A 72,089-nucleotide genomic window follows, 5' to 3' on the forward strand; every position below is an offset into this window, starting at 1 on the left:
TTATTTATCCAGTAGCCTCTCATATGAAATGACTCCCTGCATCTCAGGGAACCTGCAAGGTAAGTGGATATGACTCTTAACGCTGGCTCTGCCGGAAGAAATAGGAGAGGGCACCGTAACATACCCCTCCCTTTAAGATAAGTCATATTGATTAGTAAATCCGTGAAAGGGCAGCCGCTATCACGTTCTCCCTTCCTTTAATGTATCTGGTTTCCAACCAGTACTCTTGCAACAGTAGGGACTATCTTGGCAGCCTTTGGTTCGAGTTCTTCATTTTGTGCCCGAACGTCAAGGGGATATGATCGGTGAACACTCGCACCGGTCTCGTACCTCTACCCACATAGACATTGAAATGTTTCAGTGCCATGATCAGGGCAAAGGCTTCCTTCTCCACTGTACTATAAGCTCGCTGGTATTTCTCGAACTTTTTCGAGTGAAATGTCACTGGACGGTGAATTCCGTTCTTCTGAGCTCACATGACTCCTATTCCTACGTCGCTAGCATCGACATACAAAAATATACTCTGACTCGAAGTCAGGTGAGATCAACACTGGTGCTTCTGTTAACAATTTTTTCATCTTCTCGAATGACTCTTGACACGCTTCACACCACTTCCATCTAACCTTCTTAGATAACAATTTTGTCAGAGTGTGTGCCACTGTCGAGAAGTTCTTACAAAATCCGCGATAATACCCTATCATCCCAAGGTATCGTAACAGCTCTTTCCTCGTCCTGGGAATCGGATATTCCTTGATAGCCACCACCTTCTGTTCCATGGGAGCTACTTCTCATTGGCCCACGACAAAACCCTAAATACTCTAATCGGGCCTTCCTGAACTCGCTCTTGGCAAGATTAATCGTCGGGCTTGCTTCTTCCAACCTTCAGAATAATTCTCTCAGTCGATTCATGTGTTCCTTCCAGCTGTCGGCATACAGAACTACATCATCAATGTACAAGGTGCAACCTGTCATTCCTCGTAGCACTTCATTCATCATCCTTTGAAAACAATTTCCGCTGTTCTTCATGCCAAACGGAAGTACTTTGTACTAGTACAAACCGTTCGGAGCAGTGAATGCACAGATCCTTCTTGCACTAGGAGACAAAGGAATTTGGAAGTAGCCTTTCAGCAGGTCGACTTTGGAAACAAACCTGGCTTTTCCCACTTGGTCGATGCAGTCATTTATTCGAGGCATATGGTGGGAATCTGAAACAGGGATGGAATTCACTTTGCGATCATCGGTACAAAAGCGAAACGAGCCGTCATTCTTCTTCACTAACACACAGGGTGAGCTCCACTCACTGTTGATAGGCTCTGCAAGATCAATTGCTAGTAAATATTCCACCTCCTGTTGCGTGATCTTCCTCTTCTCAGGACTGACCCGATATGCGCTCTGCTTGATTGGCTTTCCACGCTTCACGTCCACATCGTGCACCACAACTCTTGTGCCGTCAGGGGACCAGCTGTGAAGAGTGACTCGTTGTTCCTTATTAGGGTCACTAGGTCTCCTCTCTGCCTATCGTTCAGATGATGTAGCTTCTCTTCCAGGTGCACCAAACTCTGTATTAGAAAGACACGTACCATCGGCACGGGCCCACTTTCCTTCCTTTGCCGGCAACTCTTGGTTCATTCCCATATATAGACCCATCTTCTCTCCTGACTGTGTCGTTTTCTTCCAATTCGCGCTCCCCTGTTCTTGGAAGTATGGCTTCAAACAGTTGATGTTACATACTTGTGTCTTGCGGGGGCGATTCAGCTTGCTGATTTCGTAGTTTACAGGATCTACTCGCCTGACGACCGATTATGGACCACCAAAGCGTGATTCCGTCATTCTACCTCTCTCTGGTAGCAGCATCATCACTCTGGCTCCCACCGCGAACTCCCTCGGGACAACATTCTTGTCGTACCAAATCGACATCTTCTCTTGAGCTGTATTCAGGTGCTCAGCAGCCAGCTTCTTCGCCGTTTTCAACCGTTCCGGGAATTTCCGCACATACTCTTCCACGGTCATTAATGTCTCCCTCGACGTCAACTGCTCCTTTAATATCAACAACGGACTTCTTACTTTGTGTCCAAACACTAGTTGGAACGGAGAGAATCCCAGAGACTCTACCACAGCATCTCTGAGCGCAAACAGGGCTGGACAGATAGCTTCATCCCACTCTGCTACCTGTTCCGCACAATACAGTCGCAAAACGGTTTTCAGGGTGGAGAGGAACCTCTCAATCGCTCCTTGCGACTGAGGTCTGTAAGGTGATGATCGTAGTTGTGTTATTCCCCAGCATGCAATAGCCTGCCTAAACCACTTCATTTGGAAAACGTTTCAGCAATCGGACTGAATTTCCTTGGGTACTCGTACCCAAGAGAAGAATCGCTGAAGGTGTCCCATATCGCATCTCGATGTCACCTTCCGTACTGGGATCGCTTCCGGAAATCGCGTCGAAGCACACATGATGGTCAGAAAGTAACTATTTCCTCTTTTTGTTCTAGGTAAGGGTCCCACAACGTCGATTATTAGGCGTTCGAACACCTGGCCAAACGCAGTTACTGGAACTAAAGGTGCTTTCGGGATGGCAGGGACGTTCTTTTCCGCCCTTTGGCACGGTAAGCATGTCTTGCAGACTCTCCGTACATCCGCGTCCATGCCCGGCCAATAAAATTGTTCCCAAATCCGGCTTAAGGTCTTGGTCACTCCCAAGTGACCTGCGGGATCCACTGAGTGGATCCATTGTTCAGTTAGTTCATATATCAGCCTAAGTGACAACAGAGAGGAATCTGCTGTTATACTTGAGAGAGGCATAGACAGGAGTGCTAAACTATGCTGTTGATAAGCTTACTTTAACGTGTCATTTAAGGACATTAAATTAATGTCAAGATTGTTTTTATGTATTAGATTTAGTTCTTTATGAATAGTTTTGTTATTGTTGCCAAAGAATCTGTCTTTCTGTCAATACCTTCCAATATTATTGCCACACATATTCTGTAACATGTTCAACTGTTCTTGAGATCTTCAATGAAGGCTTTTGGATTCGAAGCTGATTCATAGTCGCGCACATCAAATCAAATTTGGATTGTTAGAACCCTGGCGTTTGTCCTCGCCTATCTATTTTCAGCGTTAATGTATGAGCTGCCCTTACATTTAATATGCTGGCTTGTGCAGTCCTTACTGACTGAGGACATTTGTATTAATGTTCAAATCCTTCTAAGGAAGGAAACAAAGAAAAATCTCCCAACTGATAATCAACAAAAGTGCAAAGACCTAACCCCTTCTTCCCTTAGTTTTATAATCTTTATTTAAACATTACACTTTTAAATTCGTAGGTCATTATCTGCCTTAACTGAATCCAAGATGATGCTTTATGAGAAATCATCATTTTCTTAAGCGTTCCAAGAGACGTTTCCTTGCAAGCTTCTCTAGCACCTAACTGAGAATGGTCGATAGTGAAGCTACTGTGTAGTTTAGTGGCTCCTGTGTCCTTTCTTTCTGGTACATTGACTGTCTTCCATTCCTTTGACAACTCCTACTTTTTCAGTTTTGAGTCGAAGAGTTAATGGGAGGCTCAAGTCCACAGCTACATCTTTCTGTCTCTACAAATACCATTTGTTGTTAGAAGTATAATGTTGGGTGAGTGTTCATGACTCACATGTTACTTAAGAACATGAGAATAAAGATAACTGTGGAAGGCTTATTTGCCCATACGAGGCAGCGCCTATCTATAACCACCCAATCCCACTCATATACATGTCGAACCCACATTTGAAACAATTAAGGGGACCCAACCTTCACCAAGTTATCCGGTAATTGGTTCCACAAATCAACAACCCTGTTACTGAACCAGTATTTACCCAATGTCTTTCCTAAATATAACCTTATCCAATATATTCCCATTGTTTCGTGTTCTGTCTTGTGTTGACACTTGTTGTTTTTGTTTGTTGTTTTAGACTTAGTTACGCAGAACGAAATGTCCATGTAGCACGGGCTATGGTGAGCCCGTAATTGAGTTCGGTTATTCGCGATGACCTTGTTACTGTGATATATGGGTCAACGTGTTAAATGGAGGTTGGGATTCCTTCTTTTTCCCTGTTTCTTTCTCGCTTCTGTTTTTAGTACACTGGTTTTAGTCTTGTTTTATTAACATTATCTTGGTGGCGGATGTAGATGCAGAATGCTCACTAATGAGTCCCATTCCTCAACGGCTTTTCTAATCATTGTAGTCGCGGTGGAATGTGCATCTAATGCAGCTGCTGTCGTTGGATTAATGTTGAGTTTGATGCTCAGGCCTTCAGTAGCTTCACATTCCAGTAAGTAGTACAAAAGTGGTGCCTCTGTTTCTGTTCCACAGATATGACACTTATTAACTATTGGGTTTATTACCTCCCAGTAGCACTTGTAACCAAGTCTGAGTCTGTGTATGGCTACTGCAATGTCTCTGGATATCTTTTTGCCAGGCTTGAAAGAGTAGTACCCAGTGGCTTGTTCGTACTATATCACAGTGGATCTTCCTTCCGCTACTTTGGCTCTGTGGCAACTTTTGATAGTTGGGAGTATTTTCTTCTTGATTTGCTCCTTAATCTGTGGAAAAACTTGGAGGTATTTGAACCTGTACAACAGGTAGAGCAGTGGCAGTTTTTGCTAGTGAGTCTGTCTTTTCATTACCATCTATGCCAATTTGACTTGGTATCCAATTTAGGGTGATTGACAGCCCTAGATTATGGGCTTCTTTTCCTATATGTTGGATTTCTGTGAAGAGTTGTATATTATCTCTGTGCTGACTGGATAACAATGCCTGGAGCGAAGATTTAGAGTCGGCATGAATGATGACATCATGTAACTTATTCTCAATTGTATAGTTTATGGCTTTCTTCAGGGCATATAATTCTGTTTGCAATGTTGAGCACCCACTGTTCATGCTCCAGTAAGCTTCATAGTTGGTAGTGTAAACTGCTGCCCCAGCAGAACCTCTTTCTTGATCAACTGATCCGTCTGTGAAGATGTGAGTCGTTGTGGGTCTTGAGATGGTTTCCATTTGTCGTTCTATGGCTGCTTTGAGCCTCTGCGGGTCACATACTGATTTTGTAACTGATAATCCTTCAATGATGATATTTAGACTCGATTATTCCCATGGAGGAGGCTGCCGAAAGTGTTGATATGGTCTACCTTCTCCTTTGTATTTAATGGTCCATTTCAAGTCCACTTTCTCTAGAATCTTGACCAGATTATCCGTCCATGTGCTTGTTCTTTATTGAAGGTTTCTCTGAAGCGATCTCTGTATGCTGTCTTTGATTGACAGTCTGGCGGTGGTGCCAACAAGTTTTGCCATTATGGTGGCTATCCTTCGTTTGATCCTGTTTTCTAAGGCTGGTAAGTTGGTTTCCATTCTTAGATTCTCTCGACGCGTCCATATAGGTGATCCCATCATAGTTCTGAGACCATCATAATAAGGGATTGATTGATAAAGATTAAGCCACCCAAGAGGTGGCACGGGCATGAATAACCCGTAAATAATAAGTGTGCCAGCCTTGGTCGCTCACTCAGTACTGAGGCCTTCACACCCTGGAATGTTGCCCACGATTTGTTCTAAAAGTGGCGTCTGTTTAGGAGAGCCCTGAGGAAGCTGATGTGAACTCTGTGTAGCCGCGGACGTGTTGAATGATGCGCTATACCTATGAGAGCCCTGACACCCGTTGTGCACCACCTGTTGAGAGCCCTGACACCCGTTGTGCACCACCTGTTGAGAGCCCTGACACCCGTTGTGCACCACCTGTTGAGAGCCCTGACACCCGTTGTGCACCACCTGTTGAGAGCCCTGACACCCGTTGTGCACCACCTGTTGAGAGCCCTGACACCCGTTGTGCACCACCTGTTGAGAGCCCTGACACCCGTTGTGCACCACCTGTTGAGAGCCCTGACACGCGTTGTGCACCACCTGTTGAGAGCCCTGACACCCGTTGTGCACCACCTGTTGAGAGCCTCTGGGCGCGTTGAGCAGTGTAGTGGCTAGGTACTAAACTATCGTTCCTTATTTTAACAGAAACATTTCTAAGTAAAGACATACCCGACTTTACAACTTAGCCGGTTATACAGCCATTCACAATTGTAGGCCAAATAAAAAAGGAGGTGGCACAGTTATCTATTACCAAAATACCTTCATTTCCAGTAGTGTCATTAGTGATAGAGACGAATACTGTGAATATACCTTTTACTCAATTCTCGATTAAATCCCTTAAATCCTCCTTGACTATTGGAGCTATCTATAGATTTCCCAATAATAATATAATTGCATTCTCAGATAACCTAAGGAATCTTATCATAAACAACAAGCTCAACAAATGTCATATCATTCTAGGAGGTGACTTCAGTATTGACCTGTGTCAACAAAATAACTCTCAAGTCGATTATTTCCTAAAACCTTGCTCTCCTGAATGCTAATCGCCACAATCACCAAGTCCACCCGAATCGCTCAAACATCCGTTACTACATTGGATCACTTATGGACTAACATAACAGCTCCCCTTGCATCTGGTATAATCACTGACAGAACCACTGACCACTATCCTAACTTCCTCATCGCAAACATGGACATAACACCACCAGACACCAAGAAACTTACCTTCAGACTACACAGTAAAGCAGCAATAGGCAATCTCACAATTGCACTTCACAATATTAAATGAGAATCTGAATTTAATAATACCCAGGATATAAATTCATTAGCCAGCATCTTCCTTTCCAAAACTCTAAGCCTCTACAACACTCGCTGTCCTCTCCTCACCAACCAAGTAACTGCAAAAAGATTAAACAACCTCTGACTCACAAGTGGCATATTCAAAGCATTCAACAAGAAGCATGCATATGAAAAACTTAGGATGGGCCTAGTTACAAAAGAAGTAGTTAAGAGATACTCATCAAGGCTTACCAGTATAATTAGACGAGCGAAAAATTTCCTATTATGAGAGTAGATCCAAAGAAGCAAAAGGAAACATGGAAAGCCATCTCTAACATCCTACGATCTAAACAGCAAACACATATCAAGCAGATGAAACTCTCCAAGGATGGTTATACACCTGCAACAGATTTAGAAACGGCAACAGAATTTAATAGCTTCTTTTCATCAGTTGGCGCCAACCTTGCCAGAAAAATCCCGCAGACCCAAATACATGTTACTACTTATCTTTCAGGCAGCTATCCAAACTCTCTTCTCCTTTTACCAGTCAGCCCGACAGATGTTATGTCTATCATTCACTCACTAAAAACCAAAGCTGGAAATATTAATGAAATACCATCTATACAATAAGAGTGCCTTCCATGCCCTTGCACCACCCATAGCTCTGCTATTCAATAAATCTCTAGAGTGTCATACATTCCCTGGTATCCTTAAAAAGGCACGAGTAACGCCAGTTCATAAAGGAGGCAATACGGCAGATATAAACAATTACAGACCAATATCAAATCTACATATATTACCAAAAGTATTTGGAAAAATTATTTTTAAACATCTCTAACTCTACCTCGTAAAATTCAACATACTAAGTCCCTGTCAGTTTGGCTTCCGCTCCCAAAGGAATACCAACGACTTAATTATTAGTCTGCTTGTTATCATTTCCTCAGCCCTTGTCAAAAAATGAGTTTCTAATTGGACTCTTCATTGACCTGAGAAAGGCCTTTGATACTGTTAACCATAGCTACCTCTTACTTAAACTTCACCATTATGGAATCCGAGATCTTACCCTGAACTATATTCGATCTTAGTGATAGACACCAATATGTAGCCAACAATGATATAACCTCCTCCACTCTACCATTAACCATTGGAGTGCCACAGGGCAGCATCCTAGGATCTCTCATATTACTTATATATATCAATGATCTGTCTAATGTCTCTTACATTCATACACCTATACTATTTGCTGACGATACTACCTTCATCTAGTCAGACCCTAACCCACACAAACTAAATAATGCTGTAAAAATGAATTTAAAAAGTCCACTCATGAATGGCAACCAACTAACTCATACTAAACATAAAATGCGCCTACTACATATTATTTGGAAGCCTATCAACAAATGCAATTCAGCTTCAGATAGACAATGTTACCATCAGCAATAAAAAAGCTGGAAAGGTCCTTGACTTATACTTAGACAAGAGACTCAACTTCAGTTCCCACATATAACACATTATAAAAAAGTTACAGAAGCGGTCGGAATACACTCTAAAATTAGATATGTTCCAAACTCTGCTCTCCTCTCATTATTCTACGCGCTAATCTAACCACTATCAGTATCTGTGCATGGGGTTCAACCACTGCAAACTACTTCAAGCCCATCATCACCCAGCAAAAGTCTGCTATCAGAACAATAACAAACTTTGCTTTCAGACAACACACAGCCCCCTCTGTTTAAATCCCTAAGCATGCTAAACATAAACTAACTCCACACATTTTATTGTGCCATTTACATGGTAAACTGTGTCAAGAAAACTATTCGCACACCACTCCATCACTATTGTTATGGAATGCCTTATCGTGTTATTGCGTCGCATAAAAAAGGCATTGTTATTTAATAGTAATACTTTCAATATTACAGGAAGAACAAGGTTAACGACCGTGAAGGTCGTTAACGGTCAGCACGGTGTGGCTCGTCCGGTGGCGGGAATTTCTGTTAGCCAATCAGAATCACCGGGCGAGGCAATGAGTGCTGGTCGGAGATTGAACTGAACAGAAATCTACTCCCCTCCATCCCGTCGACATCCAGTCATCACGTACACGTGCGCGCGTGTGCGTGTGCGTGTGCGCGTGCGTGTCCAGCTGAACCCAACTGTTACAGTATGCTCCACCCTCACCAAGGAAAAGCACGCGAGGACCTAGCGGCATGGTAGACGCCTTGGAAGTTGTGGTAGTCACCGTCTTTGATATATAGAGGTCGGTGTTGAGGTAACACGCAGTTTCCTGATAGTGGTACTAATTACGGAAAAGTGGATGATCCTTAAGTGGGAGGAATCACCGGATGAGTGACGACTTTCTCATGGTCATAGTATCTCAAGTTTTTTTTATTTATATATATATATATATATATATATAAATAAAACTGTACATATGTACAGTGCCTTAACATATATACATGTTTTATATTGTATATAATGTACTCTTACGTATTTCGTGATATAGCCGAATATATCCATGATGCAGTCTTCCAAAACTTTCTTGTCCTTTGTCAAACCTCGGCACCACGTGTGTCGCTCCTGACAATAGGTCATACTGAGGCTGACACCTGAAAAAATTAATGTACCGTTATATTACAAAGCATAAGAAAATCGCTCGGAACAAACCTATTTTAAATGTTGGGTTTTCAACAGTTCGATCCCAACACTGTGATGGAGTGCGAAAAGATACGTGAATTCAGAGACAACTCTATAATAAATGTTAGAGACGTGTAAATATATCATTCAAAGTGATCAACTGCCAGAAGTCTTGGCCAAATATCCCCAGTTTGCTAACTGTAGGTATTATCTGAGAGATTGTAACCAATCCACTGCTGCTTATTGGATGGGGACGGTGTGTAGGACAAACATACCAACTGTGACACTAGCTCTCCACATATGTCAGTTGCTTAAATTGGAAACCGTACTTGTGGTCGGTCTCGAGCCCATTGTTGATATGACGATGTGCATTGAATTTTGTAACTAGTTCATCAAGATTGTAACTTGCTTAGCTATATGAATTTTGGGGCTCGGTTCCTGAGCCTATTATGTGCCTCTGTAACACTCTCCACTACCGCCCACAGGATGGGTATTGAGTGCATAATAAATGAACTAAACTAAAACCATTTACATGTAAAAAGTCTTGTTCCTAGATGCAAACCCTGATCTGAAACTTTCCTTTGACAAATGTAATAGAACCCATTATTACCACACCAGAAATAAATATCTTTGATATCTCCAGAGTCAAACTAACTCTGTATAAGCACTCTATTGAAATAATGGGACATAGTCTATAGAACTCACTCCCTAACGAATTAAAAGCTGTCCATCCTACCGCTTATTTAAAAGTAACACCAAAAGTACCTAATTTGATCTCCATAATTTTCTATCTAATACTTCACACTCGCACTGTATCCTGTGCTGCCCCAAAATGTGTCTAAGCCTTATAACCTCACCGTTGTAATCACTGCCATTAACATATATCATTGTTATGTTGAACGCTAATTATGCTACAATGTACCTAGAAATAATCCTCAAATTATGCTACAATGTACCTAGAAATAATCCTCAAATTTTACTAAAATGTACCTACTAATTTTCTTAAAATTTTCTTACAACGTTCCTGTTAACTTTTCTCAATTTTGCTACAATTTACCTAGTTAAAAAAACACTTTCGCGTTCCGGGCAGGCGAGCGGTTGACATAGGGGTCATGTGCCTCGGCGTGCGGGTAAGCGCTCGGTGACACCCATATGTGTATACTCGTTCCAGCTTTCTCGCCTTAATTCTCGTACTACATCGCTCGTTTTGGTATCAATGTGTTCGCAATTAAATTTGCTACATATGTGTATGAATATAATGTACAAAAGCCTGGAGTGCCTTCCCGCAGAAAAGCGTAAAGTTACCCGTGAACGAGCACCAATTTGTACACTGCAACCTAATGTGTATACTCGTTCAATTTGATAACATCAAATTTCGTGTTACGTCTTTCATTTTGGTATCAAATTGTTCGCAATAAAAAGGCGCGCATTTTAACACTAGTCCCAAGATAATAGGACAATAAATATAATTTTAACAAATATTTTAATATTTTGACCAAAAGCTTATTTATAATCTTTCAAATGTTCGGACATAAAGTTTCATGTTATCTTTCATTTTGGTACCAAATTGTGTGCAATCTAAAGGCGCTTATTTTAAAACCACTACTAGATTGATCTGATAAAATTTAAATTTTTAACAAATATTTTAGTAAGTGATTCAGTGCTGCGTCCCCCCTCCCCGCTCAGCTCGTTGTCGCCGTGTGGGGGCTTCGTGGGCGGCTGCTGGAGTGTGATGCTCCTTCGGACAGTCCTCTGTCCTTTTCTAGCCTTGTGCTCCTGCTGCCGTCCTCTCCAATTCTGCTGGGCACCTTTTCCTTTTCCTTCTGTTTCGTTTTTCTCCCCCCTCTTCTCCTATCTGCTGGCCGTTTCCTGCCGACCTTTTGCTCGTTCTGGTTCTTCCATGGACTTCTTCTATTTTGACGCCCAGGTGCTTGAGGAGGCATACTCATGCACCCGTAGAACTGCAGTACCCGACGTCGAGAGCGAGGGGAACCTTTTATTGTCAATCCCCACTTCGTCACTGAACCCGATCTCGACGGACTGTCGGTTTCTTAAGGTGGCGTTTGTGGGGCGTATACTCACGACGCACCCCTAGGAGGCCCCGACAAGATCGGCGATAGCTTCTTGTTGGGTGTCCTGCCTCTAATTGTGGCTCCATGGTGGGTGTGGGGGCACATTCGTGAGTGAATTCGTAATTTCGTCAAGATGATAACCCCTGTTTCGGCTGCTTCTGGCTTACCTTTTCAGGCTCGTGGGGTGGGCGACCAAGCCCCCGAGTCGGTCCGTATTGGAAGACCGGGCTCTGTAGCCTCCGCTGCATTGGGCCCCGACCTTGCTCCTCCTTTGGCCTCTCTGACTCCTTCCCCTGGCTCCCCTCCCTCCTCTGTGGTTGGGTCGAGCCCCAAGCCCCCAGTGGTGACTCCCTCGTCCCCTGGCGCGGCTCCTTCTCTAGTTGTAACTACTGCGCCTTTTAACCCCTCTCTCTCTGGGGGTTCTCACCGCCGTTCTCGTCACGGCCGCCCTCGCTCGATTCCTTCCAGTTCTGCTACCTATCAAGCCTTGTTTGGTCCCGCTTCGTGGGCCAAATATTTTGATCTCCTCCCTCTTGATTCTGCGCCTCCTGACGATTTCTCCCTTCATCGACATCTCATTGATTCCGTGGATGCCTCCATTACTTTTAACCCCACTCGTCTCGGTACGCGTGTCGTTGCTGCTCCTTCTCAGGATGCTGCTTCCCGCTTGGCTGCCTTATCCTGCCTTGGCGAAACCCCCGTTCGGGTCTCGAAGAACGCTCAATTGAATGCCAGTGTTGGCACTATTTTGCTCCCGCCCCATGTTGCAACCGGTGTTCGGGACCTGCGCGACTGCCACGACGATATTCGCCATATCCTCGCTGCCCAGGGCCATTCTATTCTCCAGGTGGACACGTTTACTCGTCCCCCTCGTGGTAGTCGCCGTCAACCCCTCCGGGTTGTGAAGATTACCTTTGATGGTAGGACCCTTCCACCCTCTGTCATTCTTGCTGGTGCTAGGTGCTCTGTCCAGGAGTACATTCCTTCTCCTCGGCTCTGCAACAAGTGCTGGAGGTTTGGGCATGGTGCCCTCCGCTGCTCCGGGACTGTATCTCTCTGTCCTTTGTGTGGTGGCGAAGGTCACTCTAAGTCGGAGTGCACTTCTCCCCAGGCTCGTTGCCTCAACTGCGGTGAGGCCCATCCTACCTTCTCCCGTGCGTGTGTCCATTACAAGCTTGAGGCAGCCGTCCTCAACCTGAAGCACCGGGAGCGTTTATCTTTTCCTGAGGCGAGGCGCCAGGTTCGCCGGCTCCCGCCTTATGCTAATATCTCTTATGCTCGCGTGTTGCGCTCTTCCTCTCCACGTCCTTCCCGCCTTCCTCAGACTCACAACCGTTTCCAGGCCTTGGACCCTGATGCGCCCACTGCCCCCTCCTCCGTTCCTTTGGGTTCTCTCCCGAAGGATCCTCCTCCTGGTCCTCTGTCTGGGGTTCCCCTTCCTTCTACCCGGTCTGTCGTGTCTTCTGTGTCTTCTTCCTCGTCCCCCTCCGATCCTCCTTCCCATCCTCTTCCTCCATCTATTGGCTCTCCCCACCGCCTGTCGGTGCGGGCGGATGTCCATCGCTCTCCTAACGGTCGTCGTGTGTGCTCTCGTTCGGCTTCTCCTGTTGAGACACTGGAATCCGTTGCCCGGTACGTAGTTGCTGGGACACCGGTCTCTTTAAGTCAGAAGCGTAAGCCTGGCTCCTCACCTTCCTCTTCCCCGGCGGGTAAGAAGGCTTCGCTTTCTTCCTCAGCTCCTCCTTCTGGCTCTGTTGCTCCTTCCCCTCCCGTTTCAGTGCTTGCGCCCCCTGTTCCTGCTATGGAGGTTTCTTTGGCCCCTGCTTCCCTTTCGGTTGCTGCTCTTGCTGGGGTGCGCTCCCCTCTTTCTACTCCCCCTCCTCCTGCTGCTGTCCTTGACGGCTCCTCTCCGTTGTCTCCTCCTCTTCCTCCTCCTCCTCCAGACCCTGCCCGCCCACCTCTGCTCTGTTCTCCCGTTTCCTTCCCTCCGTCTTTGCTCAGTTTACCCATGCCCCCTAACCCTGACTTTGCTGACCCTGATCCCGACCCTGATATTCTTTAACGTGCTCTGTTGCTCTTTCGCCTTTGTTTCTTCCTTGTTCTCTGTTTTTGTCCTTTCTCTTCTAGTCGTTGTCCATTCTTCAATGGAACGTTCGAGGTTATTACGCCAATTTCCTCGAACTCCAACTTCTGATTTCGCGGTTCTCGCCCCTTTGTGTCTGTCTCCAGGAGCCAATGCTTGGTGCTCGTCCTGGTCGTTTTCGTGGCTATTCCTTTCTCTCCCCCCCCCCCAGCCATTGCTGGGGCTTCTAATTCTTCTGCTCTTTTGATTCGGGCTGATGTTCCCTTTGTTCCTTTACTTTTTCCTTCGCCTCTCCATTGTTCTGCTGCTCGTATCTTTGTGGGGAAATGGTACACAGTTTATTCCATTTATCTCCCCCCGAGTGTCCCGCTCTCTCTTCCTGATTTGAAACACCTCCTGGACTCCTTGCCGGAGCCTGTGCTCCTGCTGGGTGACTTCAATTGTCGTCATTCTCTTTGGGGTGACGTTCTGACGAATACCCGGGGTCGCCTCCTTGAGCCGTTTCTCCTCTCTTCTTCCCTGTCTCTTCTGAATTCTGGTGAGCCCACTCATTTGGACTCTCGGACTCGCACCCTTTCTTGTCTTGATCTTTCTCTCTGCTCTTCTTCTCTTTACTTAGATTTCACGTGGCAGGTTCTTGATGACCTCCATGGAAGTGATCATTTCCCCATCCTTGTTTCCTTTTTCTCTTTTCGCCCTTCCCTCTCTTTCCCTAGGTGGCAGTTTGCTAAGGCAGACTGGACCCTATTTACCCTCAGTGCTGCTCTCCCTGACCTCTCCCTTCTGCCTCTCTCTCGCGCTCTCCTCCTTTTTCATGACACTGTCTTCAACGCTGCCCTCCGCTCTATTCCTCGCTCTTCCTCTCGGGGTCCACGGAAGTGCGTTCCCTGGTGGAATGCGGACTGTGCTCGGGCTGTCCACTGTAAGCGTGCAGCCTGGAAGAGGCACCGCCGTAGGCAGACGTCCGATTCTTTTCTTTTCTTTCGGAAAGCGAGTGCGGTGGCACGTAGGGCCATCCGTACGGCTAAACGTGAATGTTGGGCATCTTATGTCTCGACAATTACGTCCGAGACCCCTCTGGCCCAGATCTGGAAGCGTATCCGCAAGATAGCGGGTAAGTTCGTTCCCGATGTTTCACCGGTCCTTCACCTCCATGATACTCTTGTGGCGGACCCGTTGCAGGTCGCTTCCGAACTGGGTTCCCATTTTTCTTCTGTTAGCTCTGGTCTTCATCTTCCCCAATCTTTCCTTCTTCGTAAACCTGTCCTTGAGTCTCGTCCTTTAGATTTCTGCACTCATCTTCAGCTTCCCTATAATGATCCCTTCTCTCTCTCTGAACTTCGTTCTGCCCTGGCCCTCTGCGGTTCTACGGCGGCGGGCTCCGATGGTATTCATTATGAGATGCTTCGCCATCTCCCTCCGAGCACGTCTCAGTATTGACAGAGTCTGTATAATCGGATCTGGGAGTCGTCGTCAGTCCCTGCGGACTGGCTCGATGCCGTTGTCCTCCCTGTTCGCAAACCGGGGTCTCTGGGTACTTCCCCTAAGGACTTTCGCCCTATTGCTCTCACAAGTTGTGTCTGCAAACTCTTTGAACGTATGGTTAACGTTCGTCTGATGTGGTTCCTGGAACACCATCACCTCCTCTCCCCTTCTCAATTTGGTTTCCGCAAGTGCCGCAGCACGACAGATGTCCTGGTGAACTTGGAGGTCTATATTCGTACTGCTTTTGCTGCGAAGACCTCCGTTGTTGCCGTCCTTTTTGACCTAGAAAAGGCTTACGACACCACTTGGCGTTATCATATCCTATCTCAACTTCATTCTTTTGGCCTTCGTGGTCATCTCCCTCTCTTTCTCCGCAGCTTCCTCTCTCGTCGTTCCTTTCGGGTGCGCCTTGGTACCGCTCTCTCTCCCTCTTTTCAGCAATACGAAGGTGTGCCCCAGGGTAGTGTTCTGAGCACTACTCTTTTTCTTGTTGCCCTCAATGGTCTTCTTTCCTCTCTTCCTTCTGGTGTCTTCTCCGCTCTCTATGTCGATGATCTTACCCTTTGTTGTCAGGGTGATGATTCGCCTCTCCTTCAACGCCGGCTTCAACTTGCAATTGATGCCGTGTCGTCTTGGGCCACAGGTCATGGCTTCAAGTTCTCTACTTCTAAGACTTGTGCCATGACTTTTACGCGGAAACGGGTTGTTCTTCGTCCCTCTTTGTCGCTTTATGGTCATCCCCTTGAATACAAAGATTCCGCGAAGCTTTTGGGGTTATTCCTTGACACTCGTTTGTCTTGGTCTCCCCATATCTCTTACCTCCGTGTTGAGTGCTCTAAGGCCCTTACCCTCCTTCGGGTCTTGTCCCATACTTCTTGGGGGGCAGATAGGCGCGCACTCCTTGCTTTACATTCCTCTCTCGTCCTGTCTAAGCTCGATTATGGTTGCCCTGCTTACTCGTCTGCTTCTCCTTCTACTCTTCGCCGTCTTGATGCTTTGCACCATACTGGGTTGCGCCTCAGTTCTGGTGCCTTTCGTTCGACTCCCATCCTTAGCTTGTATGTTGACACTGGCTTCCTGTCTCTCCAGGACCGCCGTGATCGCTACTGTCTTCGCTATCTTGCGCGGTCCTTGCAACATCCTTCCTCTCGCCTCTGTCGTGCTTTAACTTTTACCCCTCCTGCGGTTTCTGTTCCTCTTCACCACCTCCCTCTTTCTGTCCGGTTATCTCGCCTACAGGATTCTCTTTCCGTTCGTATTTCTGATGTTTCTCCTCGTGTTGTTCCTTCTTTGCCCCCGTGGAGGGTCCCTCTTCCGCGGTTTTGTACATCCTTGACTCGTATCACTAAAGCTTTTACCCCTCCTACGGTTCTAAAACGCCTTTTCCTCGAGCACTTTTCTTCTCACTCCCGCTCCGTTTCTGTCTTCACCGATGGGTCCAAGTCAGCGGACGGTGTTGGCTACTCTGTTGTTTTTCCTGATCGCACTTATATGTGTCGCTTGCCTCCGGAGACTAGCATCTTTACAGCGGAACTTTATGCTATTCTCTATGCTCTTCGTCTCCTGCTTTCTCGTTGTCAGTCTTCCTTTGTGGTTGTTGTTGACTCTCGTAGTGCCCTCATGGCTCTCGGGTGCTTTAATCCAGTTCATCCAGTAGTTGTCGAGATCCAGCATTGGCTGTTTCTCGTTCACAGTAAATTTAAGTCGGTTGAGTTTTGTTGGGTTCCCAGCCATATTGGCGTGTCTTTAAATGAGCGTGCGGATGCTGCCGCTAAGGAAGCTGTCCGCTCTTGTCCCATCTCTCGTAAAGGCATTCCGTATTCCGACTTTTACCCGGTTATCCATTCCTCAGTCCTTACCCGTTGGCAGGCTTCTTGGTTGTCTGTTACTGGTAACAAGCTACGTACTCTTAAATGTTGTGTTTCCTCGTGGCCGTCCTCCTTCCACCGTAACCGGCGGTGGGAAACAGCTCTGGCGAGGTTGCGTATTGGCCATACTCGCTTAACCCATGGTCACTTGATGGAGCGCCGCCCTGCTCCTTATTGTCCTAGTTGCATTGTCCCTCTTACGGTCGTGCATGTCCTTCTTGAATGTCCTGACTTCCAGGACGAGCGTGTGTCTTGCTTTCCGACCGCCCCTCGCGGTCGCCTGTCCCTCGATAGAATTCTTGGTGACTCGGATACTTTTGATATCGTTCGCCTTATGCGTTTTTGTTCTCGTATTGGCATCCTTGGTGATATTTAGCGCCCTCTGATTATTTTGCGTATTTGATGGTGCTACATAGCCTTCCCGGTTTGGTGCCTTCTTTTGATAATTACTTACTTACTCAGTGCTGCGTCGTTGGAACCTATTCAGTAGAAGATTGAGTGACAAGATAGTCAGTTAGTGGAACCCGAAAGTTTTACAATTGTCTGATTAAGGACCTGCCCGAAATGCTGTGTGTGTTAGTGGCTTTACAAGAATGTAAAAACATCAATGCTATGTACTCTCATAAACCCATTGCACCTTCTTGTATATATATAAATAAATAAACTCCTGTGTATATAAATAAAATTAAAAAGTCATTTTCGGGAAAGATCAGTAACCAAAGAAAATGTACGGAGCAAGATGGCGGGGAAGCGAGCGAGTGACGTCATCACAACAAAAGCAAGCTGCTACACGAGGTGTAGACGACTACCCGTGAGATAACACTGCCGCTCCTCAACTGATAGCAATGTCGCCACTTAATCACCAACAACAAGATAACAACTCTGATAAGAACTGCAGCTACCATCATGAAGAAGATAACACTGATGCTCCTCACTGTCTTAGAGACGGTCTCCTGTGACCACAATACCCGCCAAATTGTCCCTCCCACAGTACTCTCAGGACACTTATGGCAGTGTGTGTGGTGAGGCCACACCACTGAAGACATTGAGGATATACCACGAGGGAGAGACAAAACTGTTGAAGGAAGGAGTCACTGGCTCCACCTGACCACCTTGTTCCTCGCACTCTCATCATCCTTCGTAAGTACTGGAGTACTTTCTGCTCCACCATTGTCTTACACCCCAACATACAATTGTTGGGGTGTGGAAATAGACCTATACAATTGTTGAGGGTGTGGACATGGGCCTAAGGAATTGTTGGGGTGAATTATATATTCAGGTTTGGATATAGGCCTATTGAATTGTTCGGTTGGGGACTGGCCTAGAGAATTGTTGGTGTGGACGTGGGCATATGAAATTGTTAGGGTGAATTATATGCCTATGGCATTGTTGGGGTGTGAACATTAGCCTATATAATCTATATAAATGGAAATGTTCATTTGTTAAAAATCGCTAATCTCCGAAAGTTCTTCACTGATTGCTTTGAAATTTTCACACAATGTTCAGTTTGCATACGAGCAGGGTATTTATATACATACTATATTGATATCACGCCTTTGACGGATTTTTTTTTTTTAAACTTTTTTTCATGTGAGAAATCTTCTAAACCTCTTTACCGATTGCTTTGAAATTTTGATACAACGTGGCATTTGAATAGGCAGGTGTTTTTATATACCTACTATATACATGTCTCACCTGTGACAGGAAAGAACATGCTTATTTTGAAGAACAGTGACATCTGTTGGATGTAGGAGCAATACATGCTGTAATTTCCCAAAGTTCTTCACAAATTGCTTTGAAATTCTGATACAACGTCCCATTCGAATATGCGCATGTTTTTATATACCGTTTATATAGATACCACACCTGTGACAGGTAAAATCATTCCTTTTTTTTTTTTGTAAGAAACAGCGCCATCTGTTGCACGTAAGAGCAGCACATGCTACACTAAACATGTTACAATTCCATTTCAATGTTTCCAATTGCAGTGACAAATTGAATTTTCATGGATTTCGATTTTAATTTTGATTTAATTATTTTGTGTGACATTGCATTGGAATTGAGCTGTGTTGTTTCCCATACCATTCATTTCGTGAGTGTAAGTATAGATGCCACACCTGTGACAGGTAAAAACATTTTTTTTAAACAGCGCCATCTATTGAATGTAAGAGCAATCGAAGCTATACTAAATATGTTTCAAATTCGATGTTTCCGATTTCATTGATAAATTGAATTTTCATAGATTTCGATTTATTTTAATTTTGACTTAATTATTCTGTGTGACATTGCTTTGAAATTAAGCTGTGTTGTTTACCATAACGTTAATTTCATGAGAATAGTTTATTTTTTTTTTATTTTTCATTGTTTTTCTTTTCATTTGTTAACTGTTTTTCTTAAATTTCAGTGAAGGAAACATCAGACCATTTGATGTTCCAAATTTTCTGATGGGAACATCAGATCATTTGAGAATGCATCGGACGAGGGAAGAGGGAATGGTAGGGAGGACAAGGGTACAGTGGAATGGGGAATTGATAGGAGGAGGACGGGGACGCTGGAGTGGGGAATGGTGGGGAGGACAAAGGGACCGGGGAGGGAGGAGTGGTGGGGAGGACTAGGGGATCGGGGAGTTGGGAAGACGAGGGGACAGGGGGAAGGGGAGGGAATGGTGGGGAGGCCCGGGTAAACGGGGAAAGGTTACTGTGGCTCAGCAACGCACATGTGTTGCTGAGCCACAGCAACGCGTGGCCGGGTACAGCTAGTGTGTGTGTGTGTATATATATATATATATATATATATATATATATGTCGTACCTAGTAGCCAGAACGCACTTCTCGGCCTACTATGCAAGGCCCGATTTGCCTAATAAGCCAAGTTTTCATGAATTAGTTGTTTTTCGACTACCTAACCTAACCTATAAAGATAGGTTAGGTTAGGTAGGGTTGGTTAGGTTCGGTCATATATCTACGTTAATTTTAACTCCAATAAAAAAAAATGACATCATACATAATGAAATAGGTAGCTTTATCATTCATAAGAAAAAAATTAGAGAAAGTATGTTAATTCAGGAAAACTTGGCTTATTAGGCAAATCGGGCCTTGCATAGTAGGCCGAGAAGTGCGTTCTGGCTACTAGGTACGACATTATATATATATATATATATATATATATATATATATATATATATATATATATATATATATATATATATGCAATGTAATAACAGCAAAACACTTATTTTCCTATGAATACGGGTATAATAATTGTATCACTAATATGCAGACACACAATATGTTGTAGTATACAAATGGTCCACACACACAATATGTTGTAGTATACAAATGGTCCACACACACACATGGTCTTATTTATATGTATTAATTTACACACTGTTGTTGTCAGCTTGCTGGTAATAATAACATTGTGCTGAGAATTAGTAATGTGTGTAGTATCTTGTGACTCCTTTTGTTTCGTCTCCTGGCCCAGTCTGCTGCTGGCACAGTCTGCTGCTGGCACAGTCTGCTGCTGGCACAGTCTGCTGCTGGCACAGTTTGCTGCTGGCACAGTCTGCTGCTGACACAGTCTGCTGCTGACACAGTCTGCTGCTGGCACAGTCTGCTGCTGGCACAGTCTGCTGGTACACTATGCTGGCAGTCTGCTGGTACACTATGCTGGCACAGTCTGCTGGTACACTATGCTGGCACAGTCTGCTGGTACACTATGCTGGCACAGTCTGCTGGTACACTATGCTGGCACAGTCTGCTGGTACAGTCTGCTGGGACACTCTGCTGCTGGCACATTCTGCTAGTACATTATGCTGGTACAATCTGCTGGTACATTAAGCTGGCACAGTCTGCTGGCACCGTCTGCTGACACAGTCTGCTGCCACAGTCTGCTGACACAGTGTACTGACACAGTCTGCTGGCATAGTCTGCTGTCACAGTTTGCTGGCACAGTCTGCTGGCAAAGTCTGTTGGTACAGTTTGCTGACACAGTCTACTGGTACAGTTTGCTGGTAAAGTTTGCTGGCAGAGTCTGCTGGCACAGTCTGCTGGCGCAGTCTGATGCTGGTACAGTCTACTGGCACAGTCTGCTGGTACAGTATGCTGGTAAAGTCTTCTAGTACAGTCTGCTGGTACAGTCTGCTGTCACAGTCTGCTGGTACATTTTGCTGGCACAGTGTGCTGGCACAGTCTACTGGTACAGTCTGCTGGCACTGTTTACTGGCAAAGTCTGCTGGCACAGTCTGCTGGTAAAGTCTGCTAGTACACTCTGCTGGCATAGTATACTGGCACTGTCTGCTGGTACAATCTGCTGGCACAGTCTGCTGGCACCGTCTGCTGTTGGCACAGTCTGCTGGTACATTATGCTGGCACAGTCTGCTGGTACAATCTGCTGGCACAGTCTGCTGGTACATTATGCTGGCACAGTCTGCTGGCACTGTCTGCTGTTGGCACAGTCTGCTGGTACATTATGCTGGCACAGTCTGCTGGCACTGTCTGCTGGTACAATCTGCTGGCACAGTCTGCTGGCACAGTCTGCTGGTACAGTCTACTGGCACAGTCTGCTGGCACCGTCTGCTGCTGGCACAGTTTGCTGCTGGCACAGTCTGCTGACAGAGTCTGCTCTCACAGTCTACTGCTGGCACAGTTGGCTGGCACCGTCTGCTGCTGGCACAGACTACTGGCACAGTCTGCTGACAGAGTCTGCTCTCACAGTCTACTGCTGGCACAGTTGGCTGGCACAGTCTCCTGGTACATTATGCTGGCACAGTCTGCTGGCACAGTCTGCTGGTACATTATGCTGGCACAGTCTGCTGCTTGCACAGTCTGCTGGTACATTATGCTGGCACAGTCTGCTTGCACAGTCTGCTGGTACATTATGCTGGCACAGTCTGCTGGCACTGTCTGCTGGCACAGTCTGCTGGCACAGTCTGCTGGCACTGTCTGCTGCTTGCACAGTCTGCTGGTACATTATGCTGGCACAGTCTGCTTGCACAGTCTGCTGGTACATTATGCTGGCACAGTCTGCTGGCACGGTCTGCTGCTTGCACAGTCTGCTGGCACAGTCTGCTGGCACTGTCTACTGCTGGCACAGTTGGCTGGCACAGTCCCCTGGTACATTATGCTGGCACAGTCTGCTTGCACAGTCTGCTAGTACATTATGCTGGCACAGTCTGCTGGTACATTATGCTGGCACAGTCTGCTGGCACAGTCTGCTAGTACAGTCTGCTGGCACCGTCTGCTGGCACCGTCTGCTGACACAGTCTGCTGGCAATCTCTGCTGGCACATTATGCTGGCACAGTCTGCTGGCACAATCTGCTGGCAAAGTCTGCTGGCACAGTCTGCTGGCACAGTCTGCTGGCACATTATGCTGGCACAGTCTGCTGGCACAGTCTGCTGGCAGAGTCTGCTGGCACAGTCTGCTGGCACAATCTGCTGGCAAAGTCTGCTAGTACAGTGTGCTGGCACCGTCTGCTGGCACAGTCTGCTGGCACATTATGCTGGCACAGTCTGCTGGCACAGTCTGCTGGTACATTGTGCTGGCACAATCTGCTGGCACATTCTGCTGGCACAATCTGCTGGCAAAGTCTGCTAGTACAATCTGCTGGCAAAGTCTGCTGGCACAGTCTGCTGGCACTGTCTGCTGCTTGCACAGTCTGCTGGCACATTATGCTGGCAAAGTCTGCTGGCACAGTCTGCTGGCAAAGTCTGCTAGTACAGTCTGCTGGCACAGTTTGGTGGCACAGTCTGCCGGTACAGTTTGCTAGCACAGTCTGCTGGAACAGTCTGCTGGTACATTGTGCTGGCACAGTTTGCTGGCACAGTTTGCTGGCACAGTCTGCTGGCACAGTCTGCTGGCACAGTCTGCTGGTACAGTCTGCTGGCACAGTCTGCTGGCACAGTCTGCTGGCACAGTCTGCTGGTACAGTCTGCTGGTACAGTCTGCTGGCACAGCCTGCTGCTGGCACAGTCTGCTGGTACAGTCTGCTGCTGGCACAGCCTGCTGGTACAGTCTGCTGGTACAGTCTGCTGGCACAGTCTGCTGCTGGCACAGTCTGCTGGTACAGTCTGCTGGTACAGTCTGCTGGCACAGCCTGCTGCTGGCACAGCCTGCTGGTACAGTCTGCTGGCACAGCCTGCTGGTACAGTCTGCTGGCACAGCCTGCTGCTGGCACAGTCTGCTGGCACAATCTGCTGGCACTGCCTGCTGGTAGTCTGCTGGCACAGTCTGCTGCTGGCACAGGTAGTGTGTGTGGTAGACTGTCTTTACCACACCCACCACAACAGCTTGGTGGTTCATAATCGTGAAAGCCAATATTCATAGTTGTATAAAAATTGTGTATGCAGTATAATAACACCAAAAATAACAGGTTGTATTTTTCCAAGTAAATAATATAGATGCATATTATTAACATGAATATATATGAGGATTCCGATGTTCTACATATTTTACCATATAAATTACTCAAAACACACACTATTGAATAACTTTAGTGCAAAAAATGAGAAAAACTTATCAGAAATATTGAAAAAATATGTAAAAAACTAGGATCGGGAAGGTTTTGCTTCTTCCCATATTCTTGGAATGTCTGTCGTCTTCCGGTCCCTTCTGGGGCTTGACGGTCCTTCTCCAAGCTTCTCGTTTTTCGGCCCTGTTTCTTTCTTTCGTGTTTGTCTCTTATCTCCGTGCACTGTCCTGCACTGCACAGGGTTGCCAGATTGGGGTCCTTGGAGCCCAGTTGGGCTCTTTGTAGCCCAAATGGGATGCTGTGCTATGTTTCTTCTCGGTCCTTTCCTGCTCTTTTCAACTATGGTTAGCGGCTGCCCTGTGTACTCTCATATGGGATTCGGTTGTTAACAACACTATTTTGTCTATTTTTGTAGTCAATTCGTGGTTTCTTTCTTTAGCTCGCGATTTCTGGCATCCCTGCTGCGCATGCGCCGTGGTTGTTTGTTTTGATACGGGCAGTGTGTACGTGAGCTGATATTTTGTGTCCCTTTTCTCTCCGATGCTTCGGCTCTCGTTCCTCTCCATTCTCCAGTCCGTGCCCCGTAGTTCCTGCGGGTGTTCTGGATTGCTGCTATTGGGAGGACGCTGGGTTTTCCCTGCATATGGGTGTCGGGCTCTTCCTTCGCCTCTACCCCTGTTCTTCTCCTGCATGTGCGGTTTTGCCTTCTTCCACTGGCGGTGCTCCCGGAATTTTCTCGGCTATGTTGTGTCGTGACACGTTCGTGCCTACGTTCTGTAGGTGAGTTCATGCGGTCTGGCTTCTCTTCGGCCAGGTGCTGGTTAGTGATTTTTTGATACGAATATACGAACATCGGAACACAGGTGACTGCAGCAGGCCTAATAGGCCATACGAGGCAGCTCCTATTTATACCCATCCAGTCCCACTCTTGTGCATGTCCAGCCCATGCTTGAGTTCAGATAGGGGGCCCTACTTCCACCACGTTTCGAGGTACAATGGTGGGGGTTATATGTTATGGGGGTAAGTGTTCCTGTCTGGATGTTCTGAGGTGACATTTTGCAGCAGTTTTCATGTTGTGGATGTGTGTTGGGGATTGGGTATGGATTTTTGTTTGGCCCTTCTGTGCTTCTTCCTGGGGCCTTAATTGTTCTTCTGGTTTAATTGTTGCAAGGGAGGTCATGGCCCCGTTTTTCATGGTCTTATCTGGGTCACTCTTTCCTTGCACGTCTTGCAGTGCCTAGCTTAGACCTTCCATATACATTGGATTTTCTGTACGGTACTTACCTAGTTGTACTTCCCTAGTTGTGTTGCAGGAGTTGGGCTCTGGCTTTTTGGTCCCGCTTCTCACCTGTCATTTTCTCATGTGCAGGTTCCTGGGCCTGCTTGACTGTATCATATCTGCGCTTGAAGCTGTGTGTGGTGTCATCCTTTACCACATCGCTTCCTCATGCGTTCTGCTTGTCTACTACTGACACTGCAATACTTCTTTCCCATGTCTCTTTGGCTCGTTTGGGTTATCCTTCCACCAGTGTCCCTTGGTGTGTGTGCCCCTGGGGTCCCGTAGTCGGTCTTTCTCTTCCTTATCGCTTCCTTTGGGAATCGTCGATGTGGGTGATCATATCCTCGTAGCTCATACTCTTTGGTTCGGGTACTGGTCTGTTGGCGTACCTTTGCACCTTTTTTTCCTTTTCGTGTTGTGTTGGGACGTGTCAGACACCTGTGTTGTTGGCGTGGCTTGTTGGGACATGACCAGCGGCTGTGTGTGTTGTTGGTCGTGTCCCTTTCATTCCTGTTTTGCTCCTTGCCTTCTTCGTTCCTCATCTTCCTTCAATGCTCATGTCCCTGGCCGTTGGTGCTGGGGCTTTTTTTCTGATCTTGTGTTTTTCCGTTTTCTCCTTTTATCCTACACATGGTTGTGTTTTGTTTGTGCCTTTTGGCTCTCCTATTGCCTCCTATTTCGGTTCCTGGTTACCTGACTTACCCAGCCTGTTGGCGTTTTCACGTTCTCTCGGTTTCCCTTCTCTAGTTTCGCAAGTCGGAACTGTCGTCTCCGATCTCCTGGCGGGCTCGCGGGAGTTGGGGTGTCTTCTATATGGCGGATGTTCCATCTCCTTTGTCGGCTTGGGTTTCTGGCTTAGCTGGCTCCGTGGTGGCACCCAAGATCTTTCCGCAGCTCCGCATCTTCCTAGGCTCAATTGGCCCATGGCGGGGCCGGTTCGGTTCTGCCTCGAGTCTCTCACCTTCTGTTGGTGGTCGGGTGGCTTCATTGATGGTGTCTCAGCTGCGTGCTTCTTCTTGGCGGTAGTGTGGGGTTTTTGGCGGCCCTTCCTTTGCCTTCTGTTCCTTCTTCGGTAGCTGCATTTGTTGGCGTGGCCTTGTCCTTTTCTTGTGGAAGTTTGGGGGCCGTCATCTTGCCCCATACTGTCGCCTCGTATCGTGAGGCGCTGGCGGAGCCACTTCGGCTTGCTTTCGGTTTTGATGTTACCTCTGTGCCGTTTCGCAAGCTGTCTCATGCATTGTTTCACCTCCGGCCTGCTCCTGCTCTTGCGCAGCCTGAGCCGTCCTGGTCATTGGACAGAGTGCTATTTTTTTTCTTCTCCTCAGTTTGTTGTGGCCCCTTCAGTTCAGGATTGTTCTATAAGACTCCTTACCTGTTGGCAGTGGCCTCTGACTGTCGGGTTGGGTAGCTTCATGCTCTCCTCCAGCGCAGGGGTTTCTGCTCTTTCAGTCTTCATGGTGGTTTTGTTCGTCTGCAGCTGTCTCCTTCTTTTCTGGTGAAGATTGAAACTGCTGCTTTCTGGAGGGGTCCCTGGGTTGTTGATGCTTCATTGGTTGGGCCAGGGGTGCATCATGTTTAGTGTTCGGTGGTGGCTCTTTGCCGTTACTTGCGTGCCTCGGCCTCTGTGTCTGGGGACACGCTTTGGGTTGATCCGGTTTCCCTTTCTTCCCTGTTCGCGGGTGTGGGTCTCCCAGGTCGTCCGCAGAGTTCTTACGACTAGCTAGCCTGCGGTCTATCCCCGTGCCCATGACGTTTGTACATTCACTGTGCTTGCTGCCGTCTTTGGCACCATGTCCTGGGCTGACATTCGGGCACAGGGCTTTTGGCGGTCGTACAGGGTCCTGGCTACTCGTTACCTCGTGCACGTCCCTGGGCCTAGTCAGGCCTGTGTCATTTAGGTCGGCGGTTGCAGCAAGTTGTCTTGACTTCGAGTTGTGGAGTGAGCAACGACCGCCTCCCGGGTAAGTTCCTACGTTCTTCCTCTGTGGGTAGTTAGCTCCGGAAAGCCGAAGGGGGTCCCCCCAGAAAACCAGCGTTGAATGTAATGAAACGCCATTTTCTGGGTGAGACCCGGAGGCTGCCCGGCATCCCTCCCTTCCCCCGGTCGGCGTTTTTTTCGTGTGTTTTGACATCCAGCCTCAAAACTGACTGGTGGATAGCCGGCGTGAGGGGTCTGGGGCTCCCCCCTTCCCCCTCCCCGGGACGGGGGAGCTGTGTAACAGCGGCGCGGCGACGTGTGACGTCATGATCGTTTGTTCGTTTCTTTGTGGGGAGTTCTATCCACTTGTTCGGCTTTTGGTAGTAATAATTTCACTAGAATAGGGGTTTGTTTTGGGATGCTTACCTTTCTAGGTGCCTGACCCGGTCGATGGCAGACATAGAATGCTTCCAACCACACGGGGGTTTCTATAGGCCATTGCTCCCCTTGCCTCTCTGAGGGGGCCAGGTTGGCTCGTGGCGCTAGAGAAGCCACGAGCTACTGGTTCTGTGGCCCCAGTAGGGGCCACAGAACTCCATACACATGACTGATGCCAATGTCTGACATTAGCATGCCAGCCTAGTAAGCTCCGGGGAGCCTCCGGGTATCACCTAGAAAATGGCGTTTCATTACATTTAACGCCGTTTTTATTGGGGGGGGGGGGAACGGATTAATTAAACTTACATTATTTCTTATGGCAAAATTTGTTTTGTTGCCGAATTTTTGGTTGACGCCGAGTCTCTGGGAATGGATTACGATCGTAAGCGCAGATACCACTGTATTTGAATTTTATTCATGTAGTAAACATTATATTCCACAATATGCCATGTTTAATACTATAGAACATTTTATTTAGTGTACAAAGAGACTTTTGGCAAGCAGGTGTTTTTTGTGTATGTTAATTATGTTATGTATGTTATTATGTTACTGTGTATGTAAATTGTCAGATAGTTTGTTCCTCGCCCTGCCCTAGTTACTCTGTATTATTATAATTATATTAATAATTATATTATTATAATAATAATTATAATACGACTTGTTGTAATTAATAATTATTACTCTTCCTTCTGCTGGGTCATGAAGGAAGGGAGCCTCGGGTGAAAGGTGGCTGTGATGAACCCATAGGTGCAGGGCTGGACATCCTCCACCTGGGGCTCAGGGAGCCCAAGCTCTGCTTCAGGAGGCTGGGGTCGTTCTTGCCCCTTGCTGGGCTGGTTCTTCTCCGACCCCGCCGGTCTCCGGGTCTGGAGTCCCTGTGCCCTCTTTTACCAACCTCGAGGTTAACTCCGGAGTTGGAGTCTCTCGTTCTGACAGTTCATGCGGCGGCGCTGGAACCAATCGTATTGGCGTTTGCCTTTCCATTGGAGACTTTCGGCGCCTGCTGCTTGGGTAACAGTTTCTCCAGCATATCAACCTACCCTGGCTTTGTGCCCTGGAGAGGCCACTCCAGACCGACAAGCAGAGCACAACTCAATAGTCTCCTGAGACTGATGGATGCCTACTATTATGTAAATTATGTTCTGTAAATGATGTAAATTATGAATGAATGAATGATGACATAAAATGTTTCAAACATTTTCATTAATCAAAGAGTTGCTACATTCTGTTTTCTAGTTTATTCTTTATATGCTTTTGTCTTTCATATTTGTTTTATTATACATTTAAATAGATGTTTATACACTCATAAATACACATTTACACCAGTAAATTACATTTTTAAATGTTAAATTTGTCGATGTTTAACATTTACAAGATTTGATATATCCAACTTTCTGATATGAAGGAAATGTTTGAAATTATATGGAGAGAGAGAGAATGTATGAGAGTCACTCCAGGAAAATTCAGGCTAACGTATGTTAGCGTATTATTGGTAGGTAAAATGCATTTGAATTTCCAAGTGGTCAGTAAATCACATTACAAGAGTCTTCTATATACTTTATTTGTTAGGTTTATTATATTTAAATTTGTGATTTCAAATATGTAAATTGTGGTGTTTTTCCGTCTACTGTAGAGTTAGCCACATTTTCTCATTACAGAATCATATATATTTTCTCATAAGATATTTAATTATGAATACCTGAATGTCTTATAAGAAATAACTTACACTGGATACCTAACTTGTGATCGCGCTTCCCTCCGTTAATTACACCTCTGCCTCTTGCACACTATTACGTGGGTTCTCAATGGTTAAAATAATCTGGCATTATTATGAGTGTTTTCATATGGAAAGATCAGAAACCTTTCATTCAGTGAGTGTGGCCTGAGTAGGCTTGGCTGATTTATATAAAGTATTTCCAGACAAGAGGTTTAATAATATAAGTGTATGTATGCCTTGTTTTGGACTTGAAATGAAGTATTAGAATAGTTGTAAGCAAGGTTAGTTATTAGTGCTAAATAATATGTAAAAATGACCTGAATATGCTTGATAGAGGTCATATATCCTGGATAATATATTATATATACTGTATGAACTCGATTATCCAGACTATATGGGAAGGACCCCTATCCAGTTAAGCCCGACATCCGTATTAGCCGAGTTTTACCGGGGAAGAAAAAAATTAACATTCACAATCTTTATGTATCACAGCCAACGTGATTTGATTTTCCACACACACTATAATTAGTGTGTGGTGCTGGGTGGGTGGTGAGCTGGGTGGGTAGCTGCCTGGCAGGAAGGTGGGCACGGCAAGTGGGCGGGCAGACAGGTGGGTGAGCGGGTGGGCTGGATGGATGCATGGCAGGCAGATGGGTTTGATGGTGGACAGGTGGGTGGATGAGCAGGTTTGCAGGTGGGTGAACACCCACTCCAGCCTCCCTGCTTGCCCACCCACCCATAGCCTGACTCCCTCCTTCCCTCCATGCCAGACAGGGTCCCTCCTTGCCCTCCTTGCCTTCCTTACCTTCCTTACCCTCCCTACTCCTGCCCACCCTTCTAACTCCTGCCTACCCTCCTTACTCCTGCCCACCCTCCCTACTCCTACCCACCCTCCTTACTCCTGCCCACCCTCCTTACTCCTGCCCACCCTCCTTACTCCTGCCCACCCTCCTTACTCCTGCCCACCCTCCTTACTCCTGCCCACCCTCCTGACTCCTGCCCACCCTCCTGACTCCTGCCCACCCTCCTTACTCCTGCCCACCCTCCTTACTCCTACCAGCTCTTCTTAAACTTGTTCACACTCTCAACTTCCGCTCAAAGTACAATACCTAAAATTTCGTTTTTAATTTTTCTAAACATTTACTATGTTTTGGTGGGAGAAATTTAGTCATAGAAACCTTAAATTTGTTTTATTTTGCCTTAATAGGTAATACTGCTTCCAGTCTCTGCTCAGCTACCCAGGACGATAGCAAACAAAACTTCTGCCCATTAATGATGGTAAGGACAATTTTATTCTTACTGTACTACCAGTGTGTGTGTGTATCATGTTGATGTCATTACCCAGTGATTGTGAGTGTATTAATCATGGTGTTATTAACTAGTTATGTTAAGTGTATTAACCCTCTGAACTGCACATAGCACCTTGACAATTTAACAGCACAAATTGTTTGTATACACTTTTGGTTTAACTGCCTGCACATCGTACATTGTATATATACATGTTAAAGTACCGTGTAAGATTTAAGTGTTAAACACAGGGTTCACGGGGCTACACAGGGTTCACGCGGCTACACAGGGTTCACGGGGCTACACAGGGTTCACGCGGCTACACAGGGTTCACGCGGCTACACAGGGTTCACGCGGCTACACAGGGTTCACGCGGCTACACAGGGTTCACGCGGCTACACAGGGTTCACGTGGCTACACAGGGTTCACGCGGCTACACAGCGTTCACGCGGCTACACAGGGTTCAAGCGGCTACACAGGGTTCACGCGGCTACACAGGGTTCACGCGGCTACACAGGGTTCACGCGGCTACACAGGGTTCACGCGGCTACACAGGGTTCACGCGGCTACACAGGGTTCACGCGGCTACACAGGGTTCACGCGGCTACACAGGGTTCACGCGGCTACACAGGGTTCACGCGGCTACACAGGGTTCACGCGGCTACACAGGGTTCACGCGGCTACACAGGGTTCACGCGGCTACACAGTGTTCACGCGGCTACACAGGGTTCACGGGGCTACACAGGGTTCACGCGGCTACACAAGGGTTCACGCGGCTACACAGGGTTCACGCGGCTACACAGGGTTCACGCGGCTACACAGGGTTCACGCGGCTACACAGGGTTCACGCGGCTACACAGGGTTCACGCGGCTACACAGGGTTCACGCGGCTACACAGGGTTCACGCGGCTACACAGGGTTCACGCGGCTACACAGGGTTCACGCAGCTACACAGGGTTCACGCGACTACAGAGGGTTCACACAGCAACACAGGGTTCACGGGACTACACAGGGTTCACGGGGCTACACAGGGTTCACGCGGCTACACAGGGTTCACACAGCTACACAGGGTTCACACAGCTACACAGGGTTCACACAGCTACACAGGGTTCACGCAGCTACACAGGGTTCACGCAGCTACACAGGGTTCACGGGGCTACACAGGGTTCACGGGGCTGCACAGGGTTCACGGGGCTACACAGGGTTCACGCGGCTACACAGGGTTCACGGGGCTACACAGGGTTCACGCGGCTACACAGGGTTCACGCGGCTACACAGGGTTCACGGGGCTACACAGGGTTCACGGGGCTACACAGGGTTCACGCGGCTACACAGGGTTCACGCAACTACACAGGGTTCACACAGCTACACAGGGTTCACACAACTACACAGGGTTCACACAACTACACAGGGTTCACGGGGCTACACAGGGTTCACACAGCTACACAGGGTTCACGCGGCTACACAGGGTTCACGCGGCTACACAGGGTTCACACAGCTACAAAGGGTTCACACAGCTACACAGGGTTCACGCGGCTACACAGGGTTCACGCGGCTACACAGGGTTCACGCGGCTACACAGGGTTCACACAGCTACACAGGGTTCACACAGCTACACAGGGTTCACACAGCTACACAGGGTTCACGCAGCTACACAGGGTTCACGCAGCTACACAGGGTTCACGGGGCTTCACAGGGTTCACGCGGCTACACAGGGTTCACGGGGCTACACAGGGTTCACGCGGCTACACAGGGTTCACGGGGCTACACAGGGTTCACGCGGCTACACAGGGTTCACGCGGCTACACAGGGTTCACGGGGCTACACAGGGTTCACGGGGCTACACAGGGTTCACGCGGCTACACAGGGTTCACGCAACTACACAGGGTTCACACAGCTACACAGGGTTCACACAACTACACAGGGTTCACACAACTACACAGGGTTCACGGGGCTACACAGGGTTCACACAGCTACACAGGGTTCACGCGGCTACACAGGGTTCACGCGGCTACACAGGGTTCACACAGCTACAAAGGGTTCACACAGCTACACAGGGTTCACGCGGCTACACAGGGTTCACGCGGCTACACAGGGTTCACAAAGCTACACAGGGTTCACACAGCTACACAGGGTTCACGCGGCTACACAGGGTTCACGGGGCTACACAGGGTTCACGGGGCTACACAGGGTTCACACAGCTACACAGGGTTCACGCGGCTACAGAGGGTTCACGCGGCTACACAGGGTTCACGCGGCTACACAGGGTTCACGGGGCTACACAGGGTTCACGGGGCTACACAGGGTTCACGGGGCTACACAGGGTTCACGCGGCTACACAGGGTTCACGCAACTACACAGGGTTCACACAGCTACACAGGGTTCACGCGGCTACACAGGGTTCACGGGGCTACACAGGGTTCACACAACTACACAGGGTTCACGGGGCTACACAGGGTTCACACAGCTACACAGGGTTCACGCGGCTACACAGGGTTCACGCGGCTACACAGGGTTCACGCGGCTACACAGGGTTCACACAGCTACACAGGGTTCACGCGGCTACACAGTGTTCACGCGGCTACACAGGGTTCACGCGGCTACACAGGGTTCACGCGGCTACACAGGGTTCACGCGGCTACACAGGGTTCACGCGGCTACACAGGGTTCACGCGGCTACACAGGGTTCACGCGGCTACACAGGGTTCACGCGGCTACACAGGGTTCACGCGGCTACACAGGGTTCACGCACCTACACAGGGTTCACGCGGCTACACAGGGTTCACACAGCTACACAGGGTTCACGGGACTACACAGGGTTCACGGGGCTACACAGGGTTCACGGGGCTACAGAGGGTTCACACAGCTACACAGGGTTCACGCAGCTACACAGGGTTCACGGGGCTACACAGGGTTCACACAGCTACACAGGGTTCACACGGCTACACAGGGTTCACGCGGCTACACAGGGTTCACGGGGCTACACAGGGTTCACGGGGCTACACAGGGTTCACGGGGCTACACAGGGTTCACGGGGCTACACAGGGTTCACGCAACTACACAGGGTTCACACAGCTACACAGGGTTCACGCGGCTACACAGGGTTCACGGGGCTACACAGGGTTCACACAACTACACAGGGTTCACGGGGCTACACAGGGTTCACACAGCTACACAGGGTTCACGCGGCTACACAGGGTTCACACAGCTACACAGGGTTCACGCGGCTACACAGGGTTCACACAGCTACACAGGGTTCACGGGGCTACACAGGGTTCACGAGGCTACACAGGGTTCACGCAGCTACACAGGGTTCACGCAGCTACACAGGGTTCACGCGGCTACACAGGGTTCACGCAGCTACACAAGGTTCACGGGGCTACACAGGGTTCACACAGCTACACAGGGTTCACGGGGCTACACAGGGTTCACACAGCTACACAGGGTTCACGGGGCTACACAGGGTTCACACAGCTACACAGGGTCCACGCGGCTACACAGGGTTCACGCGGCTACACAGGGTTCACGGGGCTGCACAGGGTTCACGGGGCTACACAGGGTTCACGGGGCTACACAGGGTTCACGGGGCTACACAGGGTTCACGCGGCTACACAGGGTTCACGGGGCTACACAGGGTTCACGCAGCTACACAGGGTTCACGCGGCTACACAGGGTTCACGCGGCTACACAGGGTTCACGCGGCTACACAGGGTTCACGCGGCTACACAGGGTTCACGCGGCTACACAGGGTTCACGCGGCTACACAGGGTTCACGCGGCTACACAGGGTTCACGCAGCTACACAGGGTTCACGCGGCTACAGAGGGTTCACACAGCTACACAGGGTTCACGGGACTACACAGGGTTCACACAGCTACACAGGGTTCACGCGGCTACACAGGGTTCACGCAGCTACACAGGGTTCACACAGCTACACAGGGTTCACACAGCTACACAGGGTTCAAGCAGCTACACAGGGTTCACGCAGCTACACAGGGTTCACGGGGCTACACAGGGTTCACGGGGCTACACAGGGTTCACGCGGCTACACAGGGTTCACGGGGCTACACAGGGTTCACGGGGCTACACAGGGTTCACGGGGCTACACAGGGTTCACGGGGCTACACAGGGTTCACGCGGCTACACAGGGTTCCCGCAACTACACAGGGTTCACGCAGCTACACAGGGTTCACGCGGCTACACAGGGTTCACGGGGCTACACAGGGTTCACACAACTACACAGGGTTCACGGGGCTACACAGGGTTCACACAGCTACACAGGGTTCACGCGGCTACACAGGGTTCACGCGGCTACACAGGGTTCACGCGGCTACACAGGGTTAACGCGGCTACACAGGGTTCACGCAGCTACAAAGGGTTCACACAGCTACACAGGGTTCACGCGGCTACACAGGGTTCACGCGGCTACACAGGGTTCATGCAGCTACACAGGGTTCACGGGGCTACACAGGGTTCACACAGCTACACAGGGTTCACGCAGCTACACAGGGTTCACGGGGCTACACAGGGTTCACGGGGCTACACAGGGTTCACACAGCTACACAGGGTTCACGCGGCTACACAGGGTTCACGGGGCTACACAGGGTTCACGGGGCTACACAGGGTTCACGGGGCTACACAGGGTTCACGCGGCTACACAGGGTTCACGCGGCTACACAGGGTTCACGGGGCTACACAGGGTTCACGGGGCTACACAGGGTTCACGGGGCTACACAGGGTTCACGCGGCTACACAGGGTTCACGGGGCTACACAGGGTTCACGGGGCTACACAGGGTTCACGGGGCTACACAGGGTTCACGGGGCTACACAGGGTTCACGCGGCTACACAGGGTTCACGCGGCTACACAGGGTTCACGCGGCTACACAGGGTTCACGCGGCTACACAGGGTTCACGCGGCTACACAGGGTTCACGCGGCTACACAGGGTTCACGCGGCTACACAGGGTTCACGCGGCTACACAGGGTTCACGCGGCTACACAGGGTTCACGCGGCTACACAGGGTTCACGCGGCTACACAGGGTTCACGCGGCTACACAGGGTTCACGCGGCTACACAGGGTTCACGCGGCTACACAGGGTTCACGCGGCTACACAGGGTTCACGCGGCTACACAGGGTTCACGCGGCTACACAGGGTTCACGCGGCTACACAGGGTTCACGCGGCTACACAGGGTTCACGCGGCTACACAGGGTTCACGCGGCTACACAGGGTTCACGCGGCTACACAGGGTTCACGCGGCTACACAGGGTTCACGCGGCTACACAGGGTTCACGCGGCTACACAGGGTTCACACAGCTACACAGGGTTCACGCGGCTACACAGGGTTCACGCGGCTACACAGGGTTCACGCAGCTACACAGGGTTCACGCAGCTACACAGGGTTCACGCGGCTACACAGGGTTCACACAGCTACACAAGGTTCACGGGGCTACACAGGGTTCACACAGCTACACAGGGTTCACGCAGCTACACAGGGTTCACGGGGCTACACAGGGTTCACACAGCTACACAGGGTTCACGCAGCTACACAGGGTTCACGCAGCTACACAGGGTTCACGCAGCTACACAGGGTTCACGGGGCTACACAGGGTTCACGGGGCTACACAGGGTTCACACAGCTACACAGGGTCCACGCGGCTACACAGGGTTCACGGGGCTACACAGGGTTCACGGGGCAACACAGGGTTCACGGGGCTACACAGGGTTCACGCGGCTACACAGGGTTCACGCGGCTACACAGGGTTCACGGGGCTACACAGGGTTCACGCGGCTACACAGGGTTCACGCGGCTACACAGGGTTCACGCGGCTACACAGGGTTCACGCGGCTACACAGGGTTCACGCGGCTACACAGGGTTCACGCGGCTACACAGGGTTCACGCGGCTACACAGGGTTCACGCGGCTACACAGGGTTCTCGCGGCTACACAGGGTTCTCGCGGCTACACAGGGTTCTCGCGGCTACACAGGGTTCACTCGGCTACACAGGGTTCACGCGGCTACACAGGGTTCACGCGGCTACACAGGGTTCACGCGGCTACACAGGGTTCACGCGGCTACACAGGGTTCACGCGGCTACACAGGGTTCACGCGGCTACACAGGGTTCACGCGGCTACACAGGGTTCACGCGGCTACACAGGGTTCACGCGGCTACACAGGGTTCACGCGGCTACACAGGGTTCACGCGGCTACACAGGGTTCACGCGGCTACACAGGGTTCACGCGGCTACACAGGGTTCACGCGGCTACACAGGGTTCACGCGGCTACACAGGGTTCACGCGGCTACACAGGGTTCACGCGGCTACACAGGGTTCACGCGGCTACACAGGGTTCACGCGGCTACACAGGGTTCACGCGGCTACACAGGGTTCACGCGGCTACACAGGGTTCACGCGGCTACACAGGGTTCATGCGGCTACATAGGGTTCACACAGCTACACAGGGTTCACATCACCTTCCTCAAGGCTTGGTCACTCATGTGTTACTGTCAGTAAGGCTTGGTCACTGATGTGTTACTCTCAGTAAGGCTTGGTCACTCATGTGTTACTCTCAGTAAGGCTTGGTCACTCATGTGTGTTACTCTCAGTAAGGCTTGGTCACTCATGTGTTACTCTCAGTAAGGCTTGGTCACTCATGTGTTACTCTCAACAATGACATTGAAAGTTTGCTGACTTCCAGTTCTGTCACAATCAACAAAGAAAGTTAGTAATTGTTGGACACTTTTGATTTCATGTCTTTTGCCTGTTCTTTCTTAGCAATGATTGTTCCATTCCTGGTGTAGCACTGCTTGATAAGATTTGGGTTTTGTTTGTGAATATGATGCAGTCTGTAGAGGAGGATCAACGCTGCTTGGTAAGGCACTCATTAATATAATATGATGCTGTCTGTAGAGGAGGATCAACGCTGCTTGGTAAGGCACTCATTAATATAAAGATTGGTTGATAGTGGTAAGGATTGCGATGTTGTGTACCTTGACTTTAGCAAAGCTTTTGATACAGTGCCACATGAAAGACTGAATAAAATAATAGAAACTCATGGTATTGGGGGTGCTATATTAAGTTGGATTAGGGCATGGCTATTCCAAAGGAAACAGAGAGTTAGTATAAATGGAGTTAAGTCACAGTGGGATAATGTTGTTAGTAGAGTGCCTCAAGGCTCTGTCCTGGGACCTCTGTTGTTTATAATATAAAATTATTTAGATCCAGGTTTGAGTAGCAACATCTGCCAATTTGCTGATGATACAAAAATCGGTAGGGAAATTAACACGAAGAAAACTCACTATCACTTCAAGTTGATCTAAATAGGGTTTTGAAATGGTCAAAAGATTGGTAGATGCAGTTTAATGCTGATAAATGTAAAGTTCTGAGGTTAGGTAATGATGATAGAGTTACAAGATACGAGCTAGATGGTGTTGAGATTGCGAAAGGGATCTGGGAGTTATGATTAGTAAGAATTTAAAACAAAAGGATGAATGTTCATAATAAGGCGAATAGGACACTGGGATTTATTAATCGAAGCGTTAGTAACAAGACACTTGGTTCGGTTCTTCAGCTATATCTTGCTCTGGTTAGGCCCCATTTAGATTATACAGTTCAGTTTTGGTCGCCATACTACAGAATGAATATAAATTCACTTGAACATGTCCAGCGTAGGATGACTAATTTTATTCCCGAAATTAGAAATCTTTCATATGAAGAAAGATTAACAAAGCTTAAGTTGCATTGACTGGAAAGGCAAAGAGTTAGGGGTGACATGATAGAGGTTCACAAGTGGATGAATGGACATAACAAAGGGGGTTATTAATAGGGTATTAAAAGTATCAACACAAGACAGAACACAAAACAATGGGTATAAATTGGATAAGTTTAGATTTAGGAAAGACTTGGGTAAATACTGGTTCAGTAACAGGGTTGTTGATTTGTGGAACCAATTGCCGCATAACGTGGTGGAGGTGGGGCTCCTCGATTGTTTCAAGCGTGGGCTAGACATGTATATGAGTGTGATTGGGTGATTATAAATAGGAGCTGCCTCGTATGGGCCAATAGGCCTTCTGCAGTTGCCTTCGTTATTATGTTCTTATGTTTTATATGTGTAGCTGCTTGAATGACGTCTTACTTGTCATTGGGATAAGCTAGTTTAGTGAGCATCTGCCTGGTGCTGTGGTGATTGTTTTTATCTATTCTGATAGATTTAATAGTATCATTAAAGTTTATCTCTAATGTAATCAGTTGATGGGCTACACTCGAACAGTTTTGACCTTCTTGTTCTTCAGGCAGTTCAGTAGAGCTGATGATGAGCAAATGATGGAGTTTTTGTTAATACTGTTGTCTGGAGAGCCTGAAACACTTATAAATTTAGTACTACCTACCTAACTACACATGCTGTATTGCATATTAATGGGTTATAAGCCAGTCCAAACAGGGTATAAGTATGAAATACTATAACTCTCATACAGGGTGGGGTGGATATTATGAGGGACTGGTGGCTCATAACAGTTGTCACTAACCTGTGTTGGTGAGTGTTTTAATAATTATCACTTTCACGCTTCGATGTCGCTTTCCAGTGACATCAGTTTTTCTCCTGGGCTGTCTCGGATGACGCGGTCTGAAATCTTCCATTAAAATATGTGTTAAAAATTAAAATTTTAACTGATCAATCTGGGTGTGGTTTCAAAATGAGCACCTTTAGATTGCACACAATTTGATGCCAAAATGAAAGACGTAACATGAAAATTTATGTCAGAACACTGGAAAAAATATTTAGTATTCAAGTATTTCTTTTGTTTTTGGCTATGATGAATTGTTCTAAAAATTAGTGGTAATTACTGTACCGTAGTGTATAGGCCGCTCCACATCCCCCTTAGCCCCCCAGATGGTCCCTCCCAACGCTCCCCTCTCTCCTGACACAAACCACCCACCCCACCCCCTCCTACACCATGCGCCTCGATCCACAGCTGTACGGGACTAATACGGTACGGCCCGCGGCCTGGCTTTCATAACCGAACAATTCACTCCTTGTCCGGCTGACTGTCCGGATATTGCAACATAGGCAGCAAGTTAACCGGCCCAGATTTTCCGGCTCCTAAGGACATTTTGGCCGGATATTGAGATAACTTTATCCGGTCACGATTTTGGCCGTATAAGGGGGTTTTCCGGATATTTGAATCACGGATAATCGAGTGTCTACAGAGTGTCTTTTGTGTGACATGGAGTTGGAATTGAGCTGTGTTTTTATCATACCGTAAATTTTGTGAGTATAGATTTTTTTTCATTATTTTTCATTTTTTTAACTGTTTTTCTTATATTTCAGTGATGGGAACATCAGATCATTTGATGTTCCCAATTTTCTAATGGGAACATCAGATCATTTGGGAATGTATCGGATGAGGGAGTAGGGAATGGTGGGGAGGACGAGGGGACGGGAGTGGGGGTATGGTGGGGAGGACGAGGGGACGGGAGTGGGGGTATGGTGGGGAGGACGAGGGGACGGGAGTGGGGGTATGGTGAGGGGGACTGAGGAGGGGGTAATGGTGGGAAGTAAGTAAGTAAGTAATTATCAAAAGAAGGCACCAAACCGGGAAGGCTATGTAGCACCATCAAAGACGCAAAATAATCAGAGGGCGCTAAATATCACCAAGGATGCCAATACGAGAACAAAAACGCATAAGGCGAACGATATCAAAAGTATCCGAGTCACCAAGAATTCTATCGAGGGACAGGTGACCGCGAGGGGCGGTCGGAAAGCAAGACACACGCTCATCCTGGAAGTCAGGACATTCTAGAAGGACATGCACGACCGTAAGAGGGACAATGCAACTAGGACAATAAGGAGCAGGGCGGCGCTCCATCAAGTGACCATGGGTTAAGCGAGTATGGCCAATACGCAACCTCGCCAGAGCTGTTTCCCACCGCCGGTTACGGTGGAAGGAGGACGGCCACGAGGAAACACAACATTTAAGAGTACGTAGCTTGTTACCAGTAACCGACAACCAAGAAGCCTGCCAACGGGTAAGGACTGAGGAATGGATAACCGGGTAAAAGTCGGAATACAGAATGCCTTTACGAGAGATGGGACAAGAGCGGACAGCTTCCTTAGCGGCAGCATCCGCACGCTCATTTAAAGACACACCAATATGGCTGGGAACCCAACAAAACTCAACCGACTTAAATTTACTGTGAACGAGAAACAGCCAATGCTGGATCTCGACAACTACTGGATGAACCAGATTAAAGGACCCGAGAGCCATGAAGGCACTACGAGAGTCAACAACAACCACAAAGGAAGACTGACAACGAGAAAGCAGGAGACGAAGAGCATAGAGAAAAGCATAAAGTTCCGCTGTAAAGATGCTAGTCTCCGGAGGCAAGCGACACATATAAGTGCGATCAGGAAAAACAACAGAGTAGCCAACACCGTCTGCTGACTTAGACTCATCGGTGAAGACAGAAACGGAGCGGGAGTGAGAAGAAAAGTGCTCGAGGAAAAGGCGTTTTAGAACCGTAGGAGGGGTAAAAGCTTTAGTGATACGGGTCAAGGAAGTACAAAACCGCGGAAGAGGGACCCTCCACGGGGGCAAAGAAGGAACAACACGAGGAGAAACATCAGAAATACGAACGGAGAGAGAATCCTGTAGGCGAGATAACCGGACAGAAAGAGGGAGGTGGTGAAGAGGAACAGGAACCGCAGGAGGGGTAAAAGTTAAAGCACGACAGAGGCGAGAGGAAGGATGTTGCAAGGACCGCACAAGATAGCGAAGACAGTAGCGATCACGGCGGTCCTGGAGAGACAGGAAGCCAGTGTCAACATATAAGCTAAGGATGGGAGTCGAACGAAAGGCACCAGAACTGAGGCGCAACCCAGTATGGTGCAAAGCATCAAGACGGCGAAGAGTAGAAGGAGAAGCAGACGAGTAAGCAGGGCAACCATAATCGAGCTTAGACAGGACGAGAGAGGAATGTAAAGCAAGGAGAGTGCGCCTATCTGCCCCCCAAGAAGTATGGGACAAGACCCGAAGGAGGGTAAGGGCCTTAGAGCACTCAACACAGAGGTAAGAGATACGGGGAGACCAAGACAAACGAGTGCCAAGGAATTACCCCAAAAGCTTCGCAGAATCTTTGTATTCAAGGGGATGACCATAAAGTGACAAAGAGGGACGAAGAACAACCCGTTTCCGCGTAAAAGTCATGGCACAAGTCTTAGAAGTAGAGAACTTGAAGCCATGACCCGTGGCCCAAGACGACAAGGCATCAATTGCAAGTTGAAGCCGGCGTTGAAGGAGAGGCGAATCATCACCCTGACAACAAAGGGTAAGATCATCGACATAGAGAGCGGAGAAGACACCAGAAGGAAGAGAGGAAAGAAGACCATTGAGGGCAACAAGAAAAAGAGTAGTGCTCAGAACACTACCCTGGGGCACACCTTCGTATTGCTGAAAAGAGGGAGAGAGAGCGGTACCAAGGCGCACCCGAAAGGAACGACGAGAGAGGAAGCTGTGGAGAAAGAGAGGGAGATGACCACGAAGGCCAAAAGAATGAAGTTGAGATAGGATATGATAACGCCAAGTGGTGTCGTAAGTCTTTTCTAGGGCAAAAAGGACGGCAACAACGGAGGTCTTCGCAGCAAAAGCAGTACGAATATAGACCTCCAAGTTCACCAGGACATCTGTCGTGCTGCGGCACTTGCGGAAACCAAATTGAGAAGGGGAGAGGAGGTGATGGTGTTCCAGGAACCACATCAGACGAACGTTAACCATACGTTCAAAGAGTTTGCAGACACAACTTGTGAGAGCAATAGGGCGAAAGTCCTTAGGGGAAGTACCCAGAGACCCCGGTTTGCGAACAGGGAGGACAACGGCATCGAGCCAGTCCTCAGGGACTGACGACGACTCCCAGATCCGATTATACAGACTCAGTAAATACTGAGACGTGCTCGGAGGGAGATGGCGAAGCATCTCATAATGAATACCATCGGAGCCCGCCGCCGTAGAACCGCAGAGGGACAGGGCAGAACGAAGTTCAGAGAGAGAGAAGGGATCATTATAGGGAAGCTGAAGATGAGTGCAGAAATCTAAAGGACGAGACTCAAGGACAGGTTTACGAAGAAGGAAAGATTGGGGAAGATGAAGACCAGAGCTAACAGAAGAAAAGTGGGAACCCAGTTCGGAAGCGACCTGCAACGGGTCCGCCACAAGAGTATCATGGAGGTGAAGGACCGGTGAAACATCGGGAACGAACTTACCCGCTATCTTGCGGATACGCTTCCAGATCTGGGCCAGAGGGGTCTCGGACGTAATTGTTGAGACATAAGATGCCCAACATTCACGTTTAGCCGTACGGATGGCCCTACGGGCCACCGCACTCGCTTTCCGAAAGAAAAGAAAAGAATCGGTCGTCTGCCTACGGCGGTGCCTCTTCCAGGCTGCACGCTTACAGCGGACAGCCCGAGCACAGTCCGCATTCCACCAGGGAACGCACTTCCGTGGACCCCGAGAGGAAGAGCGAGGAATAGAGCGGAGGGCAGCGTTGAAGACAGTGTCATGAAAAAGGAGGAGAGCACGAGAGAGAGGCAGAAGGGAGAGGTCAGGGAGAGCAGCACTGAGGGTAAATAGGGTCCAGTCTGCCTTAGCAAACTGCCACCTAGGGAAAGAGAGGGAAGGGAGAAAAAAGAAAAAGGAAACAAGGATGGGGAAATGATCACTTCCATGGAGGTCATCAAGAACCTGCCACGTGAAATCTAAGTAAAGAGAAGAAGAGCAGAGAGAAAGATCAAGACAAGAAAGGGTGCGAGTCCGAGAGTCCAAATGAGTGGGCTCACCAGAATTCAGAAGAGACAGGGAAGAAGAGAGGAGAAACGGCTCAAGGAGGCGACCCCGGGTATTCGTCAGGACGTCACCCCAAAGAGAATGACGACAATTGAAGTCACCCAGCAGGAGCACAGGCTCCGGCAAGGAGTCCAGGAGGTGTTTCAAATCAGGAAGAGAGAGCGGGACACTCGGGGGGAGATAAATGGAACAAACTGTGTACCATTTCCCCACAAAGATACGAGCAGCAGAACAATGGAGAGGCGAAGGAAAAAGTAAAGGAACAAAGGGAACATCAGCCCGAATCAAAAGAGCAGAAGAATTAGAAGCCCCAGCAATGGATGGGGGGGGGGGAGAGAAAGGAATAGCCACGAAAACGACCAGGACGAGCACCAAGCATTGGCTCCTGGAGACAGACACAAAGGGGCGAAAACCGCGAAATCAGAAATTGGAGTTCGAGGAAATTGGCGTAATAACCTCGAACGTTCCATTGAAGAATGGACAACGACGAGAAGAGAAAGGACAAAAACAGAGAACAAGGAAGAAACAAAGGCGAAAGAGCAACAGAGCACGTTAAAGAATATCAGGGTCGGGATCAGGGTCAGCAAAGTCAGGGTTAGGGGGCATGGGTAAACTGAGCAAAGACGGAGGGAAGGAAACGGGAGAACAGATCAGAGGTGGGCGGGCAGGGTCCGGAGGAGGAGGAGGAGGAGGAAGAGGAGGAGACAACGGAGAGGAGCCGTCAAGGACAGCAGCAGGAGAAGGGGGAGTAGAAAGAGGGGAGCGCACCCCAGCAAGAGCAGCAACCGAAAGGGAAGCAGGGGCCAAAGAAACCTCCATAGCAGGAACAGGGGGCGCAAGCACTGAAACGGGAGGGGAAGGAGCAACAGAGCCAGAAGGAGGAGCTGAGGAAGAAAGCGAAGCCTTCTTACCCGCCGGGGAAGAGGAAGGAGAGGAGCCAGGCTTACGCTTCTGACTTAAAGAGACCGGTGTCCCAGCAACTACGTACCGGGCAACGGATTCCAGTGTCTCAACAGGAGAAGCCGAACGAGAGCACACATGACGGCCGTTAGGAGAGCGATGGACATCCACCCGCACCGACAGGCGGTGGGGAGAGCCAATAGATGGAGGAAGAGGATGGGAAGGAGGATCGGAGGGGGACGAGGAAGAAGACACAGAAGACACGACAGACCGGGTAGAAGGAAGGGGAACCCCAGACAGAGGACCAGGAGGAGGATCCTTCAGGAGAGAACCCAAAGGAACAGAGGAGGGGGCAGTGGGCGCATCAGGGTCCAAGGCCCGGAAACGGTTGTGAGTCTGAGGAAGGCGGGAAGGACGAGGAGAGGAAGAGCGCAACACACGAGCATAAGAGATATTAGCATAAGGCGGGTGCCGGCGAACCTGGCGCCTCGCCTCAGGAAAAGATAAACGCTCCCGGTGCTTCAGGTTGAGGACGGCTGCCTCAAGCTTGTAATGGACACACGCACGGGAGAAGGTAGGATGGGCCTCACCGCAGTTGAGGCAACGAGCCTGGGGAGAAGTGCACTCCGACTTAGAGTGACCTTCGCCACCACACAAAGGACAGAGAGAGACAGTCCCGGAGCAGCGGAGGGCACCATGCCCAAACCTCCAGCACTTGTTGCAGAGCCGAGGAGAAGGAATGTACTCCTGGACAGAGCACCTGGCACCAGCAAGAATGACAGAGGGTGGAAGGGTCCTACCATCAAAGGTAATCTTCACAACCCGGAGGGGTTGACGGCGACTACCACGAGGGGGACGAGTAAACGTGTCCACCTGGAGAATAGAATGGCCCTGGGCAGCGAGGATATGTCGAATATCGTCGTGGCAGTCGCGCAGGTCCCGAACACCGGTTGCAACATGGGGCGGGAGCAAAATAGTGCCAACACTGGCATTCAACTGAGCGTTCTTCGAGACCCGAACGGGGGTCTCGCCAAGGCAGGATAAGGCAGCCAAGCGGGAAGCAGCATCCTGAGAAGGAGCAGCAACGACACGTGTACCGAGACGAGTGGGGTTGAAAGTAATAGAGGCATCCACGGAATCAATGAGATGTCGATGAAGGGAGAAATCGTCAGGAGGCACAGAATCAAGAGGGAGGAGATCAAAATATTTGGCCCACGAAGCGGGACCAAACAAGGCTTGATAGGTAGCAGAACTGGAAGGAATCGAGCGAGGGCGGCCGTGACGAGGACGGCGGTGAGAACCCCCAGAGAGAGAGGGGTTAAAAGGCGCAGTAGTTACAACTAGAGAAGGAGCCGCGCCAGGGGACGAGGTAGTCACCACTGGGGCTTGGGGCTCGACCCAACCACAGAGGAGGGAGGGGAGCCAGGGGATGGAGTCAGAGAGGCTAAAGGAGGAGCAAGGTCGGGGCCCAATGCAGCGGAGGCTACAGAGCCCGGTCTTCCAATACGGACCGACTCGGGGGCTTGGTCGCCCACCCCACGAGCCTGAGAAGGTAAGCCAGAAGCAGCCGAAACAGGGGTTATCATCTTGACGAAAAGAAGAATTCACCCACGAATGTGCCCCCACACCCACCATGGAGCCACAATTAGAGGCAGGACACCCAACAAGAAGCTATCGCCGATCTTGTCGGGGCCTCCTAGGGGTGCATCGTGAGTATACGCCCCTCAAACGCCACCTTAAGAAACCGACAGTCCGTCGAGATCGGGTTCAGTGACGAAGTGGGGATTGACAATAAAAGGTTCCCCTCGCTCTCGACGTCGGGTACTGCAGTTCTACGGGTGCATGAGTATGCCTCCTCAAGCACCCGGGCGTCAAAATAGAAGAAGTCCATGGAAGAACTAGAACGAGCAAAAGGTCGGCAGGAAACGGCAAGCAGATAGGAGAAGAGGGGGGAGAAAAACGAAACAGAAGGAAAAGGAAAAGGTGCCCAGCAGAATTGGAGAGGACGGCAGCAGGAGCACAAGGCTAGAAAAGGACAGAGGACTGTCCTAAGGAGCATCACACTCCGGCAGCCGCCCACGAAGCCCCCACACGGCGACAACGAGCTGAGCGGGGAGGGGGTACTAGCTGTGAAGAGGTACTGTCCCAGCTGAGGGAGTACTGGGGGCAGCTGGGGGACTGGAAGACTCACCACCTTCAGCTCCAGGACAGACTCTATGCTCTGGTAGAGCAGAACAAGTCAGCAATGAAGCTCTTGGAACTGGAGGATACCAGTGTGGTGGATATGACAACACTAGGAGAGAAAGGGAAGACTCAGCTGCAGGCCATGTTGGGGAGCCTCGACACAGTCAACACCCCACAGGAGGTGGGCACAACCATAGACACAGCTGATGAGTGCAAGATGAAGGTAGAAGATTGGCTCCGGAAGTGCCAGGAACTCTTCCCAGATGTCAAGACTGTCCACACCTCAGTGAAGGTACGCTGCTGAAGGTCACATTGTTCTCACCCAACTGAGTGTAGTATTGCCTCTATATAAACACTTTTGACATGGACACACATCAAGCTGAGAGTTGACTTTATGTATAGGAAACATTTTGCTCTAACACCTGAAACATTGTTATTAATAAAGTCAACTGTCATCTTGGTGTTTTACTACACTGTGGTCAGTGTAGAGAAACATTACTTATATTGTCCAGTTACAGTACTTTACTCAGAGCCTGATGCTTTATTATAGTCCAGTCACTTTACTCAGAGCCTGATGTTTCATTATAGTCCAGTTACTTTACTCAGAGCCTGATGCTTCATTATAGTCCAGTTACTTTACTCAGAGCCTGATGCTTCATTATAGTCCAGTTACTTTACTCAGAGCCTGATGCTTCATTATAGTCCAGGTTAAACCATTAATGTTTGTGTTGGTAATGAGAGGTGCAGCAGACCATCAGGGAGGCCCTGGAGATGATGACCACAGAGACAGGTGCCACAGCTGACCCCATACACCTGGGAGACTCAGCCTCCACCATTAATGTTTGTGTTGGTAATGACAGGTGCAGGAGACCATCAGGGAGGCCCTGGAGATGATGAAAACAGAGACAGGTGCCACAGCTGACCCCGTACACCTGGGAGACTCAGCCTCCACCATTAATGTTTGTGTTGGTAATGACAGGTGCAGGAGACCATCAGGGCGGCCCTGGAGATGATGACCACAGAGACAGGTGCCACAGCTGACCCCTTACACCTGGGAGACTAAGAATCCACCATTAATGTTTGTGTTGGTAATGACAGGTGCAGGAGACCATCAGGGAGGCCCTGGAGATGACGACCACGGAGACAGGTGCCACAGATGACCCCGTACACCTGGGAGACTCAGCCTCCAGCATCATGAATAAAGTTCAGGAAATCACTGGAGAGATCCCCCAGAAGCAATTAACAGTAAGTTTTTTATTTTCTCTCATAGGTCATATGGTCCAGCACCAACCCCCTGCCAGTAGAGGGGGGCTGGAGCTACATGTTTGGCACCAACCCCCCTGACAGTAGAGGGGGGCTGGAGCTACAGGTCCAGGACCAACCCCCTGCCAGTAGAGGGGGGCTGGAGCTACAGGTCCAGCACCAACCCCCTGCCAGTAGAGGGGAGGCTGGAGCTACAGTTCCAGCTCCAAACCCCCTGCCAGTAGAGAGGGGGCTGGAGCTACAGGACTAGCACCAACCCCCTGCCAGTAGAGGGGGGCTGGAGCTACAGGTTCGGCAGCAACCCCGCTGACAGTAGACGGGGGCTGGAGCTACAGGTCCAGCACCATCCCTCTACCAGTAGAGACGGTGCTGGAGCTACAGGTCCAGGACCAACCCCCTGCCAGTAGAGGAGCTGGAGCTACAAGTCCAGCACCAACCCCTTGCCAGTGGAGGGGCTGGAGCTACAGGTCCAGCACCAACCCCTTGCCAGCAGAGGGGGGGGGAAGGGGCTGGAGCTACTAGTCCAGCATCAACCCCCCTGCCAGTAGAGGGGAGGCTGGAGCTACAGGTCTAGCACCAACCCCCTGCCAGTAGAGGGGGGGGCAGGAGCTACAGGTCCAGCACCAACCCCCTGTCAGTAGAAGGGGGCTGGAGCTACAGGTCCAACACCATCCCCCTGCCAGTAGAGAAGAACTGGAGCTACAGGTACAGCACAAACCCCTTGCCAGTAGAGTGGGGCTGGAGCTAAAGATCCAGCACCATCCCTCTGCCAGTAGAGGGGGGCTGGAGCTAAAGGTCCAGCACCATCCCTCTGCCAGTAAAGGGGGGGCTGGAGCTAAAGGTCCAGCACCGATCCCCATGCTAGTAGATGGGGGCTAGAGCTACAGGTTCAGCACCAGCCCGCTGCCAGTAGATGGGGTCTGGAGCTACACGTCTAGCACCAGCCCCCTGCCAGTAGAGGAGGCTAGAGCTACAGGTTCAGCACCAGCCCCCTGCCAGTAGAGGGGGGCTGGAGCTACAGGTCTAGCACAAACCCCCTTCCAGTAGAGAGCGGTAAGAGCTACAGGTCCAGCATCAACCTCCTGCCAGTAGAGGGGGGCTAGAGCTACAGGTTCAGCACCAGCCCCCTGTCAGTAGAGGGGGGGGCTGGAGCTACAGATCCAGCACCAACCTCCTGCCAGTAGAGGGGTGTGGAGCTACATGTTCAGCACCAACCCCCTGCCAGTAGAAGGGGGCTGGAGTTACAGGTCCAGCACCAACCCCCTGCCAGAAGAGGGGGGCTGGAGCTACAGGTCCAGCACCAACCGCCTGCCAGTGGAGGGGGCTGGAGCTACAGGCCCAGCACCAACCCTCTGCCAGTAGAGGGGGGCTGGAGCTACAGGTCCAGCACCAAACCCCTGCCAGTAGAGGGGGGCTAGAGCTACAGGTCCAGCACCAAACCCCCTGCAAGTAGAGGGGGGCTGGAGCTACAGGCCCAGCACCAACCCCCTGCAAGTAGAGGGGGGCTGGAGCTACAGGTCCAGCACCAACCCCCTGCCATTATAGGAGGGGGTCTGGAGCTACTGGTCTAGCACTAACCCCCTGCCAGTAGAGGGGGGATGGAGCTACAGGTCCTGAACCAGCCTCCTGCCAGTAGAGAGGAGCTGGAGCTACAGGTCCAGCACCATCTCACTGCCAGTAGAGGGGGGCTGGAGCTACAGGTCCAGCACCAACCCCCTGCCATTATAGGAGGGGGTCTGGAGCTACTGGTCTAGCACCAACCCCCTGCCAGTAGAGGGGGGATGGAGCTACAGGTCCTGAACCAGCCTCCTGCCAGTAGAGGGGGGCTGAAGCTACAGGTCCAGCACCAACCCTCTGAAAGTAGAAGGGGGGCTGGAGCTACATGTCCAGCACCAACCCCCTGCCAGTAGAGAGGGGGGCTGGAGCTACAGGTCCAGCAGCACCCCCTGCTAGGAGAGGGGGGCTGGAGCTACAGGTCCAGAACCAACCCCCTGCCAGTAGAGAGGGGGCTGGAGCTACAGGTCCAGCACCATACCCCCCGCCAGTAGAGGGGGGGGGGGAGCTACAGGTCCAGCACCATCTCCCTGCCAGTAGAGAGGGGGGCTGAAGCTACAGGTCCAGCACCAACCCTCTGACAGTAGAAGGGGGCTGGAGCTACAGGTCCAGCACTAACCCCCTGCCAGTAGAGAGGGGGGCTGGAGCTACAGGTCCATCACCAACCCCCTGTCAGTATAGGGGGGCTGGAGCTACAGGTCCATCACCAACCCCCTGTCAGTATAGGGGGGCTTGAGCTACAGGTCCATCACCACCCACTGCTCGTAGAGAGGGGCTGGAGCTACAGGTCCAGCACCAAACCCCTGCAAGTAGAGCGGGGCTGGAGCTACAGGTCCAGCAACAACCCCCTGCCAGTAGAAGGGGCTCAAGCTACAGGTCCAGCACCAACCCCCTGGTAGTAGAGGGGGCGGGAGCAACAGGTCCAGCACCAACCCCCTGCCAGTAGAGGGGGGCTGGAGCTACAGGTCCAGCACCATACCCCCCGCCAGTAGAGGGGGGGGGGAGCAGGAGCTACAGGCCCAGCACTAACCCCCTGCCAGTAGAGGGGGCGGGAGCTACAAGTCCAGTACCAACCCCCTGTTAGTAGAGGGAGGCTGGAGCTACAGGTTCAGCACCAACCCCCTGCCAGTAGAGAGGGGGGCTGGTGCTACAGGTCCAGCACCACCCCCTGCTAGTAGAGGGGGCGGGAGCAACAGGTCCAGCACCAACCCCCTGCCAGTAGAGGGGGGCTGGAGCTACAGGTCCAGCACCAACCCCCCCTGCCAGTAGAGGGGGGAGTGGAGCTACAGGTCCAGCACCAACCCCTCCTGCCAGTAGAGGGGGAGTGGAGCTACAGGTCCAGCACCAACCCTCTGCCAGTAGAGAGGGGGGCTGGAGCTACAGGTCCAGCACCACCCCCTGCTAGTAAAGGGGGGCTGGAGCTACAGGCCCAGCATCAACCCCCTGCAAGTAGAGGGGGGCTGGAGCTACAGGCCCAGCACCAACCCCCTGCAAGTAGAGGGGGGGGGGGGAGCTATAGGTCCAGCACCAAACCCCCTGCCAGTAGAGGGGGGAGTAGAGCTACAGGTCCAGCACCAACCCCCCCTGCCAGTAGAGGGGGGAGTGGAGCTACAGGTCCAGCACCAACCCCTCCTGCCAGTAGAGGGGCTGGAGCTACAGGTCCAGCACCAACCCCTTGCCAGTAGAGGGGGGGGGGAAGGGGCTGAAGCTACTAGTCCAGCATCAACCCCCCTGCCAGTAGAGGGGAGGCTGGAGCTACAGGTCTAGCACCAACCCCCTGCCAGTAGAGGGGGGGGGGGGCAGGAGCTACAGGTCCAGCACCAACCCCCTGTCAGTAGAAGGGGGCTGGAGCTACAGGTCCAACACCATCCCCCTGCCAGTAGAGAAGAACTGGAGCTACAGGTACAGCACAAACCCCTTGCCAGTAGAGTGGGGCTGGAGCTAAAGATCCAGCACCATCCCTCTGCCAGTAGAGGGGGGCTGGAGCTAAAGGTCCAGCACCATCCCTCTGCCAGTAAAGGGGGGGCTGGAGCTAAAGGTCCAGCACCGATCCCCATGCTAGTAGATGGGGGCTAGAGCTACAGGTTCAGCACCAGCCCGCTGCCAGTAGATGGGGTCTGGAGCTACACGTCTAGCACCAGCCCCCTGCCAGTAGAGGGGGGCTGGAGCTACAGGTCTAGCACAAACCCCCTTCCAGTAGAGAGCGGTAAGAGCTACAGGTCCAGCATCAACCTCCTGCCAGTAGAGGGGGGCTAGAGCTACAGGTTCAGCACCAGCCCCCTGTCAGTAGAGGGGGGGGCTGGAGCTACAGATCCAGCACCAACCTCCTGCCAGTAGAGGGGTGTGGAGCTACATGTTCAGCACCAACCCCCTGCCAGTAGAAGGGGGCTGGAGTTACAGGTCCAGCACCAACCCCCTGCCAGAAGAGGGGGGCTGGAGCTACAGGTCCAGCACCAACCGCCTGCCAGTGGAGGGGGCTGGAGCTACAGGCCCAGCACCAACCCTCTGCCAGTAGAGGGTGGCTGGAGCTACAGGTCCAGCACCAAACCCCTGCCAGTAGAGGGGGGCTAGAGCTACAGGTCCAGCACCAAACCCCCTGCAAGTAGAGGGGGGCTGGAGCTACAGGCCCAGCACCAACCCCCTGCAAGTAGAGGGGGGCTGGAGCTACAGGTCCAGCACCAACCCCCTGCCATTATAGGAGGGGGTCTGGAGCTACTGGTCTAGCACTAACCCCCTGCCAGTAGAGGGGGGATGGAGCTACAGGTCCTGAACCAGCCTCCTGCCAGTAGAGAGGAGCTGGAGCTACAGGTCCAGCACCATCTCACTGCCAGTAGAGGGGGGCTGGAGCTACAGGTCTAGCACAAACCCCCTTCCAGTAGAGAGCGGTAAGAGCTACAGGTCCAGCATCAACCTCCTGCCAGTAGAGGGGGGCTAGAGCTACAGGTTCAGCACCAGCCCCCTGCCAGTAGAGGGGGGCTGGAGCTACAGGTCTAGCACAAACCCCCTTCCAGTAGAGAGCGGTAAGAGCTACAGGTCCAGCATCAACCTCCTGCCAGTAGAGGGGGGCTAGAGCTACAGGTTCAGCACCAGCCCCCTGTCAGTAGAGGGGGGGGCTGGAGCTACAGATCCAGCACCAACCTCCTGCCAGTAGAGGGGTGTGGAGCTACATGTTCAGCACCAACCCCCTGCCAGTAGAAGGGGGCTGGAGTTACAGGTCCAGCACCAACCCCCTGCCAGAAGAGGGGGGCTGGAGCTACAGGTCCAGCACCAACCGCCTGCCAGTGGAGGGGGCTGGAGCTACAGGCCCAGCACCAACCCTCTGCCAGTAGAGGGTGGCTGGAGCTACAGGTCCAGCACCAAACCCCTGCCAGTAGAGGGGGGCTAGAGCTACAGGTCCAGCACCAAACCCCCTGCAAGTAGAGGGGGGCTGGAGCTACAGGCCCAGCACCAACCCCCTGCAAGTAGAGGGGGGCTGGAGCTACAGGTCCAGCACCAACCCCCTGCCATTATAGGAGGGGGTCTGGAGCTACTGGTCTAGCACTAACCCCCTGCCAGTAGAGGGGGGATGGAGCTACAGGTCCTGAACCAGCCTCCTGCCAGTAGAGAGGAGCTGGAGCTACAGGTCCAGCACCATCTCACTGCCAGTAGAGGGGGGCTGGAGCTACAGGTCCAGCACCAACCCCCTGCCATTATAGGAGGGGGTCTGGAGCTACTGGTCTAGCACCAACCCCCTGCCAGTAGAGGGGGGATGGAGCTACAGGTCCTGAACCAGCCTCCTGCCAGTAGAGGGGGGCTGAAGCTACAGGTCCAGCACCAACCCTCTGAAAGTAGAAGGGGGGCTGGAGCTACATGTCCAGCACCAACCCCCTGCCAGTAGAGAGGGGGGCTGGAGCTACAGGTCCAGCAGCACCCCCTGCTAGGAGAGGGGGGCTGGAGCTACAGGTCCAGAACCAACCCCCTGCCAGTAGAGAGGGGGCTGGAGCTACAGGTCCAGCACCATACCCCCCGCCAGTAGAGGGGGGGGGGAGCTACAGGTCCAGCACCATCTCCCTGCCAGTAGAGAGGGGGGCTGAAGCTACAGGTCCAGCACCAACCCTCTGACAGTAGAAGGGGGCTGGAGCTACAGGTCCAGCACTAACCCCCTGCCAGTAGAGAGGGGGGCTGGAGCTACAGGTCCATCACCAACCCCCTGTCAGTATAGGGGGGCTGGAGCTACAGGTCCATCACCAACCCCCTGTCAGTATAGGGGGGCTTGAGCTACAGGTCCATCACCACCCACTGCTCGTAGAGAGGGGCTGGAGCTACAGGTCCAGCACCAAACCCCTGCAAGTAGAGCGGGGCTGGAGCTACAGGTCCAGCAACAACCCCCTGCCAGTAGAAGGGGCTCAAGCTACAGGTCCAGCACCAACCCCCTGGTAGTAGAGGGGGCGGGAGCAACAGGTCCAGCACCAACCCCCTGCCAGTAGAGGGGGGCTGGAGCTACAGGTCCAGCACCATACCCCCCGCCAGTAGAGGGGGGGGGGAGCAGGAGCTACAGGCCCAGCACTAACCCCCTGCCAGTAGAGGGGGCGGGAGCTACAAGTCCAGTACCAACCCCCTGTTAGTAGAGGGAGGCTGGAGCTACAGGTTCAGCACCAACCCCCTGCCAGTAGAGAGGGGGGCTGGTGCTACAGGTCCAGCACCACCCCCTGCTAGTAGAGGGGGCGGGAGCAACAGGTCCAGCACCAACCCCCTGCCAGTAGAGGGGGGCTGGAGCTACAGGTCCAGCACCAACCCCCCCTGCCAGTAGAGGGGGGAGTGGAGCTACAGGTCCAGCACCAACCCCTCCTGCCAGTAGAGGGGGAGTGGAGCTACAGGTCCAGCACCAACCCTCTGCCAGTAGAGAGGGGGGCTGGAGCTACAGGTCCAGCACCACCCCCTGCTAGTAAAGGGGGGCTGGAGCTACAGGCCCAGCATCAACCCCCTGCAAGTAGAGGGGGGCTGGAGCTACAGGCCCAGCACCAACCCCCTGCAAGTAGAGGGGGGGGGGAGCTATAGGTCCAGCACCAAACCCCCTGCCAGTAGAGGGGGGAGTAGAGCTACAGGTCCAGCACCAAGCCCCTGCCAGTAGAGAAGGGCTGGAGCTGCAGGTCCAGCACCAAACCCCCTGCAAGTAGAGGGGGGCTGGAGCTACAGGTCCAGCACCAACCCCCTGCCAGTAGAGGGGGGCTGGAGCTACAGGTCCAGCACCAACCCCCTGCCAGTAGAGAGGGGGGCTGGAGCTACATGTCCAGCACCAACCCCCTGCCAGTAGAGGTGGACTGGAGCTACAGGTCCATCACCAACCCCCTGTCAGTATAAGGGTGCTGGAGCTACAGGTCCAGCACCAACCCCCCTGCCAGTAGAGAGGGGCTGGAGCTACAGGTCCAGCACCAACCTCCTGCCAGTAAAGGTGGGCTGGAGCTACAAGTCCAGCACCAACCCCCTGCCAGCAGGTGGTGGCTGGAGCTACAGGTCCAGCACCAACCCCCTGTCAGTAGAGGGGCTGGAGCTACAGGACCAGCACTAACCCCCTGCCAGTAGAAGGGGGGGCTGGAGATACAGGTCCAGCACCAACTCCCTGCCAGTAGGTGGTGGCTGGAGCTACAGGTCCAGCACCAACCCCCTGCCAGTAGAGGGGGGCTGGAGCTACAGGTCCAGAACCAACTCACTACCAGTAGAGGGGTACTGGAGCTACTGGTCCAGCACCAACCCCCTGCCAGTAGAGGGGGGCTGGAGCTACAGGTCCAGCACCAACCCCCTGCCAGTAGAGGGGGGCTGGAGCTACAGGTCAGTGACACCAACCCTTTGCCAGTAGGTGCTTTCCTTGATATAGGCTTGTAGGCTTCAGTTTATGTGTAGTGTAATGTGCTGATTGTGGTGAATGTGGTAGGTGTGGTTGACTGATAATGGGTCTCTCATGGACTGAAGGTGATAATGGGGCTGACACTGTCCACAGGTGATAATCGAGCAGACACTGACCACAGGTGATAATGGGGCTGACACTGTCCACAGGTGATAATGGGGCTGACACTGACCACAGATGATAATGGGTCTGACACTGATCACAGGTGATAATGGGGCTGACACTGACCACAGGTGATAATGGGGCTGACACTGACCACAGGTGATAATGGGGCTGACACTGATCATAGGTGATAATGGGGCTGACACTGACCACAGGTGATAATGGGGCTGACACTGATCACAGGTGATAATGGGGCTGACACTGACTACAGGTGATAATGGGGCTGACACTGATCACAGGTGATAATGGGGCTGACACTGACCACAGTGATAATGGGGCTGACACTGACTACAGGTGATAATGGGGTTGACACTGACTACAGGTGATAATGGGACTGACACTGACCACAGGTGATAATGGGGCTGACACTGATCACAGGTGATAATGGGGCTGACACTGACCACAGTGATAATGGGGCTGACACTGACTACAAGTGATAATGGGACTGACACTGACCACAGGTGATAATGGGGCTGACACTGTCCACAGGTGATAATGGGGCTGACACTGACCACAGCTGATAATGGGGCTGACACTGTCTACAGGTTGAGGACCTCCGCAGGATGAGGGAGCCCGTCAAGAGGCTGGTGGAGGCTGGCCGGGTGTTGGCCATCCAGGAAGACCAAGATGGCCGCCGCTCCGCCAGGATAACTCTACAAGACGGACAGCTGTACCTCCACCCACTCCTGCGTCAGCCCACGCCCGCCCACGCCCACACCCTCCAGGTTACTTTATTACACTCACTAGTCTTACTGAGTTTTGATAACTAATATGATAACATTTCGTTATACAGTTATCAGCATGATTTATTTCATTTTCTGCAGGAGAGTGAGGTTGTGGGCGTGTTGGATCCCTCCTGCACCCTGGCGTTCATTGACCTCGGGTGGGCGGGGTCAACAAGAGGGCGGGTCACCATCCGGCTGACCCCTGACACTCCGCTGGCCAGACAGTTTGTGTTGTTGTGTACGGGCCAGCGGGGCCACACCTACCGCAACACTAAACTGTTGCGGGTGTTTGAGAAGGATGAGCCGGGGGAGAGTGTTGTGGGCGGAGACTACGAGAGTAATGATGGTGAGGGAGGAGCCCCACTGCTGCCTGACCTCCAGGGGCAGTACCGGGAATCAGGCCGGGCAGGAGCTGTGCGGGCCAGGGGTGGGCCTAGGGGTCCCAGGAGTGCCCAGTTCGCCATCACCACCAGGGACCTCCAGGATGGTGACCAGTGGTCACGTGTCTTTGGTGATGTGGTGAGCGGCCTGGATGTGGTGAGGGCAGCCGTCAACCACAGTGACATTACGGAGGTGACTGTGGTGGACTGTGGTGTTGTGCTGCCACTCTAGTTCACTGTACCACCACCATCACTACTGTGGTGTTGTGCTGCCACTCTAGTTCACTGTATCACCACCATCACTACTGTGGTGTTGTGCTTCCACTATAGTTCACTGTACCACCACCATCACTACTGTGGTGTTGTGCTGCCACTCTAGTTCACTGTACCACCACCATCACTACTGTGGTGTTGTGCTGCCACTCTAGTTCACTTTATCACCACCATCACTGCTGTGGTGTTGTGCTGCCACTCTAGTTCACTGTATCACTACTGTGGTGTTGTGCTGCCACTTTAGTTCACTGTACCACCACCATCACTACTGTGGTGTTGTGCTGCCACTCTAGTTCACTGTACTACCACCATCACTACTGTGGTGTTGTGCTGCCACTCTAGTTCACTGTACTACCACCATCACTATTGTGGTGTTGTGCTGCCACTCTAGTTCACTGTACTACCACCATCACTACTGTGGTGTTGTGCTGCCACTCTAGTTCACTGTACCACCACCATCACTACTGTGGTGTTGTGCTGCCACTCTAGTTCACTGTACCATAACTACTCTGGTGTTGTGTTGCCACTGTAGTTCACTGTACCATCACCATCACTACTGTGGTGTTGGGCTGCCACTCTAGTTCACCGTACCATAACTACTGTGGTGTGCTGTGTGACGGAGTTCCCCCCCTTATAATTCTCCCACGCCTGCAGTAAGAGTCATGTCTACTTTTCCCAAGCGTTCTCTACGTTGCAGGCTACAATTTGATATATGGGAGAGAGTGAAGTGTTCTCGGAGAGCCGAGAAATTTGTGAAATAGTAATATTTTGGCCTGTGGTTTAGGCCCTTTAGGGAGCCAAGATGGCGCTGGCTTCCCTGATCTCCCGCCAAAACCGTGTGACGTCAGTGGCACCGGATTGGTCACCGACAGCAGTGTGGCACCGGGAGCCAATGAAAACCTCCCGTGGCGAAAGTGACGTCACGAAGGAAGGGGGTCCGGCCAGCGCGCCGGGCTGGCGCCAGCAGTCAGACACGACACGTCATAGAGGTCGGACGTGCGACGAGTGGTCCTGTCAGTCGGACAGTTATTCCAGCTCCCGTGGATTTACGCGTCACCGGAAGTCCGCCAGTACTCTGAGAAGTCTTCCCTAGTTCATGTGTTGAACCAGAAGAGGGAATTGACGGTTATTTGAGCAACAAGTGCTCCAGTCAGGTACTGTGCCAGTAGCAGTGAAGCCGTGCAGTGACGTATGTTGATGTCTGTGGCAATTCACCAGTTCGTGACAGCGTAGTGGCCGACAGAGCCACTGGGTAGCTGAGGAAGAGAGGACTATTTGGGGAAACCGAACGACTGTAGCTGAGACGTAGGCGACAGCCGTTGCTGGGAGAAGACGACGGCCAGGAGACCGACTCCAACCTTCAAGAAGTCAAGAAGGAGGACGGACCTGCAGTGAGGAGGCACGGAGACGACGCGCTAAACGGTGGGACGACGAGAGGCTCTGGTAGGACACGACGACGTGTAGTGTGGGGGCGTTCCCGACACGAGGACCAGGAGCTACATCTCGACTCTCATCGGAGGATAGGGTGAAGTAGGTGGTTCTAGTTCCCTCCCCATTCCCCTTTAGTTAGCTATGTTATTCGGCTATATTTTATAGCCTGAGGATTTTATATGTCGTGAGCAAGTCTCACCCATGTCATGGTAAAGCACTAGTGTGCTAGACAGTACTATCAAGAGTACTTGTAATATTCATGTTGATTATTGGTGTGTACAGGCACCAGGAACCAGTGATAAATTTACTGTGTTGTGTATATCTTTCTATAGATTTTGATATGAACATATAGTGGTAAAATATATATAAGATTATGCCAGTATTTGGAGGTTAGGCTATGTGCCCAGAAACTATTTATTTTCCATGTATTGATGATTGATTTATATACCATATATATGTCTATGTTCATTCAGTGAATAATCATTTGTGAGTACAGTGAATTATTGCGTTATCGCCAACGAGAGAAAGTACTGAAAACTCCAGTGTTAATAGTTCATAATATATTGTTGAGTGAAGAACAATGTGAAGCCATTACAGTGAATCATTATAGCATTGATTGTAGAAAAGACTGTTTGAGCCTGAGTACAGTGTAACTGAGTAATCCGGTTTATTTAGCCAATATCGAGTGTGCGAGTTTCTAGTAATATTGGAGAATTTAACGAAACAGTGAATCTAGAAAACAAGCAAAGTTCGCGCGGAGATGCCATTGCGATCAGCTGTTCTTGACACTTGATGAGGAAGGGAGATGTTGCCACCTTATGATCACATAATATCCGTGGGAATTATCGGCCGCGTCAGGATCAGTTGATTAATTGATTATTGTTTGGCTTTGTGACATCTCTCATACATTTTAAGTAAAATACAAAACTCTCTTTGTGTTTTTATCATCCCCTCCATTGATCTTGTGGCTATACTATACCTGTAAGCATAGAGTGATAACAATAAGTACCTGCTTGATTCCTGATCTTTGAGTGTGACCTTGCCAAGGCTACCACTGAATACACCAGTCCACTGATGGTGTTACTGGCCACCTTAAACACCAGTTGGCGATCTTGTGGATAACCGTAGAGCCCTATTGTTGGGGAGGGCACACGACAGTCGATGTGCACGAGTCGTGTTCTCACTCTTTCTTAATTAGAGGCCGTTAAGATTGACTGGGAGACTCTCCTGGCGTGCAGTGGCGCCGTGAGGATCGAGGGAAGATCCGCAGGGCTACGGTGAGTTACCTTGAGCATAACTATTGCTCACCCCAGAGTAAGGGTAGAAAATAATAGAGAGGTGAAACCCCAACATTGGCGACCTCGCCAGGATACAGATCGGAGTAAAGGTTGCAGTGGTACTTGGCAGTGGTGTTAGAGATCAGGTGCAGGTTAACACTCGTAGCACAAGATGGAGGATGATAAAGTAGCGAGGTTTATTGACTCTTGAGACGAACAGGTGCTGGAAGAGTGCACCAAGGCACAGTTACAGGCTATAGCGGATCATTTTGGAATAAAGCTGAAATCTGCCCGAGTTGGTGAAAGAAGACTAGAGATAATGGCTCAGCTAAAGGCTCGAGACGAAGCTTTGGGGGAGGAACGGCCCCAAACACCTGCCAGTGAGGGTGAGCACCTGAGTATTGGTGGAAGCAGCAGGGGATCCAGCGGCAGCAGGCACAGCATAAAGCTGGAAATAATGAAGTTGCAGCTGGAAGCACAGCAGCGTAAGGAAGAGCGAGAAGCAGAAGCGCAGCTGAGGAGAGAAGAGGCACAGCAGCGCAAGGAAGAGCCAGAAGCAGAAGCGCAGCTGAGGAGAGAAGAAGCACAACAGCGCAAAGAAGAGCGAGAAGCACAACAGCGCAAAGAAGAGCGAGAAGCACAACAGCGCAAAGAAGAGCAAGAGCGAGAAGCACAGATGAAGCGTGAGGAGCGAGAAGCCCAACTGCGCCGGGAAGAGCAAGAGCGAGAAGCACAGATGAAGCGTGAGGAGCGAGAAGCACAGATGCAGCGTGAGGAACGAGAAGCACAACTACGCAGGGAAGAACACGAGCGAGAAGCTAGGATGAGACAACAGGAAATAGATGCTAACAAGGAGGTGGAGCTGAAGCGAGCTGAACTGGGACTAGGGGTCCCTGCCCCGCCACAGGAAGACCGACGAGTGAGGGAACGAGACCTGCCGGTCTTTGTGCCTAGTGAAGCCGAAAGTTTCTTCGATCACTTTGAGAGAGTTGCTGCTATGAAGAGGTGGCCGAGGGCGGAGTGGGCGGAGTTGGTCCAAGGGAGGCTCACAGGTGAAGCTCGCCAAGCCTTCACTATGCTCGACTTCCAAGAATGCACTAACTACGATGCGGTAAAACGAGCTGTGCTCCGTTCCTTTAAGCTCACGCCAGAGTGTTACAGAAAGAGGTTTAGAGAATGTACCCGGTTGCCAGGAAAGTCGTATGCGGAGACGGCGAGGGACATAGAAAGAAAGCTCCTTAAGTGGCTGGACTCTGAAGAAGCAAGGTCGATCGAAGAGGTCAAGGAACTAATGGCCATGGAAAAGTTTATGTCCGTGCTCTCTCCTGAGATCAGGATGAGGATAAAGGAGGCGGACATAAAGGACCTGAGGGCTGCAGCCGACCGGGCCGACATGCTAGAAGAAGCCCTACGCCCTCGCCGAGAGGGACAGAACCGACCACCCGCATACGTCGGAAACGATAGGAGTTATAGAAGGACGGATGGATGGAGGACAGGAGCGAGTTCTCCCAAATCCCACCTCTCAAGTTGGAACACCCGAGGATCAAAAGGTACTGTAGAACCAATCAAGAAGAACCAAGCGGAGAGCTCGGGAGCTGTCGTTGCGACCAAGGAGTCAACAAGCGGTGCGGGAAAGACGCAGGGTGCGACGGCCTCTGGAGGCAGTGCTAAGGCGAGCGGTGGCGGATGGTCTCCGCCGAGGGGCCGCTGCTACAATTGCGGAATACCCGGACACGTCGCGCGGGAATGCAGACGCCCTAAGCAGCGGGGACACATTGCTTTAGTGATGTTCGAGGACCAGAGGGCCGAGAGAGTGCGGGATGAACCCGTGCTGAGTGGGGAGAAGAAAGTTCACCCATTCGTGTGTCAAGGAACCGTAAGGATGGGGACGCAGACCCCATCCCCGTGAAGATCTTAAGAGACACCGGGGCTGACTTTACCCTGGTAAGTGAAACCCTGTTCCCCGAAGGTTACGAAAGTACCAGTGTGGGGGTGGCAAGTGTGACCACTGTGGGAGGCCCAGTGAGGATGCCCCTACACCAGGTAACTCTAAATTCCGACTATGGCTGCCAGACCCTAGTGGTGGGAGTCTGTACATCAATGCCCAAGATGGAGGCGCAGGTCATCTTGGGGAATGACGCGTGTGGAGGATATGTCCTTCCGAATCTTGTGAAAGGCGAAGAATGCCTAGAACAATACAAGGAGACAGGCGGAGAGTGGAACGCCTGTGGGGGCGAGGAGGGAATCGCACCGGTGGCGTTCCCAGTTTGTGCTGTGGTACCAAGACGACGCAAAGAACAAGGAGGTTGTGGATCTGATGGGGCTGAGGAGACAACTGACAGCCCGGGAATAGATCGCCTCTTCGTAGAACCCGGAGAACGAGCGGAGGGCGGAGACAGCCCAAGTGGTGAGTTGCAGGTGACCCTCACCAGTTCTCTAGGGGTAGACCGCGCTCGTCTTGAACAGTTGCAGCAGGAGGAGTTCCCCGATTTGATTAGTGAGGCCCAAGGAGGACGTGTTGGTCCTGAGAAGGCTACTCATTTGTACCTTCAAGACGGCATGCTGATGAGGCAGTGGAGACCTGTGAGGGTGGAGGCCGGGGAAGAGTCCCTAAGCACGAGGCACCAGGTAGTGTTGCCGGCCCAGTGCCGAGCGGCCGTGTTGGACCTAGCGCACTCCGTAGACTCTGCAGGTCACCTGGGAGTGACGAAGACGCTGCGAAGGATCAGGGATTACTTTTACTGGCCAGGTATGGACGCCGAGGTGAGGCGCTATTGTAAGACGTGCTTACCATGCCAGAGGGCAGGGAAGAGCCAGTCCGCGATACCGAAGGCCCCATTGATCCCTGTTCCAGCGTTTGGGCCTGCTTTCGAGCGTCTGCTAGTTGATGGAGTGGGTCCTTTGCCAAGGACGAAGAAAGGGAACACCTACCTAATGACAATAATGTGCACATCCACCAGGTTTCCGGAAGCCGTCCCGATGCGACGTTTAACATCACAAGGAGTAGCCTGCCAACTGCAGCGATTTTTCTCGTGGGTAGGGATGCCCAAAGAGATCCAGACAGACGGTGCAAGCATTTTTCAGTCGAAGTGGTTCCGACAGACGATGGCAGGATGGGGAGTGACTCAGATTCGATCGTCGCCCTACCGACCGCAGTCGCAGGGGGCGATCGAAAGATTCCACTCCACATTGAAGACTGTGCTGAGAGTGTTCTGCGCAGAACAGGGGGCTGAGTGGGATGAGGCTATATACCCCGTGTTATTTGCCATACGCAACGCGGTGGTAGAATCACTAGGATTCTCACCATTCCAGCTAGTGTATGGACACGAGGTGAGAAGTCCCCTGTCCATGCTGAGGGATCAATGGACACCGGCAGCGACCGTGGGAACGGTGAACGAATATGTCCAGAAGTTTAAAGAACGTCTCACTCTAGCGAAGGAACTGGCTGGGAAGCACCTGAAGGAGGCGCAGCGTAAGATGTCGGAGTGGTACGACAAGAGAGCTACGCAGAGGGATTTCCAGGTCGGGTCCCAAGTAATGGTCTTGCTTCCAGGCAAAGGTAGGGTGACCGAGTCACGGTTCGAAGGACCATACCAAGTGCTGCGATGGTTGGGTCCGGTGTCGTACGAAATTGGGAAGTCGGACAGATCCCGAAAGAAACAGGTGTGTCACGTGGACCGCCTGAAGCCCTTCTTCACTGTGGAAGGAGGAACCGCCAGGCAGGAAGGAACGATGACCCGGGAACCCCAGCAGAAGACAGTTCTATGCGTACAGGTGGACCAAGAACTCCCGGAGGAGGAAGGAAAGTGGTCCAGGGCGGATGGCACCCGTCTCACCAACACTGAGAGTCTGGCAAACATCAAGGACAAGCTGTCGCATCTGTTAGGGCAACAGAGAGCGGACCTGACAGACCTACTGAGAAAGAATGCCTCCCTCTTCACCGACGTGCCCCGACGACACCGGAGTGTGACGCACGAGGTGGAGGTGAGGGACGCCAGGCCCGTCAAACAGAGCGCGTACAGGGTGAGCCAGGAGAAGCGAGAGCTGATGAGAAAGGAGGTGGAGTACCTCCTTGAGAACGACCTTGCGGAGCCCAGCAAAAGTGAGTGGAGTTCCCCGTGCCTGTTGGTGAGGAAAAGCGACGGAACATACCGCTTTTGTACAGATTACAGGAGGGTGAACTCCATCACGGTGGCGGATTCTCACCCCATGCCAAGAGTGAGTGACTGCATTGACCAGGTGGGCAGTGCACGGTATGTATCCAAGGTCGATCTTCTCAAGGGGTACTACCAGATCTCCCTGACTCCTGAGGCCAGGAAGATATCAGCTTTCGCGACTCCTGATGGGCTGTACCAGTACCAGGTGTTGCCCTTCGGCATGAAAAATAGCGGCAGCTGCTTCCAGCGAATGATGAACGAGCTGTTAAGGGGTGCAGCAGGATGCACGGTTTACATCGATGACATCGTCGTGTACGCCGACGATTGGGGGACGCATCTGGAGAGACTTGGGGAATTATTCAGAAGGTTAGAGGAGGCTAACCTGACTGTAAATTTGGCCAAGAGTGAGTTCGGGAAAGCTCACTTAGAGTACCTCGGTTTTGTCATCGGCCAAGGTGAAGTCACTCCAGTTGATAACAAAGTTGCAGCCATAAAGGAATACCCCGTGCCCAAGACGCGCAAGGAGTTGCTCAGGTACCTCGGAATGATAGGGTACTATCGTGGGTTCTGCCGGAATTTCTCCACGGTAGCGCATCCCCTAACCGAGCTACTCTCCAAGAATGTAAGATGGAGATGGGGAGGGGCCTGCCAAGAGTCTTTTGAAAAGACCAAGAAATTGTTGACGGAGGCCCCAGTATTGATATCTCCAGATTTTTCAGCCGGTTTTATTCTGTACGTGGACGCCAGCGACGTTAGAATAGGGGCCATGTTGGCTCAAGAACGAAGTGAAGTACATAGGCCAGTAGCCTTCTACTCGAAGAAGTTCGTAAAATACCAGCGGGCCTACAGCACCGTTGAGAAGGAGGCATTGGCGCTAGTTATGGCCCTGAAGCACTTTGATGTGTACGTGGGAGGAGGGGCGAGACCTGTCCTAGTATTCACCGATCACAACCCTCCCACATTTTTATACAAGATGAAGAATTCCAACCAACGTCTAACTAGGTGGGCGTTGTTACTGCAAGAATACCGGCTGGAAATCAAACACATCAAGGGGAAGGACAACGTAGTAGCGGATGCCATATCCCGCATACACTAAACAGACATGACTCTTATTTTAAGGTGAGGGGTATGTGACGGAGTTCCCCCCCTTATAATTCTCCCACGCCTGCAGTAAGAGTCATGTCTACTTTTCCCAAGCGTTCTCTACGTTGCAGGCTACAATTTGATATATGGGAGAGAGTGAAGTGTTCTCGGAGAGCCGAGAAATTTGTGAAATAGTAATATTTTGGCCTGTGGTTTAGGCCCTTTAGGGAGCCAAGATGGCGCTGGCTTCCCTGATCTCCCGCCAAAACCGTGTGACGTTAGTGGCACCGGATTGGTCACCGACAGCAGTGTGGCACCGGGAGCCAATGAAAACCTTCCGTGGCGAAAGTGACGTCACGAAGGAAGGGGGTCCGGCCAGCGCGCCGGGCTGGCGCCAGCAGTCAGACACGACACGTCATAGAGGTCGGACGTGCGACGAGTGGTCCTGTCAGTCGGACAGTTATTCCAGCTCCCGTGGATTTACGCGTCACCGGAAGTCCGCCAGTACTCTAAGAAGTCTTCCCTAGTTCATGTGTTGAACCAGAAGAGGGAATTGACGGTTATTTGAGCAACAAGTGCTCCAGTCAGGTACTGTGTCAGTAGCAGTGAAGCCGTGCAGTGACGTATGTTGATGTCTGTGGCAATTCACCAGTTCGTGACAGCGTAGTGGCCGACAGAGCCACTGGGTAGCTGAGGAAGAGAGGACTATTTGGGGAAACCAAACGACTGTAGCTGAGACGTAGGCGACAGCCGTTGCTGGGAGAAGACGACGGCCAGGAGACCGACTCCAACCTTCAAGAAGTCAAGAAGGAGGACGGACCTGCAGTGAGGAGGCACGGAGACGACGCGCTAAACGGTGGGACGACGAGAGGCTCTGGTAGGACACGACGACGTGTAGTGTGGGGGCGTTCCCGACACGAGGACCAGGAGCTACATCTCGACTCTCATCGGAGGATAGGGTGAAGTAGGTGGTTCTAGTTCCCTCCCCATTCCCCTTTAGTTAGCTATGTTATTCGGCTATATTTTATAGCCTGAGGATTTTATATGTCGTGAGCAAGTCTCACCCATGTCATGGTAAAGCACCAGTGTGCTAGACAGTACTATCAAGAGTACTTGTAATATTCATGTTGATTATTGGTGTGTACAGGCACCAGGAACCAGTGATAAATTTACTGTGTTGTGTATATCTTTCTATAGATTTTGATATGAACATATAGTGGTAAAATATATATAAGATTATGCCAGTATTTGGAGGTTAGGCTATGTGCCCAGAAACTATTTATTTTCCATGTATTGATGATTGATTTATATACCATATATATGTCTATGTTCATTCAGTGAATAATCATTTGTGAGTACAGTGAATTATTGCGTTATCGCCAACGAGAGAAAGTACTGAAAACTCGTGTTAATAGTTCATAATATATTGTTGAGTGAAGAACAATGTGAAGCCATTACAGTGAATCATTATAGCATTGATTGTAGAAAAGACTGTTTGAGCCTGAGTACAGTGTAACTGAGTAATCCGCTTTATTTAGCCAATATCGAGTGTGCGAGTTTCTAGTAATATTGGAGAAATTAACGAAACAGCGAATCTAGAAAACAAGCAAAGTTCGCGCGGAGAGGCCATTGCGATCAGCTGTTCTTGACACTTGATGAGGAAGGGAGATGTTGCCACCTTATGATCACATAATATCCGTGGGAATTATCGGCCGCGTCAGGATCAGTTGATTAATTGATTATTGTTTGGCTTTGTGACATCTCTCATACATTTTAAGTAAAATACAAAACTCTCTTTGTGTTTTTATCATCCCCTCCATTGATCTTGTAGCTATACTATACCTGTAAGCATAGAGTGATAACAATAAGTACCTGCCTGATTCCTGATCTTTGAGTGTGACCTTGCCAAGGCTACCACTGAATACACCAGTCCACTGATGGTGTTACTGGCCACCTTAAACACCAGTTGGCGATCTTGTGGATAACCGTAGAGCCCTATTGTTGGGGAGGGCACACGACAGTCGATGTGCACGAGTCGTGTTCTCACTCTTTCTTAATTAGAGGCCGTTAAGATTGACTGGGAGACTCTCCTGGCGTGCAGTGGCGCCGTGAGGATCGAGGGAAGACCCGCAGGGCTACGGTGAGTTACCTTGAGCATAACTATTGCTCACCCCAGAGTAAGGGTAGAAAATAATAGAGGTGAAACCCCAACAGCTGCCACTGTAGTTCACTGTACCATCACTACTGTGGTGTTATGCTGCCACTCTAGTTCACTGTACCACCACTTCTGTGGTGTTGTGCTGCCACTGTAGTTCACTGTACCATCACCACTGTGGTGTTGTGCTGCCACTGTAGTTCACTGTACCATCACTACTGTGGTGTTATGCTGCCACTCTAGTTCACTGTACCACCACTTCTGTGGTGTTGTGCTGCTACTGTAGTTCACTGTACCATCACTACTGTGGTGTTGTGCTGCCACTCTAGTTAACTGTACCATCACCATCACTACTGTGGTATTGTGCTGCACCTCTAGTTCACTGTACCATCACCATCACTACTGTGATGTTGTGCTGCCACTCTAGTTCACTGTACCGCCACCATCACTACTGTGGTGTTGTGCTACCACTCTAGTTCACTGTACCATCACTACTGTGGTGTTGTGCTGCCACTCTAGTTCACTGTACCACCACCATCACTGATGTGGTGTTGTGCTGCCACTCTAGTTCACTGTACCATCACTACTGTCGTGTTGTGCTGCCACTCTAGTTCACTGTATCACCACCATCACTACTGTGGTGTTGTGCTGCCACTCTAGTTCACTGTACCACCACCATCACTACTGCGGTGTTGTGCTGCCACTATAGTTCACTGTACCACCACCATCACTACTGTGGTGTTGTGCTGCCACTCTAGTTCACTGTACCACCACCATCACTACTGTGGTGTTGTGCTGCTACTCTAGTTCACGGTATCATCACTACTGTGGTGTTGTGCTGCCACTCTAGTTCACGGTACCATCACTACTGTGGTGTTGTGCTGCCACTCTAGTTCACGGTACCATCACTACTGTGGTGTTGTGCTGCCACTCTAGTTCACTGTACCACCACCATCACTACTTTGGTGTTGTGCTGCGACTCTAGTTCACTGTACCATCACTACTGTGGTGTTGTGCTGCCACTCTCGTTCACTGTACCTCCACCATCACTACTGTGGTGTTGTGCTGCCACTCTAGTTCACTGTATCATCACTACTGTGGTGTTGTACTGCCACTCTAGTTCACTATACCATCACTACTGTGGTGCTGTGCTGCCACTTTAGTTCACTGTACCACCACCATCACTACTGTGGTGTTGTGCTGCCACTAGTTCACTGTACCATCACCATCACTACTGTGGTGTTGTGCTGCCACTCTAGTTCACTGTACCCCCACCATCACTACTGTGGTGTTGTACTGCCACTCTAGTTCAATGTACCATCACTACTTTGGTGTTGTGCTGCCACTCTAGTTCACTGTACCATCACTACTGTGGTGTTATGCTGCCACTCTAGTTCACTGTACCACCATTATCACTACTGTGGTGTTGTGCTGCCACTCTAGTTCACTGTACCATCACTACTTTGGTGTTGTGCTGCCACTTTAGTTCACTGTACCATCACTACTGTGGTGTTGTGCTGCCACTTTAGTTCACTGTACCACCATTATCACTACTGTGGTGTTGTGCTGCCACTCTAGTTCACTGTACCATCACTACTTTGGTGTTGTGCTGCCACTCTAGTTCACTGTACCGCCACCATCACTACTGTGGTGTTGTGCTGCCACTCTAGTTCACTGTATCACCACCATCACTACTGTGGTGTTGTGCTTCCACTATAGTTCACTGTACCACCACCATCACTACTGTGGTGTTGTGCTGCCACTCTAGTTCACTGTACCATCACTACTGTGGTGTTGTGCTGCCACTCTAGTTCACTGTACCTCCACCATCACTACTGTGGTGTTGTGCTGCCACTCTAGTTCACTGTATCATCACTACTGTGGTGTTGTGCTGCCACTCTAGTTCACTGTATCACTACTGTGGTGTTGTGCTGCCACTTTAGTTCACTGTACCGCCACCATCACTACTGTGGTGTTGTGCTGCCACTCTAGTTCACTGTACCACCACCATCACTACTTTGGTGTGCTGCCACTCTAGTTCACTGTACCATCACTACTGTGGTGTTGTGCTGCCACTCTAGTTCACTGTACCTCCACCATCACTACTGTGGTGTTGTGCTGCCACTCTAGTTCACTGTATCATCACTACTGTGGTGTTGTGCTGCCACTTTAGTTCACTGTACCACCACCATCACTACTGTGGTGTTGTGCTACCGCTCTAGTTCACTGTACTACCACCATCACTACTGTGGTGTTGTGCTGCCACTCTAGTTCACTGTACCATCACTACTGTCGTGTTGTGCTGCCACTCTTGTTCACTGTACCATCACCATCACTACTGTGGTGTTGTGCTGCCACTCTAGTTCACTGTACCATAACTACTGTGGTGTTGTGCTGCCACTGTAGTTCACTGTACCATCACTACTGTGGTGTTATGCTGCCACTGTAGTTCACTCTACCACCACCATCACTACTGTGGTGTTGTGCTGCCACTGTAGTTCACTCTACCATCACCATCACTACTGTGGTGTTGTGCTGGCACTCTAGTTCACTGTACCATCACTACTGTGGTGTTGTGCTGCCACTGTAGTTCACTGTACCATCACTACTGTGGTGTTATGCTGCCACTCTAGTTCACTGTACCACCACTTCTGTGGTGTTGTGCTGCCACTGTAGTTCACTGTACCATCACTACTGTGGTGTTGTGCTGCCATTCTAGTTAACTGTACCATCACCATCACTACTGTGGTGTTGTGCTGCCACTCTAGTTCACTGTACCGCCACCATCACTACTGTGGTGTTGTGCTGCCACTCTAGGTCACTGTACCATCACTACTGTGGTGTTGTGCTGCCACTCTAGTTCACTGTACCGCCACGATCACTGCTGTGGTGTTGTGCTGCCACTCTAGTTCACTGTACCATCACTACTGTGGTGTTGTGCTGCCACTCTAGTTCACTGTATCACCACCATCACTACTGTGGTGTTATGCTGCCACTCTAGTTCACTGTACCACCACCATCACTACTTTGGTGTTGTGCTGCCACTCTAGTTCACTGTACCATCACTACTGTGGTGTTGTGCTGCCACTCTAGTTCACTGTACCATCACTACTGTGGTGTTGTGCTGCCACTCTAGTTCACTGTATCATCACTACTGTGGTGTTGTGCTGCCATTCTAGTTAACTGTACCATCACCATCACTACTGTGGTGTTGTGCTGCACCTCTAGTTCATTGTACCATCACTATCACTACTGTGATGTTGTGCTGCCACTCTAGTTCACTGTACCGCCACCATCACATACACTAGCACTGCCCCTCGCCTCCACATACACCAGCACTGCCCCTCGCCTCCACATACACTAGCACTGCCCCTCGCCTCCACATACACTAGCACTGCCCCTCGCCTCCACATACACTAGCACTGCCCCTCGCCTCCACATACAGCAGCACTGTCCCTCGCCTCCACATACACTAGCACTGCCCCTCGCCTCCACATACACTAGCACTGCCCCTCGCCTCCACATACACTAGCACCGCCCCTCGCCTCCACATACACTAGCACTGCCCCTCGCCTCCACATACACTAGCACTGCCCCTCGCCTCCACATACACCAGCACTGCCCCTCGCCTCCACATACACTAGCACTGCCCTTCGCCTCCACATACACCAGCACTGCCAGGCCTCGCTTCCACATACACCAGCACTGCCTCTCGCCTCCACATACACCAGCACTGCCCCTCGCCTCCACATACACTAGCACTGCCCCTCGCCTCCACATACACTGGCACTGCCCCTCGCCTCCACATTCACCAGCACTGCCCCTCGCCTCCACATACACTAGCACTGCCCCTCGCCTCCACATACACCAGCACTGCCCCTCGCCTCCACATACACTAGCACTGTCCCTCGCCTCCACATACACCAGCACTGCCCCTCGCCTCCACATACACTAGCACTGCCCCTCGCCTCCACATACACCAGCACTGCCCCTCGCCTCCACATACACTAGCACTGCCCCTCGCCTCCACATACACCAGCACTGCCCCTCGCCTCCACATACACCAGCACTGCCAGGCCTCGCCTCCACATACACTAGCTCTGCCCCTCGCCTCCACATACACCAGCACTGCCAGGCCTCGCCTCCACATACACTAGCACTGCCCCTCGCCTCCACATACACCAGCACTGCTAGGCCTCGCCTACACATACACTAGCACTGCCCCTCGCCTCCACATACACTAGCACTGCCCCTCGCCTCCACATACACCAGTACTGCCCGGCCTCGCCTACACATACACAGCACTGTAGCCAGCACTAGAATCTAATAATATAATAAAATATAAGTGTTTACTTACGATAATATTTGCATGAAGCGTTTGTCCTCTGTCCGCTGACTGCACTGACGACAAAATAGCCGCTCTGTTGATACTTGTGTGGATGATGCTGTGACGTCACAGGTGAGGGCAGCAATGCGCATTTCGTCCCTCGACCCTTAATCATTCCCTCGTATGTATAATTGGCGAGACAATTTACTTATCATTTTCTTTTCCTTAGTTAGCAAATAGGGGATATTTGGCTAAGATTTCTGGTAGCAGATCGTTTTGAATGAAATATTTAAACATCTCTGGAACATTTATTATAAAATTGTCTCTGAATTCAATTCAATTTAATTGAATTGAAGTCTTTTGGCACTCCATCACATAGTGACAGACGGTGTGCTTGTTGACCCAGTTTACATTTGGTTAGGTCTACATCAGCAGATAATTAGAAATCCCAGAGAGAGTTGAAACACAGTTTAAGCCGAACAGTAGTAACATCTAGAAGTCTGCTGATTTTATTGGATGATCCATAGATGTGTGGCTCCTCTTGCATGATAGTATGATGATAGATGGAATTACTGGTGTCAATTTCACTTTGCCTCAGATCTACAAGATCTTGTTGAAGTTCTCGGTGTACTGCTGCTCTCAGATTGCTCATTGACAATCCAAGGCTACACTCATACGTCTCCTTTAAAGGCAGATTCTTTGGCTAACTTATCAGCTCTATCATGCATTCGGAGGCCAACATGAGATGGAGACCACATGAAATGTACTCTGTTACCATCCTTAATAATTTTGTTGTATTTGTACCTAGCTTCGGACACGAGCATGTTACAGTTATGTCTTAAAGAGTTGAGAGCATTTAAGGATAAGGAGTCACTTACAATTAATGTATCAAGTTTGGAGACTTGTACACATTTCAGTGCAAGGAGCAAGCAAATAGTTCAGTCTGAAAGGTAGAGGCCCAATTGTTTATAAGGACTCCCCACTCAAAGTATAGGCCATCGCCCATTGTCAGAACAACTGCACTTCCAGTTGCACCCGTGGTGCGGTGTAGGGAACCATCAGTGTATATGATTTGAGAGAGAGAATGCTCTGTGGACAGAGCATCAATATGGCTTAAGGCGTTGAGCTTTGCCTCAAGACGAAGTTTGGGCTGATTTCTAATTTGCTTCTTGGGTGGAAAGGGAGGGATTAAAACTGGAAAGGGTGTAACCTCCCACGGTGCAGGAAAGTGCCGTTGTTGTTTCTCTTGGTACAAATCATGAACCCCATACATTCTGAGTTGAGTTCCAGTTTTTGTTATCCATTTGGAACAATGCTGATCTTCAATAAAGAAATTCTGGAGGGCTTCTGTGCAAGGACTAGGATGAGTTAGCCTAAGCATTTTAATACTAATTTGACAGTTAATTTCAGTAACACGATCAACAACGCTCAGAATATTAAGTTCCTTTCTCATATTAAGTATCTTTGTGGTACGAGGGCACCCAAGGATTATCCTCAAGGCTTCGTTCTGCAATTTTTCAAGCCCTCCAAGCTTTCTTTCAGGCATCAAAACAAGCAGAGGTGCAGCATAATCCACTA

General features: G+C 50.6%; 1 protein-coding gene across 1 annotated transcript; it reads left to right on the forward strand.

Annotated features, from left to right (window-relative positions):
* The first annotated feature begins 17,730 nt into the window (after window positions 1–17,730).
* Window positions 17,731–58,443, forward strand: LOC138352914 (peptidyl-prolyl cis-trans isomerase-like). Its single transcript, XM_069305555.1, has 5 exons — window positions 17,731–17,943; window positions 29,834–29,904; window positions 46,939–47,085; window positions 55,249–55,428; window positions 55,528–58,443. The coding sequence occupies exons 2-5, from the start codon at window positions 29,899–29,901 to the stop codon at window positions 56,038–56,040; spliced, it is 846 nt and encodes a 281-aa protein (XP_069161656.1). The 5' UTR covers window positions 17,731–17,943; window positions 29,834–29,898; the 3' UTR covers window positions 56,041–58,443.
* Window positions 58,444–72,089: the final 13,646 nt, after the last annotated feature.

This window comes from Procambarus clarkii, chromosome 55, assembly GCF_040958095.1.
Source record: "Procambarus clarkii isolate CNS0578487 chromosome 55, FALCON_Pclarkii_2.0, whole genome shotgun sequence".
In the NCBI taxonomy this organism is placed as follows: Eukaryota; Metazoa; Arthropoda; class Malacostraca; order Decapoda; family Cambaridae; genus Procambarus; species Procambarus clarkii.

Coding starts and splice junctions, on each gene's coding strand:
- LOC138352914 (XM_069305555.1), top strand. Junction 47,086..55,248: donor TCCCCCAGAAGCAATTAACA/GTAAGTTTTTTA, acceptor CACTGTCTACAG/GTTGAGGACCTCCGCAGGAT. Junction 55,429..55,527: donor CCCACGCCCACACCCTCCAG/GTTACTTTATTA, acceptor CATTTTCTGCAG/GAGAGTGAGGTTGTGGGCGT.